At 42.5% G+C, this 72,089-nt stretch overlaps 1 long non-coding RNA gene across 1 annotated transcript; it reads left to right on the top strand.

The window, feature by feature from the left end:
* Positions 1 to 14,803: 14,803 nt before the first annotated feature.
* On the top strand, positions 14,804 to 54,088 carry LOC111752384 (uncharacterized). The gene is made up of 6 exons (XR_002787334.2): positions 14,804 to 15,362; positions 16,126 to 16,238; positions 18,424 to 18,520; positions 25,370 to 26,935; positions 51,978 to 52,172; positions 52,888 to 54,088. It is a non-coding gene; the product is annotated as an uncharacterized LOC111752384 (long non-coding RNA).
* The last annotated feature ends 18,001 nt before the right edge of the window (positions 54,089 to 72,089 follow it).

The following is a 72,089-nucleotide window of genomic DNA, read 5'->3' as shown; positions in this document are numbered from 1 at the left end:
CCTGAAATGGTTGAGCATCGACTAACCGATCCTGGGCAGAAAAGATTCAACCACCCAACTGCTGTGAAGTCGACTCCGACTCATGGAAACCCCATGTGTATCCAAAGCATTTTCACTGGCTGATTTTTCAGAAGTAGATCATCAGGTCTTTCTTCTAAGTACCCCTGAGTAGACTCGAACCTCCAACCTTTTGGTTAGCATACGAGCGTGTAGCTGTTCACACCACCTGGGGACCCCAGAAGGATCTAATCTGATGCTGTGGCGTGTAGCGTTCAGAGGTCGTTTCGCTGCCTGCCTGCCGGATCGGGTCCAGTGCTGGCTGGTGGTACAGGTGCGATAGCTCCGTCACTGGATTCCCCATGCGGTGCTACAGGCCCCGGAGGACTGGGGCTCGGTCTCCTTCCTGCCAATCTCCCCAGGGCCCTCCAAAATGGCTCCTAGCCCCTGGTTTCCCGTCCACTGGGCTTGATTACCTGCTGGCAGATGTGATCACTGTTAGTGGCTGCATCCTTCTCACATCTCCATTATTACTTCATTCTGTATTGGACTTCAAGGATGCAACGGAAAAGGCAATACTTTTGCCACCAGCCAGATTGGGGCTCAAATACTTGTTTTGCAGCAAAGTAGCTGTGTAGTCTCAGGCAAATTATTTAACCTCTCTCTCCAGGGATGGAAACTCTGGTGGATTAGTGGTTAAGAACTACTCTATTGGGGCAGGGGCTCAACAGAGTAGCTAATCAAAAGGTCGGCAGTTTGAATCCACCAGGAACTCCTTGAAAACCCTATGGGGCAGTTGTACTCTGTCTTATAGGGTCGCTATGAGTTGGAATCAACTTGACAGCCACGGGTTTGGTTTTGGTTTTCTCTAGAGTTTATCTGTAAAAAAGAAATAAGAATACCTATTTCAGGTTGTTCTGAGGATTAGAAGAGATAACACAGGTAGTATAATAGAGAATCAGCTATCATCAAGTTGGCTCTGACCGTATGCGTGTCAGAGTAGAGCTGTGCTCCATAGGGTTTTCAGTGGCTGATTTTTTTGAAGTAGATTGCCAGGCCTTTCTTTTCGGGTGCCTCTGGATGGACTCAAACTTCCAACCTTTTGGTTAGCAGCCAAGTGCATTAACTCTCTGTACAATGCAGGGACTCCAACACAGGTGGAGGTCAACCCTAACATGAAGGGCCTGTCTGTTATCTTTTGCTATACCCTCTAGAGCCTTCACTAGGATGTTGTTCAAACACAGAATCTGATCCAGGTGTTCTGGAGCTGGCCTACGATTCTGCATGAGTAACAAAGTCCCAAGTGATGTTGATGCTTCTGGTCCCCAAACCATGCTTTAGTAGCAAGACATGGCTGTCTAGTTGTCTTCTAAGCAACTGCAACTCCTGAACTATTACCTCCCACTTCTCTTGTCCCAGACGAAGGGTCTTCTTCAGGGCTACTGCTTGGCCCTCTCCTGCTTCTTGGTCTGTCCCTGTCAGGAGCTATGTCCCCTGACTTCCATACCCCAGGGGTACTAACGTCAGGGAAGCACTCACATCTTCCCAGGGGAGGAAAAAATGAAATGTGGAGATGGCGGTGGTGAATTTAAAATAAGAACAATTTAACAAGATAGGTGCAGTGACACGTATTCAGCAGAAGCAGGTGTGTGATCCAGTTACATCAATTTAGAATGTCTTAAGAACTTCCACAGTTTTTTGAAATTTATGATGTGCAAACCCTAGAGAGCTGAGATGTGGAAAAGTTTGGAGGGAGATCAAGGCCCTACCCCCGAGCTGATAGGAAGTGTGGGAAAACAATGTGGATGCTTGTGTGCATGTGCCCTAACGTCTTTTCATTTCTGGAAATGTACCTTTTCTTCTTTTTATTTTATTTTTTTGCTCACTGAACACCTTTGTGTGAAACCTTTGGATACCCTTCTCACCTTGACCCAGCTGTCCAAATTCTCCTCCTCCTTTAAGGCCCAGCTCAAATATTATCCTCTTGATGCAGCCACTAATGAACCCACCAACTGAAGGGCACCAGGGGTTTCTTCAAGCCATCCCAGATACCGGGGTATAAAACTATCCCAGTAACAAGAAACACAGTGGTTCTCCGACTCACCGCCCTCTCTGTGGCTGAAACTCCAGAGCTGCCAGGCTGTTCCTCTGGTTGGAGTAGTGGGGACCAGTGGGGAGTCCCTCTGTGTTTGTGAATGGCTGTGACAATGACAGAGACACCACTACAGCTATCAAAAGAGGCATCTACACAGGTGGTCTGGCAGCTGTAGTTGGCCTTCCCACCATCTGCCTCAAGAAGGCCTCAGGAGTGAGGAACCCAGTGGTTCTCGCCCCTCTCTACTCCTTCAGGCTCTTGTTCGAGTGGGTGGGTGAAAACAAAACTCCCCTGTTCCCCTCACTTCACACCACACATTAGGACAGAGCTTCCCTCTGACCCGTTTTTCAGTTCCTCTTTATCCTGGTGGTGCAGTGGTTAAGAGCTACAGCTGCTAACCCAAAGGTCGGCAGTTCGAATCCACCACGCTCCCCTCGGAAACCCTATGGGGCAGTTCTGTGTCGGAATTGATCGCTATGTGTCGGAGTTGACTTGACAGTAATGGGTTTTCCTTTCTCAGAAATCTGGCAAAGGTCCAAAGGGAGCTGGTCTGGAAGAGCTTATCTTTCAATTCTGCACCTGAGGCCTTTACTGGTGGTGACCCTGCTTAGCTGAGAGGGCATCTTCATAAGGGGGCTAGTTGTTAGGGTCCAAATGAACATGCTTTGCCCTTCCCAAGAAGCTTCTCAGTTACCCTTGCAAATAGGGCAGCTTTCCTGCAGTTGGCAATTTGCGGGCGCCCTCAGATTTTTTTTTTTTTCAGATTAGACCGCCTGTTGAAAACTCCCTCACAGAAGTCTCCTCCCTTTCCAAATCCTGAAGCAGGTCTTCTGAACTGTTACCACACTTACCATCTCTGCTTTCTAGCATATTCCTTTACACACCTGCATCATCTCGCAGACTAGGATAGATTGTCCTTGAAGGCAAGATTCCTGACTGATCTATCTTCCCATCTTTTGCATTGTGTTCAGAAATATGTACACAATGGGCAAATGGAAAATTAGTATGCCTTTAGACCATATCCTTCTTATTAAACTAGACTTTTAGTTGTGAAATTAATATTCATGACCCATCTTTGTTTTATTTCAGCTATTACTGACTCTTGAATCTTTTTGTGTAGTTGTGAAAGGCTGATACACCATTTGCTGCATGACAAAGATCCTAGGAAATATCACCAGGCCACTATTTAAGTTGAGGGTCCCTGACTGGTGTGAATAATTTGCAAGTGCAAAGGTTGGCAGTTCAAACCTACCCTGCGGCACCATGGAAGAAAGGCGTGGTGACCTGCTTCCATTAAGATTACAACCAATGTGGGGACCATGGTCTCGGGGAACATCTAGCTCAACTGGTATAACGTATTTTGTAAAGAAAATGTTCTACATTCTACTTTGGTGAGTAGCATCTGGGGTCTTAAAAGCCTATGAGTGGCCGTCTAGGATACTTCACTGGTCTCACTCCTTTGGGAGCAAGGAAGAATGATGAAAACTAAAGATACAAGGGAAAGACTTAGTCCAAAGGGCTAATGGACCACATCTACCACAGCCTCCACCAGACTGAGTCCAGTACAACTAGATGGTGCCCAGCTACCACCACTGACTGCTCTGACGGGGGTCACAATAGAGGGTTCTAGACAGACTTGGAGAAAAATGTAGAACAAAATTCTGACTCAAAAAGAAAGACCAGACTTGCTGGCCTTACAGAGACTGGAGAAACCCTGAGAGTACGGCCGCGAGACACCGTTTCAGCTCAGTAATGAAGTCATTCCTGAGGTTGACCCTTCAGCCAAAGATTGGACAGGCCCGTAAAACAAAACAAGACTAAAGGGGCACACCAGCCCTGGCGCAAGGACTGGAAGGCAGGAGGGAACAGGAAAGTTGGTAATAGGGAGCCCAAGGTTGAGAAGGGAGACGGTTGACATGTTGTGGGGTTGTTGTAAAACAATAAGGGTACTAACTGTTTAATGAGAAACTAGTTCTTCCACCTAAAGTAAAAAAAAAAAAAAAAAAGATTATAGCCAAGAAAAGTCTACGGAGCAGTTCTACTCTGTAACACATGCGGTCGCCATGAGTTGGAATCAACTCGATGGCAATGGGTTTGGTTTGGTATTATTAAAGTTAAAAGCCAAATAGTTCAGTATCTGGAAATACAGGATGCTTTCCAAACTGTATTGACTAGAAAAGCAAGCTGGAACTCCAAACCCTTGTTCTCAAATCCTTTAACCTTTTCATGGGTAAATTATTATTATTATTTTGGAAATTTTTAGTGATGCCATATTTCCACACTAATGGAATGGATGCTGAATCATTTGTTTGTTGGTAGTTTTTTAATCTTTGAAAAAATGGGGTACCAATTGCCAATGGAATATATTAGTCCCATGATCCATGAAACACATCACACACTTGGAACATACTGGTCCTGTGGTGCATCACACTTCTTGGTTATACTTGAGCCATAAAACATCTTACTCAACTTTCCAAAAATACACATGAAATACTAAATAAACACTGCACTTGCTGCACATAATTGTCATGACTTTGATTTAAAGTGGGCCGTATTGGTACCATGTTCCATGAAGCACATCACACTTGTGGGACACATGGGTCCCGTGGCCCAGGAAGTTCATCACAAACTGTTTTCACCCCCCAAGATAACTCATTTACTTGAATGTTTCTGAATGCTGGTATCCGTACCTTCCCAATAACACAAAGGAAATAGTAAACACACCCGCAAGCCTTATCTTGCTATACAGCTGCCAAAGACACAAAAGTTTCACACAATCACTCCTTCGGGAAGCAGTCCCTCATAGGAATGGCTCTCAAAGCTCAACCAACTGCCTCGTGTTTTAGGTAATTGCACCAGTATCCCCAACGATGCCAGAAAGTAGTAAAGGGGCTCAGGTGCCTGTCAGTCTACCTCTAAAAAACCCATTGCTGTCAAGTTGATTCCGACTCATAGCGACCCTGTAGGACAGAGTAGAACTGCCCCATAGAGTTTCCCAGGAGCACCTGGTGGATTCGAACTGCTGACCTTCTGGTTAGCAGCCATAGCACTTAACCACTACGCCACCAGGGTTTCCAGTAAACCTCTGGGGGTGGAAAAATGTAACACGGGCATATGTATCCCCTGGTCTATGGAAGGCTTAAATGTTATAATTGATACTCCTCATTTTTCTTGCTTTGGAAACAGTTCTCTGCTAAGTCTCAAAAACCTCCCCCCGATTCTGGCGGGTGGCTCGGCAAAAGCATTTGCAGACCTGCCCTTTCTGGGTCCTGGAGTGGTCCTGTTCCTGCTCAACAATAACAGGAGGAGCAGCGGCCACGGAGCTATGAGCCTCTTCTAGAGCAGTTAAAAAAAATCAATAAAACTGGCAGGAGAAAAAGGGGTCGGGGAGGACAAGTATCTCCTTAATTCACTGCTTCCTGTGCCCCCCTCCTTCCATGCCCAGGATCATCACCAAGCGCCGGGTTTAAGTGTGGTGGAGCTGGCCGGGCCTCAGCGCCAGCCTGACAGCCACCCCGGACAGCAGTGCAGCAGCTGAAACTTAATGGGATTACCCTGTGTTGTGACCCCTGCTGAGCAAACAGACCTGGAAAAGCCTCTGTAGCCACTGACAGGGACGCTGAAATTGTTCTCACTCTGTCAGCTGGAAAGGTTTCATATCACATCACAGCTTTTGTGTTGTTGTAGTGACTTGGAGAGCTCCTCATTCTGGGCGTCTGGCTGACCTGCCAGAGGAGCCCTGGTGGCACAGCAGTTGAGTGCTCAGCCACTAACCAAGAGGGTGGCTGTTCAAACCCACCAGCCGCTCCACCAGAGAAGGATGTGGCAGTCTGCTTCTGTAAAGATTACAGCCTTGGAAACCCTGTGGGGGCAGCTCTACTCCATCCTATACGGTGGCTATGAATCGGAATTGACTCATGGCGGTGGATTGTTTGGTTTTGGCTGGCCTTTGGCAGGGAAGGGGTGCCTTCTCCCAGAGGTCTCTCCTCCTCTCCTGCAGGCTCGGCACCCCACAGTGGAGTTTTTATTTTTATTTGTTTTAATGGACTTTATTGTTTAGAACAGTTTTAGGTTTACTGTAAAATTATGAAAAGTTCCCACATGCCCCTCCCCCTGCACACTGTCTCTCCTGTTTGTATCTTGCTTCACTCTGGTGCATTTGCTACAATTGATGAACCAATATTGAGACTTTATTGTTAACTAAACCCTACAATTTGCAGTTAGAAGCCCTGGTGGCACAATGGTTCCAGCCCACCAGCAGCTCCTCAGGAGATCTACTCCCTTAAAAAAAAGACTGCCAAAAAACCAAACCAAATCCATTGCCATCAAGTCAATTCCGACTCATAGTAACCCTACAGGACAGAGTAGAACTGTCGCATAGGGTTTCTAAGGCTGTAATTGTTTATGGAAGCAGACTGCCATACCTGTCTCTCATGGAGGTTAAAAAACCATGGAGGTTTGTAACTGCAAAACTTCAGTTATCAGCCAACCTCTTAACCACTGTGCCACCAGGGCTCCTTCCCATAAAGACTACAGCCTAGGAAGCCCTGTGGGGCAGTGCTACTCTGTCACATGGGATCACTATGAATTAAAATTGACTCGATGGCACCTAACAACAATAGTTTCCATTAGGGTTTGCTCTGTGTTGTGCAGTTCTATGAGTTTTCACAAATGCACCATGTCATGCGTCCACATTTATCTGCCCTAAAAATGCCCTGTGCTCTACCTATCATCTCTCCTGCAACCCTCTGGACCTCTAGTACCACTGATCTTCTCACTGTCTCTGTAGTTTTGCCTTTTCCAGAATGGCATATGGTTGGAATCATACAGTATATGTAGCTTTTTCAGACTGGCCCGGAGTAGAGTTCGACAGCAGACTTAATTGGTTGCTCTGTTGCTTACATGTGACCTTCCTAAAGTGGCACTTCCTTGTGGAGGTCCTCAGTCTGACCTCCCAGGCCCTCCTTTTAAACACATGGCTGTCTCCAGTTGTCCTTTCCAGGCCCAACTGATGCTGGAAAGAGCCATCTTTTCCATCATGCAATTGAAGTCGGGGGGACGTGCAGCATGGTTGTTTATTAAAATTCTTGTCTCCAAAATAACTAATTAACATGCCCCACAAAGGAGACCTGGTAGGGTAGTAGTTAAGCAGTGAACTCAATTCAAACCCAATAGTGACTCCGTGCAGAAAAGACCTGGTGATCTGCTCCCGTAAAGCTTACAGCCTAGGAAACCTTATGGGGCAGTTCTACTCTGTCCTGTAGGGTCACTGAGTTGGAATTGACTAGATGGCAAGCTATCCTGGAATTCATGGTTTACACCAGAGACATATTGATTTTTATTTGTTATACTAGAGTTATACATATATATATATGCACATATATGTTGTTGTTAGGTGCCATCGAGTAGGAGGTTTGAACGAAACACTGCCTAGTCCTGCACTGTCCACAAAATCGTTGCTATGTCTGAGCCCATTGTTGTAGCTGTGGTGTCAATCCATCTCACTGAGGGTCTTTTTCTTTTTCATTGACCCTCTACTAAGAATGATGCCCTTCTTGGTGACTGGTCCTTCCTGATAACAATGTCCAAAGTATATGAGATGAAGTTTCACCATCCTTGCTTCTAAGGAGCATTCTGGCTGTACTTCCTCCAACAGACATTTGTACATTCTTTTGGCAGTCCATAGTGTATTCATCATTCTTCGCCAACACCAGAATTCAAAGGCATCAGTTCTTCTTTGGTCTTCCTTATTCACTGTGCAGCTTTCGCATGCATATGAGGCGATTGAAGATACCATGGTTTGGTTCAGGTTCACCTTAGTCCTCAAAGTGACATCTTTGCTTTTTAACACTGTAGAGAGATCTTTTGAAGCAGATTTGCTCAATGCAGTGCGTCATTTGATTTCTTGACTGTTGCTTCCATGAGTGTTGATTGTGAATCCAAGTCAAATGAAATCCTTGACAACTTCAATATTTTCTCCATTTATTGGTCCACTTGTAAGAATTCTTGTTTTCTTTATGTTGAGGTGTAATCTATACTGAAAGCTGTGGTCTTTGATCTTCATCAGTCAGTGCTTCAAGTCCTCTGCTTTTAGCAAGCAAGACTGTGTCATCTGCATATCGCAAGTTGTTGATTAGTCTTCTCCAATACTGATGCCTTATTCTTCTTCATATAGTCCAGCTTCATGGATTATTTGCTCGGCATACAGGTGGAATAAGTATGGTGAAAGTATACAACCCTGACACACACCTTTCCTGATTTTGAACCACGTGGTATCTTTTTGTTCTCTTTGAACAATTGTCTCTTGGTCTAGGTACAGGTTCTCCTTGAGCACAATAAAGTGTTCTGAAATTCCCATTCTTTGTAATGTTATCTATAATTTGTTATGATTTACATATATGCACATAGAGTTATATATATATATACACACACATACATGTATACACACATATAGAGTTATACGTACATATATGTGTATATATATATGTTCATCCCCCTGTTCAATTCCTTGTGAGATCATAGTGACCTATAGAGTTTCCATTGGCTGATTTTTTGAAGTTGATCACCTGGCCTGTCTTCCTAGTTCGTCTTAGTCTGGAAGCTCCACTGAAACCTGTTCGGCATCATAGCAACCCCCAAGCCCCCACTAAAAGATGGGTGGTGCCTGTAAAGGAGGTGTATTGGCCAGGCATCAGAACTGTGTCTCCTGCATGGAAGGTGAGAATTCCACCACTGAACCACCACTGTCCCATCTGGTTATAGTACAATGAGATTTCTGTTGGCATTTCATTTGTTTGATTACCAATACTGACTGTGCACCTACTATGTGCCATGTGCCATGTACCAAAAATATGAAGATAAATGACATGTTTTATGTGCTTGAGAAACTCACAGAGCAACCAGGGAGAAAGTGATGTAAACTGTGGATTGTAATGTAATGTGATCAGTGCAGGTGTGTGTCTGTTTGTAACACGACTGTGTCCAGGCCTTGCCAGCCTGCGGGTACAAGTGAGGTCAAATAACGCAGAACCTCAACCATTGACTTCTGTGAGCTCCGGAATATCTCTCATGCTCTTTGGCTTGTGCCCCTGTGGCTTTTGCCCCCCAAAACCACTTCTGGGCACTGTCTTTCTGCTGCCAGCACTCCCTGGAATGACCTGCATGCTTTTGCCAAAGGTCTGCCTGCTGATGCTCAAACCACTGGGGGCTAGCTTCATGCCAAGGTCTGCACAGCCCTCCTGTGCACTGGACTGGACAGAACACCACTTTCCCCTGTTTTGGGTCACATTTTGCCACATGGGCGTGAAGCAGTGTGACTTAGGCTCCTGTGCCTCATACAGTCTTTTGAGAAAACAGCATCTTTGGCTTCTGCCTGCAGCTCCTTGCTCTGCAGAACTTGGACATAAACCATTGAGGCCAGGGCAGGGACCCATGTCTCTGACAAACACAGTAAGCATCTCACTGACATCAGCCCACCTCAGGGACCGCACAAATCCCTCTCACTTCCTTTCCAGCCATGCATCACCCCCTTAAACAGGTGACTTCTGTGGCCTCTGACTGTCAGTCCATCAGACATCAGACATACCCAGGCTTAATTCCTTTGAAGTAGGTTCTTCACTTCCCACTCTCCTGATCTTATTTCTGGCCCTCATTACCTCACCTGTACCATGACCACAGTTACCTAAATGGCTTCGCTCCCTCTGCTCTCTGCTCTCCTCCAACCTGTAGTCAGAGTTACTGTAATAAATGACCATCCTTGGATGGAATCCAGTCTAAATCTGCCTCATACAGAATTCCTCTTGCTAGTTCGAGCGAGGTCTCACAGTCTAGGCTATTATTAAAATCACATGGTTAGTTATTGGCCTGTGAACTATTTTTATGTATGGTTTTTTACCTTACCCACTTCCAAACAGAATTTGAAACAGGTTCCGTTAATCATTCTCATTATTCTCTACCCATGAGTATCAATGGGAAATTGCCATTTAGAATCTATGTCTTCATTTGTTCCACCTCGATATCTATGGAACTTGGAAGGGCTAGGCCTCTTAGGGAGAAACTGGTCCTTACCAAATTGCAAAGAAAAAGATTGGAGGTAGGCCAACCATACTTTATTCACCATGGGCTCTAAAGCATGCATCTGAAATGGATTTGCTGGAGAATACGATCTTTCTCTGGTGCATCGTGCTTATGTATTGATGGAAACCATTGGACAAACAGGAAAAAGCTGTGAGAAGTAAGGGTATTAATTAGGCAGAGTCAAATGTCTGTGAAACATCCTCAGACTTGGCTCCTCTTAGCACTGATCAGTGCAAAAACCAGTAACAATAATAACATTAAAAAAAATGTTTTCTAAGGCCAGGAAAACCCATAAGCACTCCCTATGCCTTAAAATAACACTTAGGAAATTTTTACCATTAAACATAAAATCTAGATTTTTTTTTTCTCACTGTTTTCATTTTGAAGGGAAAAATGAATTTCTTGAAGCTTTCTTCTTAGAACATATCCCACCATATATCGGGACTCAGTTGCTACGAGTTACTAGAGGTCTTTGAAGAGAGAGGAAGGAACCCTGGGGGTGCAGTGGTTAAGTGATTGCCTGCTAGCTGAGAGGTCAGTAGTTTGAACCCACTTTCTTCTGTGGAAGAAAGATATATCAGTTTGCTTCTGTTAAGATTATGGTCTTGGAAACCCTGTGGGGCAGTTCTACTCTGTCATATAGGGTCATTATGAGTTGGAATCGACTTGACGACAATGGATTTTAGATATAGAGTCCCTAGGTGGTACAAACAGTTAATGTGCTTAGCTGCTAACCAAAGTTTGGAGGTTTGAATCCACCCAGAGACACCTCAGAAGAAAGGCCTGACAATCTACTTCCGAAAAATCAGCCATTGAAAACTCTATGGAGCACAGTTCTACCCAGACACACAAGGGGTTACCATGTGTTGGAATGGACTTGAAGGCAACAGGTTATAGGTAAAGAGAAGACTTTCCCTATAGAGCTGGAAAGTCTTTCTCCTAAATCAGTTACCTCCAACCAAGAGGATGTTGAAGATATTGTTTAAAGAGCTGGGAGCCAGGATCTTGGTGAAGGAAGTAGCTAATTCCTTTCTCTTTATTAAACAAAGAAAATTTCATTATTTTAGCCTTCAGTACCTAGTTGTGAGGTAAAGGCTGATTGTAGAAAGAGATTCAGGAAGACTGACTTAGGCAAGGAAATCTCCACAATGGAAAGAAGGTTGACCTTGTCTTTCAATTCTGGGCAAGATTTAGACAGCCCTTGAGGTCTGGCCCTTCTCAGCGGGGAAAGCTGAAGTGGAGGTGGCCATGAGAGTAATGGCCTCCTGAAGTTGTGAGGTCAGGGGCCTCGCTACTGAAAGAGGTATGTTTTGGGAAATCGTAGGAATCTATTTCCAGGCAGAGTAGGAATTTACTATGGGGGCCATGAAATCCAGGCAAAGAAGTTTGGATTTAACACTGCCAGAGCGAGAAGCCATGGGAAATTTTCCAGCAGGGGAATGACAATAATGAAACATATAGAGGGAAAAAACCTGGCTTTGGGAATGTCGTCATTGAGATGTGAGGGACAGGCCTGGGTGTGGATGTGGTTGCATTAAGAAGGACTATGTGCAAGAAACAATGTATGGGGAAAAGTGTGGAAACGTGGAGACTAATTCATTATGGAAGGGAAATAAGTGATGTTGAAGATGCCACCATGGTTTGGGTCAAAAGAGACCAGGGTACCGCGGGTTGAATAAAGATGTGATGAGGAGTTGGTCTGGAGCGGGGTTTTAAGTTTTGTTTTGGCTGTTTGAGTTTAAGAAAATAATGAGAAACCCAAGTGGAACTCAATAATGGGGCTGCTGCCTGGACTCCTGGAGACTAGAGATCTGACGACTGAAATGTTGTCTTAGAGAGAGAGAGTAAAGAAAGAAGGTTGAGGGGCCCAGGCTGGACCTTGGGCTTGAAGTTGAGTAGCAACCTGTGAAGGAACCAAAATGCTCCCAGCCAAGGACTACTTCCAGTCCCAAAGTCCCTCATCCTGAGGATGCCTTGCTGCCTGCTGCTCAGGACAGTGGTAATGCCCACTTGCTGCTGAGAGAAGCATTGTGGGGCTGGGAGCCATCGAGAAAATTTAAGGTGATTTGCTGCATTATTTGACCCACCCACTCTAATGGTGAGCTTAGGGCACAATTTCAAACATGCAGCTTTCTTTCAGGCTCAATATTCATGGTATTTTACCTCCCATCTGTCAGTTTATCATACTGTGGTAGCTTGCGTGTTGCTATGATGCTGGAAGCTATGCCATTGGTATTTCAAATACCAGCAGGGTTACCAAAGGTTCCAGTGGAGCTTCCAGACTAAGGCAGATTAGGGAGAAAGGCCTGGTGATCTACTTCCAAAAATGACCCAGTGAAAACCATATTGTCCTATATAGCATTGGAAGATGAGCCCCCTAGGTTGGAAGGCACTCAAAATACAGTGGCCACAACAATGAGCTTGAGCATATCAGAGATGGCAAAGATGCCGCAGGACTGGGCAAACCAACAATTGCAAAGGTGGTGCAGGACTGGGCAATGTTTCGTATGTGTTTTACATGGGGTCGCCATGAGTCGGAGTTGACTTGACAGCAACTAACAACAACAACAGCAACAACACCTGCCACCAACTGTTTAAACTCTGTGATTAGGGTAGCCAGATTTAACAAACAGATAGGTTGCCCAGTTAAATCTGAATTTCAGAAAAACAATGAAAAGTTTTTAGTATAAGTATGTTTCAAATATTGTATGGTACATACTATTCTAAAAAATTTTGCTTGTTTATCTGAAATACAAGTTCAACTGGGTGTTCTGTATTTTATCTGGCAATCCTCCTAACCTCTGCTGAATCTTCTGACTTCAGCACTCTTTTTCTTAGCTGGGAGGCCCTCTCCCCCACATTCCCATTCCCTTCGCTCCCATTGAATCAGACGGTGTTACTCAGAATCGACAAGCAATTGTTCCACATCCGCCATGTTGCTGACAGGATACGAGACACTTTCAAATACACAATATCATCACAGCTTGTTCAAGGGATACAGTACTTGGAAGTCAGGTGCTTTTTGCAGAATACCATGAACCTGAAATAATTTTATCAGCAATCTAGAAAATATGACTACATTTGCAGGCATTCAGTAAACCATTGTAACAGAAAAGCACACATATACAAAACAGAACCATTATGTTTCTGAGTAATTGAATTGATATTTTTGAAGGACAATTTATTGAGATAATTACATATGTTTTGTTCTCCTTGTTGTATTTTCACCTCCCCCAAGCCTTTGTGTTGCAAGGCCACAAGCATAAATTTGTTGGATACCCTGGAAACCACCCCACCTCGAGTTCTCTTTTAAAGCCACTTTGAGGAAGATTAAATTGGTTGGTCCTGGAGAGAAAGAAAATGTTTGGAGTTGCAGGATTAAATTGGCTTGGGGTTGGTGGGTGGGTCGGGAGTAGAAGATTTCATAAAACAAAGAGAAGAGGCTGGCTTTGGGGTTTCCAAGTGTCTTAGTTACCTAGTGCTAAAGTGACACACATTCCACAAGTAGGTGGCTTTAAAGAACAGAAATTGATGGTCTCACAGTTCTGCGGGCTGAAAGTCCATATCAGGGTCTTGGCTATGTTGATTCTTTGTTGGTAGCCCCAGGCATGCCTTGATTCCTTGGTGTCCCTTGGCTTGTAGATGATCCTCCCATGGTTTCTGTCTTTCCCCATGCATTTCTGTGTCTAAACTGTCCTTTTTATAATTCAGAAGTGAATAGGTTTAGGACTTACCCTGCACTGGTATGACCTCATTAACATCACAAAAGAAGAACCCTATTCCCAAACAGGATTACATACACAAACACAAAGAAATGCAACACATATTTTGGTGGGACACAATTCAGTCCATAACACCAATCATGAAGAAGGTCCTGGGTCCCTCTTGGGCAGAGTTCCCTAAGGATGTGGCTGGTTGGCTGTAGAGAAGGGGTGAGGGTCCCATTGGTGGGACTGTGGAGACAGTAACTACAAGGGGGCATCTCTGAGTCCTTTCAGAGTAGAATGCCTAGGACCTTGCTAGGCAACCAGTGCTCAACAGTAGTGGGGATGGGAGGAGTGTTACCTGGCTAAGATGGCAGCCTCCACTGCTCAGCACCTGGCACCCTTCCTTCCCTGCTCCTAGCTCCTCCATGTCCTGGTAGCACATAGCACTCAAGATGCCTTGGAAGCAGAAAAGAGCTCCAGTAATGACTGAGGCCAAATTTTCAACCAGCCAGGCAGGTGAGGACTGGAAATGGAGTAAATTTGATTCAGAAAAGTAAATCATATTATTCTTGCTCCTTAGTATTGCAGGGAAACCCTGATGGTGTAGTGGTGAAGAGCTATGGCTGCTAGCCAAAAGGACAATAGTTCAAATACACTAGGCATTCTTGGAAACTCTATGAGGCAGTTCTACTCCGTCCCATAGGGTCACTATGAGTCGGAATTAACTCGATGGCAATGGGTTTGGTTTTTTTCAGGTTTAGGATTACAGACTAACATCCTTTTCCAACTTTTCTTTTTGTTCTTTTTTTTTTTTTATTATTCTAAGAGATCACAGTAACTAAAAGCTTTAAGGAAAATTTATGAGAGAAAAACCTGGAGTTGAGAACATTCTATCTGTTAACTTAATTTCCTTCTCCCATGGTTATAAAAATATCACTATTTTTAAAATTTTAAGTAGCTGAACACCTCAGCTCAGTGCCACAGGAATGCAGTTAGGAGAAGTGTTTGTTATCTTATTGTGTGAGGCTGTGTGCAGGCTGCTGACTTTAAAAAACCTAATGGTAGCATAACACAATGATGTTATTTATGGACCAAGGAGGAGCTCAGACCAATGTGATGTACCAGGAGAAAGTAAAAGCAGGAAGGAGCAAGCCATAGAAATCTGAGGCTGATTGATAAGGAAATCCCCCAGCAAAAATCTGAGACATATCTAGCTTGTGTAGGGTTCCTGTGTTTAGCAGGAAGTTGAGATGACTCACTGGATCCTGTCTCTCTCGCCTGCTGCTCCCATTAAATCCCTTCAAAGCCCTGGTTTGTGTAGAAAAATTACACAATATACCAAAGAATGACTGTGGTCTATTTTTCATATCCGTACATTTTTAAAGAGGATACAATGATTGTATGTCTCAGTATCTAAAGGTGACCTGGGCCTCCCTTGAACGGGTTTGCCCTGAGGATGTCCGCCATTTTGTGGGAGAGCAGCCAGGGTAAGTTCTCAAGTGTTTCTTCATGTCTCCTGTGGGAAACCTAGATAAAGAGGGGAGACCTTGGTTTCCAACTTTTGTCCTGCATCTTAATAAAAGGGACCTTCCTTAGAGCAGTTCAAGTTTCTTTGGCTTTTCCATCTGCCAAGTTCATTGGTTCTTGACTCAAAAGAGAGACAGCTCCCCTCATTTCAATGTAATTGGGATAAGGCTAGAAAGGGAAAATCTTATTTTATTTTTTGCTCTTCTCCTCATTGCCACTTACTGGGCCTATCTTTTCCTAGATGGGCCTCCTCTCACCACAAACTATTATGATTTAAAAATTAAAGTGAGCTATCCTGGCTCACCCATTTCCTTTTAATGGGATGGTTGATGGCAATCAATAAAGGAAATGCAGGAATGTGACCAGATGTGTGTCCTGCCTGAGAGTCTTAAATGAAGTGCTCTCTGTGTTAAAGGTAGGAAAATGAGAGAATTTAGAAATAAGCTTTTTGTTTTTCAGTTCTTTGGTCACTGTCCCTTGCATTTAGAAAACCAATTTGAAAAAAAAACAATCTGAACTGGAATTTTTTTGGTGTTGTTGTTACTAAACCTTCATGACTCCTTAGGTGACGGGATGGCATAGATAGAGAAAACTTGGAATTAGCTTTTCAAAGGAAAAGAAAAGGAAGGTATAATCTCTCTGCTGAATAGATGGTCACGAAACAGAAAACATCATTCACACAGACTGGCGCATAACTCTCCGTCTATATGTTTTTTCTTTCAGTTCACCCTGATGTTTGCCAGTTATGGAGTCCAAGAATGAGTCCAGGGGCCATTCCTGTGGTGCTATTGGGTAGAAACATTTTAATGGTTACAAGTTCTGCTGAAATACCACAGGTGAGAAGAGAACAAATTTTACCTAAGTCTAAGGGGCTTTCCTGGGAGTTGAAGTATTTCGTGGCCCAACACTTCATTACTGAGCTGTAGATTTGGTTTCTTTTGAAAACAAACCCGAAGTCTGGAACTTTCCATGCTAAGACTGCACGTCAGTTTCAAGAAAACCTAGTAAGAAGTAGCTGAGTCAAAACAATACTCAATATGAATGATTACTGCTATTCTTTCTCACTGGGAAGGCTGGCACGTCAAGGATAAAATGACCTTTTTATACAGTGGTGATGTGCCTCCACGTCTCAGCCTTTTCATCAGAATGACTGCAGCTGAATGAGGGGGAGAAAGCTTTTGTGGAAAACATTGCTAACGTCATGATCGATGTCCAGTCATTTCAGAAGCTGTTTCGGAACTTCCCGCAGTCACGTTGGAGGGCCTGGGATATAACTGCATCTAGCTCTTTGGTTTGGATTGTGCAAGTAAGCAAATCAGCGCTAACAGTTTCCAAAGAGCTTGAGTTAATATCCCTGAGTGTGTTCTTCAATATACCTTCTGAGTATACTAAAAGTATACTAAATATACTTTCCCATTCTCTACCCCCATTCTCCTCCCCAAAGAAAGTGCCTTCTGCTGCTGTGTTATTTTTCTCAAATAGATGGAATAATGCAAACCTCAGAGATAAGTGCTCAAGAGACGGGCATGTGGTTATTTCCTTCAAACATCTGTTTGTCCCCAAAGTGTCCTAGGCTTTGTTCCACCCCAGTTTGACATGCTCCCTTCTCCTTTAGCTTTCTAATTTAAACATAGTGAGTAGCAGACATCCAAAGAAAAGAAAGGCCTAAGGATTTCAAAGCACAGATAGAAGGCTGGTGGCAAAAACGAAGAGCCTCACCCCTTCCACTCAGCCTTCCTAGGTGATTTTACCTGTGAGACTCCCAGGAGTTCTTACATCAGCAATGAATCAATCCTAAAAGAAGTTGCATCAGGCATGGCAACTTTGGCCTGCTTTGTTCGTATTCTCTGTGGTGAATCAAATATTAATAAATGCCCCCCTGGGGAAGTCTGTGCAACTCATACTAACAACAAATTGATATGTAAAGTTCTTGGAATGGTAGATGGGATACCATATTTACTGGTGGATATTTACTTCCCACTATTTCTGAAGAAGATCAAGAAAAATGTGTCCAACATACCACAACCAGTTAAGCACTAGTTTGCCCTTTACTCTGACTCTTGATGACCCCATCTGTGTCAAAGAAGTGTGCTCCGTAGAATTTTCAATGGCTGATTTTTCAGAAGTAGATCGCCAGGCCTCTCTTCCAAGGTGCCTCGGGTGGACTCGAACCTCTAACCTTTCAGTTAGTAGCCAAGCACGTTAACTGTTTGCACCACCCAGAGACTCTGTAGCCGACATAATTCCCCTTTTTCCTATACCCACAAGCACTTTGCAACTAAAACCGCAAGTAGTACTTTAGTAAGCAGATGACAGTCTTTCCAGGAGACACAAAGAAATTAAGTCAGTTGTTTGCCATTGAGTAGGGAGAGGGGAGAAAAATGATTCATCAGGCCACCTTCCTCTGCTTCCAGCAAGCGGTCTCTCACTCAGAGGTATAACTAAGGCATGGCAGGTAGTGCATGTGTCCTGGGCGCTGCTTGAGGAGGGGTGCCGCTTGAGCAGTTTCTATTGGCCATTGCAGTCTCCTTTGCCAGCTGTGAGAGATCATTCAGCAATTTAAAACTAATTGCCATAGGCGCTATTTTCCATAGATAGGCCCCTGCTCTCACCCACCACTGGCTGACTACCTTTGAGCAGGAAATAAAGAGATGGTGACCTCATCTTTGAAACAGACACAAGCGGGGGCCCCAGGATGTAGCATTTATCTAGTTCACCTTTAAGCAGTGAAAAGTGGGAGACAAAAGTTCAACTTGAAAGCTAAGAAAAGCCTAAGTGCAACAAATCTCCTCATCTTCCCATTTTTCTCCCGAACACATGCAACCTCTATAGAACTTCACTTAAAGAAACCTTCTCCTCAAAGCAGCAGGGAATAGCTTGCAGAACAGAAAAAAAATCCAAGATCTACTGTATTTTATTGATTTATACCTGGTCTTGTTCCAAAATTGTTGTTAGAGGCCCACATAATTAACGATGCCACTGAGTGCTGTGTTATTCACTCTAGCTCTTTTTTTACTTTAGTTTCATGATGACTTTGGCATATCCAAAGGCTAAAGAAGAGCCATCCAAGTTCTTACTACCAAGCAAAGAACCTTCAAGCAAAAACGGTAGTGGACCTGTGAGTTATCTTTCTTAACAAAGAAAGTGCTTTATAATTGCTGTTGTAGTTAGTTACTGTCCAGTTGTCTCCAACTCATGGCAACCCCATGTGTGCAGGGTAGAATTGTGCTCCATAGGTTTTTCAAGACTGTGACCTTTTGGAAGCAGATCACCAGGCCTGTCTACCTAGGTGCCTCTAGGTGAATTCTAACCACCTACCTTTCGGCTAGTAGTCTAGTGCTTAACTGTTTGCAACACCAGGTACTCCCACTTTACAATTAAAACTAAACCAAACCCATTGCTATCAAGTCGATTCAGACTCATAGCAACTCTATGAGTAGAACTACATAGCTCTACAGAGTTCTACAGAGTAGAACTGCCCCATAGGGTTCCCAAGGAGCAGCTGGTGCATTCGAACTGTCAACCTTTTGGTTAGCAGCCAAGCTCTTAACCACTGTGTCACCGGAGCCCCACTTTTCAATTAAGAGATGTCTAATGAGCCAATTGTGCGCTAGATGTAAAAACTCGCTCGAGCTCTGTAAAGGTGCCGGGCTTTCCTACCATATTACTTGTCAATGAACGTTGAAGAAGTAGAGGTGACAAGAAGAAAAGAAAGGTAGGAAGCCAATAACATGGCCACGGCATTTGACGAACTGGAGCTGGCCAACTTCAAGCTATCCCTGGACCTTCGTAATGGTACAAAGGGATGGGCATTTCAGGGGCTGCACTCATCCATCACTGGTTTCTCCTGGGTGAGTGTTTTGAGGGTGATGGTTATCCCAGATCACACAAAAGTATTCTAGTCTTGATGGCCCTATTTCTGTTACTGTCAGCTGCCATTCATTTGGCCCTCACTCATTGGGACCCCATGTACAACAGAATGAAAAGCTGCCTGGTCCTACACTATCTCCATGACTGGTTGCAGATTGGACCATTGTGATCCATAGAGTTTTCACCAGTAGATCACCAGATCTGTCTTCATAGTATGTCTCAGTCTGGAAGGTCCACTGAAACCTGTTCAGCATCACAGCAACATGCAAGTCTCCACTGATAGATGGGCGGTGACTGCATATGAAGTGCATTGGCTGGGAATTAAACTTGAGGCAGAAATTCTACAACTGAATCATCACGCCTTGGTCCTGTTTCTTTGTTAGTTACTGTTGAATCAGTTCCAACTCATAGTGACCCCCATATGTGTAGATTGGAACTACTTCATAGGGTTTCTAAGACCTTTTGGGAGAAGATCACCAGGCCTGTCTTCTGAGGCACCTCTAGATGGGTTTGAACCATCAACCTTTTGTCTGGTAGTCAAGCATTTAACCATTTGCCCCAGTCAGGGACTCCTGTTTCTAAGTCCCTTGTTTCAAACCCTTTGCCATTGAGTTGATTCTGACTCATAGTGACCCTATAGGACAGAGTAGAACTGCCTCATAGGGTTTCCAAAGGGCCGCTGGTAGATTTGAACTGCCAAACTTTTGGTTAGCAGTCTAACACTTAACCACTGTGCCACCAGAGTGGCCCTTATTTCTAGGTACCCGAAAAAGATTGCTGCAATTCAGGATTGCCCCTGGCAACCACTCACCTGCTATCAGTCTCTATGGATTTATCTATTTGGAACAGTTCCTATAAATGGAATCATATGATATTTACCCTTTTGTGACTGGCTTCTCTCACTCAGCATAATGTTTTCAAAGTTCATTCATGTTGCAGCATGTATTAGAACTTTATTCCTTTCTATGGCAGAATAATATTCCACTATATGTATGTACCACATTTTGTTTATCCATTCACCAGTTGGTGGACACTTGCGTTGTTTCCACCGTTGGCTATTGTGAATAATGCTGCTATGAACATGTATTTGTTGGAGTCCCTGCTTTCAATTCTTTTGGGTATGCACCTAGGAGCGGAATTGCATAGGTGTCAATTCCATGTTCAACTTCTTTGAGGAAACACCAAACTGTTTCCCACAGTGGAATGTAACGTTTTTACTGTGATGTTTTCCTTGTATCTGCAGGAAAGCAGTTCAATTTCAAGAACAGTAGGAAAAGCAACTTCACATTGGGCTTAAATTAGCCAGTTGCTTTTCTTGATTCTCTCTGCTCTTGTCCACAAATCATACCTCTTGGGTCAGGAGCCAGGCTGGCAAATTTATATTGCAGGAAATGTTTCAAGGATACAGCTCTTTTTCATCATTGTTCACTTTTTCTTTCATGGAAATATTTGGTCTACTTTCATCTATATATGGTTGTCTCAGTTGATAAGATCAACTCCTCAAGTGGGAAGTTTCATCTTCTTCTTCCTCCTACTCCTCAAGTGGAGATCTGAATTTATATGACTAATTAGGCCTTCAAAGAAGTGATGGGTAAAAGTCTCCCAAATATTTCTTCCTTGATAATATTGTGCTGGAAGTCCAAGCTAGAGCAATAAGGCTAGAAAAAGAAATAAAGGGCATCCAAATTGGTACTGAAGAAGTAAACTGTTCCTATTTGCTAATGATATGATACTATACATGGAAAACCCAAAAGACTCCATGAGAAAACTACTGAAACTAATAGAAAGATTCAGCAGAGTAGCAGGATACCAGATAAACATACAAAAATCAGTTGGATTCCTATATGCCAATAAAAAGAACAATGAAAAGGAAATAGGGAAAACAGTATCGTTTATAATAACCCCTAAAAAAAAAAAAACTTAAGAATAAATCTAACCAGGAATGTAAAAGACTTATACAAAGAAAACTGCAAAACACTACTGTAAGAAACCAAAAGAGATCTACATAAATGGAAAGGCACACCATGTTCATGGATAGGTAGACTCAACATTGTGAAAATGACAATTCTACCCAAAGCAACTTGCAAATACAATGCAATCCCCATCCAAATACCAGCAACATTAAAGAAGTGGAAAACCAATCATTAACTTTATACGGAAAGGGAAGAGGCCCCAGATAAGTAAAGCACTATTGAAGACGAAAAATAAAGTAGGAGGACTCGCACTACCTGACCTTGAACCTACTATATAGCTATGGTAGTCAAAACAGCCTGATACTGGTACAACGACAGATACATTAACCAATGGAACAGAATTGAGAACCCAGATATAAATCCATTTACCTATGGTCACCTGATGGACATAAGTCCATCAAATGGAAAAAACACAGTCTTTTTAACAAATGGTGCTGGCAAAACTGGATGTCCATTTGCAAAGAGATGAAACAGGACCCATACCTCATACCATACACAAAAACTAATTCAAAATGGATCAAAGACCTAAATATAAAGCCAAAAATTATAAAGATCATAGAAGAGAAAATAGGATTAATACCACAGGCCCTAATACATGGCGTTAACAGGAAACAAACCATAACTGACAACACACAAACTCCAGAAGATAAGCTAGGTAACTAGGAACTTCTAAAAATTAAACACTTATGCTCATCAAAGGATTTCACCAAAAGAGTAACAAGAGAAACTACAGGCTGGGGAAAAAAATTTTGGCTACTACAAATCTGACAAAGGCCTAATCTCTAAAATCTACAGGAAAATCCAACACCTCCACAACAAAAAGATGAATAATCCACTTAAAAAATGGGCAAAGGAAATGAACAGACACTTCACCAAAGAAGACATTCAAGCGATTAATAGGCACATGAGGAAATGCTCCCAATCACTAGCCATTAGAGAAATGCATATTAAAACCACAATGTGATACCATCTTACCCTGGTATTACTAGCACGAATCAATAAAACCAGAAAATAACAACTGTTGGAGAGGCTGTGGGGAGACTGTAACCCTTATGCATTGCTGGTGGGAATGCAGAATGGTGCAACCATTTTGGAAAACAATATGGTGCTTCCTTAGAAAGCTAGAAATAGAAATAGTGTATGATCCAGCAACCCCACTCCTAGGAATATATCCTACAGAAATAAGAGCCATCGCACAAAAAGACGTATGCACACCCATGTTCGTTGCACCATTGTTCACAATAGCAAAAAGATGGAAACAACCTAGATGCCCATCAACAGATGAATGGATAAACCAACTCTGGTACATACACAAATTGGAGTATTATGCAACCCTAAAGAACAATGTACGGTGACTATACACGTGGACCTTGCCAGATGGAACACACAGAAATCAAATTGACTATATCTGTGGAAAGAGATGATGGAAAAGCTCAGTATCATCAGTCAGAACAAGGCCAGGAGCTGACTGTGGAACAGACCATCAATTGCTCATATGCAAATTCAAGCTGAAACTGAAGAAAATCAGAGCAAGTCCACGAGAGCCAAAATACGACCTTGAGTATATCCCACCTGAATTTAGAGACCATCTTAAGAATAGATTTGACACATTGAACACTAGTGACCGAAGACCAGATGAGTTGTGGAAGGACATCAAGGACATTATCCATGAAGAAAGCAAGAGGTCACTGAAAAGACAGGAAAGAAAGAAAAGACCAAGATGGATGTCAGAGGAGACTCTGAAACTTGCTCTTGAGTGTCGAGCAGCTAAAGCAAAAGGAAGAATTGATGACGTAAAAGAACTGAACAGGAGATTTCAAAGGGCCTCTCGAGAAGACAAAGTAAAGTATTATAACGACATGTGCAAAGAGCTGGAGATGGAAAACCAAAGGGGAAGAACACGCTCAGGGTTTCTCAAGCTGAAAGAACTGAAGAAAAAATTCAAGGCTTCAGTTGCAATAGTGAAGGATTCCATGGGGAAAATATTAAACGATGCAGGAAACATAAAAAGAAGATGGAAGGAATACACAGAGTCATTATACCAAAAAGAATTAGTCGATATTCAGCCATTTCAAGAGGTGGCATATGATCAGGAACCGATGGTACTGAAGGAAGAAGTCCAAGCTGCTCTGAAGGCATTGGCGAAAAACAAGGCTTCAGGAATTGATGGAATATCAATTGAGATGTTTCCACAAACAGATGCAGCACTGGAGGTGCTCACTCGTCTATGCCAAGAAATATGGAAGACAGCTCCCTGGCTAGCTGACTGGAAGAGATCCATATTTATGTCTATTCCCAAGAAAGGTGACCCAACCAAATGTGGAAATTATAGAACAATATCATTAATATCACATGCAAGCAAAATTTTGCTGAAGATCATTCAAAAACGGCTGCAGCAGTATATGGACAGGGAACTGCCAGAAATTCAGGCCGGTTTCAGAAGAGGATGTGGAACCAGGGATATCATTCCTGATGTCAGCTGGACCCTGGCTGAAGGCAGAGAACACCAGAAGGATGTTTACCTGTGTTTTATTGACTATGCAAAGGCATTCGACTGTGTGGATCATAACAAACTATGGATAACACTGTGAAGAATGGGAATTCCAGAACACTTAATTGTGCTCATGAGGAAACTTTACATAGATCAAGAGGCAGTTTTGGACAGAACAAGGGGATCCTGATTGGTTTAAAGTCAGGAAAGGTGTGCGTCAGGGTTGTATTCTTTCACCATACCTATTTAATCTGTATACTGAACAAATAATATGAGAAGCTGGACTATATTGAAGAAGAACGGGGCATCAGAATTGGAGGAAGACTCATTAACAAACAACCTGCATTATGCAGATGACACATCCTTGCTTGCTGAAAGTGAAGAGGACTTGAAGCACTTACTAATGAAGATCAAAGACCACAGCCTTCGGTATGGATTGCACCTCAAAAAAAAACAAAAATCCTCACAAGTGGACCAATGAGTGACATCATGATAAACAGAGAAAAGATTGAAGTTGTCAAGGATTTCATTTTACTTGGATCCACAATCAACAGCCATGGAAGCAGCAGTCAAGAAATCAAAAGATGCATCGCATTGGGCAAATCTGCTGCAAAGGACCTCTTCAAAGTATTGAAGAGCAAAGATGTCACCCTGAAGACTAAGGTGCACCTGACCCAAGCCATGGTATTTTCAATCACATCATATGCATGTGAAAGCTGGACAATGAATAAGGAAGACCAAAGAAGAGTTGACGCCTTTGAATTGTGGTTTTGGTGAAGAATATTGAATATACCATGGAGTGCCAAAAGAATGAACAAATCTGTCTTGGAAAAAGTGTGGACAGAATGCTCCTTAGAGGCAAGGATGGCGAGACTGTGTCTTACATACTTTGGACATGTCGTCAGGAGGGATCAGTCCCTGGAGGACATCATGCTTGGCAGAGTACAGGGTCAGCAGAAAAGAGGAAGACCCTCAACGAGGTGGATTGACACAGTGACTGCAACAATGGGCTCAAACATAACGACGATTGTAAGGATGGCACAGGACCGGGCAAAGTTTCGTTCTGTTGTGCATAGAGTCGCTATGAGTCTGAACCGACTCGACGGCACCTTATAACAGCAACAACAACAAAGAACAACGATGAATGTATGAAGCATCTCATAACACGGATGCATCTGGAAGACACTATGCTGAGTGAAATAAGTCAAGCACAAAAGGACAAATATTGTATGAGACCACTACTATAAAAAGTCATGAAAAGGTTTACACATAAAAAGAAACAATCTTTGATGGTTACAAGGGAGGGAAGAGACGGGGATGGAAAAACAGTAAACAAACAATAGACAAGCGATAACTTTTACAATGGGTAAGACAGTGCACAATACTGCGAAAGCCAGCACAACTTGTCCAAGGCAAGGTCATCGAAGCTCCATAGACACATCCAAACTCCCTGAGTGACTGAATTACTGGGCTAAGGGCTATGGGGACCATGGGGTTGGGGAACATTTAGCTCAATTGGCATAACATAGTTTATAAAGAAAATGTTCTACATTCTACTTTGGTGAGTAGCTTCTGGGGTCTTAAAAGTCTGTGAGTGGTTATCTAACATGCTCCACTGTTCTTACCCCTTCAGGAGCAAGGGAGAATGAAGAAAACTAAAGACACAAGGGAAAGTTAGTCCGAAGGACTAATGGACCACAACTACTGCAGCCTCAACCAGACTGAGTCCAGTACAACTAGATGGTGCCTGGATACCGCCACTGACTGCTCTGGCAGGGATCACAATAGAGGGTTCCAGACAGACTTGGAGAAAAACGTAGAACAAAATTCTAACTCAGAAAGACTAGACTTGCTGGCCTTACAGAGACCGGAGAAACCCTGAGATTATGGTCCCCAGATAACCTTTCAGCTCAGTAATGAAGTCATTCCTGAGGTTGACCCTTCAGCCAAAGATTGGACAGGTCCATGAAACAAAACAAGACTAAAGGGACACACCAGCCCTGGGGCAAGGACTAGAAGGCAAGAGGGGACAGGAAAGCTGGTAATAGGGAACCCACGGTTGAGAAGGGAGAGTGTTGACATGTCGTGGGGTTGTTAACCAATGTCATAAAACAGTGTGTGTACTAACTGTTTAATGAGAAGCTTGCTTGTTTTATAAACCTTCATCTAAAGTACAAAAAAACAAAAACAAAAACAACTTTCTTCCTTGATAGAGAAAAAATTATTCCTGGAGACAGAGAAGTTAGGTCTGTTGTGTTTTTTATACATTGATAGTTACATATTTTGCTGATGATTTTTCACTATATGAACAGGCGGTCATGCTATGGGGGCACTTCCTTGAATCTCTAATCCTTGATTACACATGAAAATGCCTGCATTCCAGACAGGGAGAAAGCATTGTAGAGATGGGATGGCCTGAGAGAACTGAGATGTTCAGGGGAGAAATAGTGGTTAGTATTTTTTTGGAGGAAGAGAGGAGAGAGAAGGCTCGGGAGTGGTTTTAATTCAGATGAGGAAAGGCTTAAAGCCATGCAAAGCAGTTTGGGTTTTATCTTGAAGGCTAAGGAGAAGCTCAGAAAGCTTTTAAGTGGGGACTGACTAGATCAGGTTCATATTTAAGAAGGACTGTTAAGGCAGCTGTGTGAAGAATGAATTTGGGAGGCACGGGCAGTGTGTAAGAAGATTAACTAGGATATTGAGATAACCTACTGGAGAAGTGATGAATGTCTGAACTCAGTATGTTAGGAGATGAATTTGAAAGATATTAAGCAAGCAGAATGGGTGGCACTGATTTCTCTCTTGCTTTCCCAGTAGCCATCCTACTCCTTCTCTTAATGAATAGATCTTCTGCATTACCGGTAGTACAGCCACCGGCTAAAAACCTAAATTTCCCTGACTTCCTTGCAGGGGTGACTAATGAGAGTGGTGAACTGAACTTCTGGGGAACTTTTAAAGGGGACTTACTCAGTTGGAATTGGCTTAATTGCCCCTTCCCTCTTTTTCTTTCTGCCTGGAACTTGGAAACAGCCATCTTGTAATCGTGATGTCCTCTTAAAGATGGAAGCCATGTGAAAAGGAGGACAGAGAAGAAAGACAGGACTCCAGGGCCCTGATGACATAGTGGAACCAATTTACTAATCTTGGGCAGTCTACCTCTGAACTTCACACTCAGTGAGAAAAAGATAACTCCTTGTCTTGTGTAAGTCACTGTTATTTCTATCTGTTACCATCAGCCAAATGCAATATCTAATTGAAACAAATTGATAAATTGGAGGTAGGGGGTGAGCACAAAGAGCCAAACATAGACACTAATTTATTGCTTGGTTGATGGGGGGGGATGATGGTGCTAGTCACAAAGACAAGGAATAAACGGGAAATGTAGGAACAAGATGATGAACTTAGCTTTGTGCATGCTGAGTTTAAGGGATCTCTGCCGTGGACAGGTCTATGTCCAGGAAACAATGGGATGTAGATTTCAGCTAGAGACACACTTCTGGAAATCATCTTGTTACAGGTAACAGCTGATGTCATGGAAGTAAGTGTAAGAGGTCACCCAGAAAGGCAAAATGAAAAGAGAAAAGGACCAAGAAGAATCAGCCAGATACTTAGGGAGAGGACCTAGAGAGAGTGGTGCCATGGAAATGAAGGCCATTCAGAGGACAGAACAGTCACTAACGCCACAGTTATGAAGTACTGAGAAAGCAGGAGAAGGGCTCAGGGCGAAAAATGGTCCGAGGGTTCCTTCCTTCTATGAAAAGGCTGGAAGAGTGGTGGTTCAGCAGTAGAATTCTTGCTTTTCCATGCAGAAGGCCCAGTTTGGATTCCAACCAGCACATCTCATGCACAGCCACCACCTGTCTGTCAGTGGAGGTTGTCTGTTGCTATGGTACTGAACAGATTTCAACAGAGCTTCCAGACTAAGGTGGACTAGAAAGAAAGGCTTGGTGATCTACTTCTGAACAACAGCCAGTGAAAACCCTGTGGATCACAACGGTCCGATCCACCACAGATCATAGTGATGGTGTAGGACCAGGCAGCGTTTTGTTCCACTGTATGATATCACCATATGTCGGGGGATAACTTGTTGGCAGCAAACAACAACGACAGCAATAAAGCTACTCGGAACGATCTGTCCGCAGAAGGTGGTCACAGGTCTAATCTGTGTCATGATACCACCACATTTGTGACTCTTTCAGAGTCTTGTAATACCTTATTGTTTTGTTTGTTAACTGTTCCCTCCCCCACCAACTGGTCTATCTCCACAAATGTGTGAAATGACTGTAGCACACTGAGGTAAAACACAACCGCAATTGCGATTCTGTGCTATGTTAAATACATCATTGTTGTTGTTGTTGTTAGTTGCTGTCAAGTTGGATTCAACCCATGGGGACTTGATATGTAACAGGATGAAACATTGCCTGGTCCTGTGCCATCTTCATGATCCTTGTTGTGTTTGAGACCGTTGTTGTAGTCATTGTGTCAATCCATCTCATTGAGGATTTGCCTTATTCTTGTTGGTCTTCTACCAAACATGATGTCCTATGTATTGAGAGTCTCTATACAGGACTCTACTATAAGAGAAGAAAAGTTTTTAAACGAGGTGTTTAAAAAAAAAAAAAGGAAAGGCAGAGGGCAAGAATGTATACTTGCGACAGTGGAGCCAACGGAATGTTCTCCTCTTCCAGTGGTGGGAGCCATGCTGTCATGGCCTCCTCACTCTTTATTGGATGCTGAGCAGGCCTATCATGGGATGGACCTTTTATCTCTGAAGTCAAAGTAGTAGTATGATGTTTAGACTTGCTTTCCTAAACTTTTAATTTATTTTCTTATACTCAGAAGTGAGGAGTATGTCTTCTGGGGAATGTCCTCAGATTGCATCAGCTGACATCTGAGTACCAGCTCTCTCTCTGGCCCAGGTCTCTCAAGGATGCTTAGTGAACCTGTTCTAGCTTTGGGCAGCTTCCTGCTTGGAAGGATTAAAATAATTGTTTTCTCATTTATAGGGCCATTGAGTGGAAGCTGTGAGGTGAACTCATTGCTTTTAGCTCTCTAATTAGGCAGTGTCCCCCCCCCCCCCACTGGGGACAGATAATAGTCCTCATCTGGAATATTTTAATTGAGAAGCGATCCTGTTTGGTCTCCCCAAGAAGGATCCCAGGCATTGCTTCGAGAAGGGGTGCCTTGTCACTTGAGAGCCATGGCTGGTCCTTGGCCCCTTAACCAGCTCTGGGAGAGCCAGCGACAGGAGAGTTAGGGAACAGTCGCAGCATTAACTGGGAACTTCCTGGGTGTAAAGCTTCCCTTCAAGATGCCACACTATGACAAATTAAAGATATGATACCTGCTCCCAAGTTGCTTAAACTCTAAATTTGTATGAAGGTGAGAAAGGAAGAGAAGACAGCATTTTAGTTTGAACTCATCACTTTTTGGCTAACTATCTATAAGCAGGGAACACTGGTGGTTCAGTGGTAGAGCTCTGCCTTCCATACAGGAGACCCGGGTTCGATTCCCAGCCAATGCACCTCGTGCACAGCCACCACCCATCTGTCAGAGGAGGCTTGCATGTTGCTGTGATGTTGAACAGGTTTGGGTGTAGCTTCCAGCCTAAGACAGACTAGGAAGAAAGGCCTGGTGATCTACCTCTGAAATCTGACCCTGTTTGTACATAGGGACCAAGTGAGTAGGGGGCTGATCCGATGGCAGCCAACAACAATGACATCTATAAGCTTTGCATATATAATCACATAATCCATCACACATATGGAGATGGTTGTACATTTATCTGGTGGTCTTAGCTATCCAGAAAAAAGCTAAGGTTTTGAGAAGTCACACTTGATGTTAAAAAAAAAAAAAAGTTTTGATTCTACTTTCACTTTGCTTGGCTCATTCCAAATTGATTTCCCCTTATTTTGGATGTATTCTAGACACCTTTTCCAGAATGTATCAGATTAGAGATGAGTGGAGGTGAGCTGTCCCAGGCCATTGCAATTGACCATCTACAAGGAGAAGTGATTTTTAAGACTGCGACGTTAAAGCAATAGTTCCCAAACTTGTCTGACGCACATTAATATCTTTTATGAATTCCAAAGCTCAGGCCACACCCAAACCAAAAAACCAAACCCGTTGCCGTCCAGTTGATTCTGACTCATAGCGACTGTATAGGACAGAGTAGAGCTGCCACATAGGACTTCTAAGGAGTCACTGGTGGATTCGAACTGCTAACCTTTGGTTAGCAGCCGAGCTCTTAACCACTGTGCCACCAGGTCCCCTAGACCACACCCAAGACCGATTAAGTCACAACCTCTGGGGAGTTAGACACAAGCATTGGTATTTCCGAAGCTCCCTCTTGTTGATAGTTGCTGTTAAGTTGATTCAGAAGTTGATACAGAAGTTGATACGGAAGTAGACTGCCACATCTTTCTCCTGTGACCCCACATGTGCGAAGTAAAACAGTGCCCCATACGATTTTCAAAGCTGTGACCTTTCTGAAGCAGAGTGCCAGGCCTGTCTTCTGAGGTGCCTCTGAGTGGATTTGGTTCATCACCAACCCTTCCATTAGTAGTCAAGTGCTTAACTGTTGGCCCTACCCAGGAACTCCTGGCAGCTCCCTCAGTGATTCTGATGTGCAGAGAAGGTAGGCAACCACTGCCTTGAAGATGAAGGTAGAAAAATGGAATGCCTAGTTGTTTAGTATTCGGGGGCCATTTTGTGTAGGGGCAATTATCTTTGACATTTCTAAAAACAGCCTGTGTCTTTCTTGAAGACATGAAGATGAGACAATGTCCTGAGCAGGTAGCTTGAGGTAGCAGGGATTTGCTTTCCTTCCCTCGTCCTTGATAGTCCTGGGAGGTATCACTGTGTTACAAGTGTGACCCACATGAAAGACCCCTCTTCTGTCTTGCAGAGTTTGTGTCTAAGTATCTTCTGGAAATGGAAAAGGTGGGAACTTAGGGGCCTTTGAGATGGGGCATATTGTAGTCATCTCCGCTCGGATCACAGCCCTCAGAGAGATGTTCCTGGTCTCCTAAACCCAAGGGTTGCCGTCGAACCCGTTCTGACTCATAGTGACCTGATGGGGTGGAGTAGAACTGCCCCACAGGATTTCTAAGGCCGTAATCTTTAGGGAAGCAGGCTGCCATATCTTTCTCCCATGAAGTGGTTGGTGGGTTCTAACTACTGACCCTCCGGTTAATGGCCCAACACTTAACCACTTCGCCACCAGGGCCTAGTCACCTAGTACAGTAAAATCCACACAAGGATACCACCATTTTCTGCATTGACCAGGGAGGAGAAAGGACACCCTCAGTAGTCAAGGGTGTCACACCTGGACCCATCCCCTTCCTCTCTACTAGATATCTGTTCACTTTCCACAGTCTTCTCCCTTTTATTTCTTCCTGTCTCAGTGTCTAGGATCTCTTGCTGCCAGACCTTATTCCCTTAGACTTGTAACTCTTCTCTATAGAGATATGGATGTCCCTGTACCTTAATCCATACTTGGCTCTTCCAAATTTTACAGCCTAGGGCCTTTGTCAAATGTCCACCACCTTCCTGCTTTTTTAAGCTTCTTCTGTTGAGGCAAAGAATGAGGTGAGCTCTGATCACCTGTGTGAGGGTGAGAGAGGGCCAGAGATGTAGGACAAGTTGTGAGGACCCAGGATTTCTCCCCTATTTATAGGGGCATGTGGAAGGATTGGGGAAACAAATGAGAGGGGAGATGTCTAGTTTTGCCCTGTCACAAAGACACTGTTCAACAATGGAGGCTTACTAGAAGGTAATTTATACCATAATGTTAACTTATAAAAGGTGTCCCTGGGTGGTGCAAATGGTTAACGTGTTTGGCAGCTAATCCAAAGGTTGGCGGTTCAAGTCTATCCACGGGCACCTCAGAAGAAAGGCCAAGCAATCTACTTCTGAAAAATAAGACATTGAAAACCCTACGGGGCACAGTTCCACTCTGACGCACAGGGTTACCACGAGTTGGAGTTGATTCAGCAGCAATTGGTAAAACTTGTAAGAGAGTGAACTATGAACTTTCAAGTTCAAGATATTACATTTTATTTAGGCAAATCTCCCCAAAAATGGATTGGAAAAAAGCCTGGAAAGTGATACACACAAATCTTAGCAGTGGTTGCTTTTTGGGTGGTACGACTATGGGTGATTAGAATTAAAAAAAAAAAGAAAAATTTTTTTCACCAGGAACATATTGTTTTTCTAATTAAGAAAAGAAAAATCATGCTTTTGAAACAGGATGTCCAAAATGATGCTCCCAATTTTAATATATATATTAATATTTATATACGTAATATATAAATATGTGATATATATTTATATGTATAACAACAACAAAAAAAAAAAAACTCATTGCCATCAAGTTGATTCTGACTCTTAGCGACCCTACAGGACAGAGTGGAACCATCCCAAAGTTTCCAAGGAGTGCCTGGTAGATTCGAACTGCCAGCCTTTTTGGTTTGCAACCGTAGCTCTTAACTACTACACCACCAGGGTTTCCATTAATATATATGTGTGTGTGTGTGTGTATACATATATTTACTATTGTGTTCGTTTCTCTCTGTTTAATAGGTAGGGAAGGAGGTAAGCTACTTTAGCAAGATCTACCAAACTAGGCAGGGGGGTAGTTATGAATGCTTTTTCTTTGATTACTTCCATTTATTTTAAAATTTCCATCATGTTTGGCACCTAACAAGTAGATGATCAATAAATATTAGTCAGTTGAATGAATTAAATATTGTGTCTAGAGGCAGAACATTTTCTAGAAAAGTCTGCTTATTCCCTCAAATAACTACTACAAATGTGATTTTGTAAAAAAAATAAAAAATTAACAAAGACCAAATTTATAGTAAAAAATAGATGAGAGTGCTAGGTCTGTTGGGTTTGTACTCAGAAAATGAAGGAAATGTTCACAGACCCAGTAAGACTTAAGCACGATTTTGAAGAAATAAACAGAAATTGTATTGAAAGGAACTGGGATGTTCTAGGCACGTGGACCAGCTTGTGCCAATATCTGATGGCTAAAGAAAGGTGAGCATAAAGGATAGCCAGGCTGTTGACGGGAGCAGATGGTGTGGGCAAGGAAGATTTTGGCAAGAATTGCTGATAGAGTGAGCAGGCATAGCTGATGAGAAACCACAAACAAGGAGATTAGATCTCCTTCTGTTGCTTGCAAACAAGGAGTATTTGCAAGTTTTTGTGGGAAAGTACTCTTAAAGAGTTGTGCTGGTCTCTGGTCCTTTATTCTATGGCAAAGGAGGAGACGCTCCTTCCAGAGAGAGACACAGAAGGAAGCTGGGGCTCTCTGCTGAGTGGTCCTCCTGTCCTTCTCATTCTCACCCAGTTTTCCAGGCAGTGTTAAGACAGTGGTCCAGGCTGCAGAGAATTCCACTGCCTCAAGCAGCTTGCTTAGCATGCTCTGTAGCTTTACATTAGAATCCTGGTTCCTTTGCTTGGTATGGCCTATAGCTTTACATTAAAATCCTGGTTCCCTTCTTCTTAACTGCTGCCCCCAAACTAGAGGAAATTGGTGGAAACTGGTTTAGGCACCATGTTGACATTCAGGATACCCTTTTAGTTCATTAAATACCTCATGCATAGTAATCTCCCCACCTCTGGGTGGAGTTTAACCACCATTTTCTAAACATGTGATGCATGAAGTTATATGTAAACCCCATTGTGCCTTCGTAGATTAAGAATTAATTGATTAAGAATGTTGCTGATGTAACTTGTGCAAACTTCCTACTTGTAACCCCTTAAAAGTAACCTTCCCCCTCACCTTTGCTGAGCAGTCTTGGCCACAGTAGCCCCAACTGTTTCCTTTCCTTGCACAATGAAATAATGTCACCTTTCCACTCTCCCTCCTCAGTCTCTCATTTATTGGCTGAGATGAGTTTCAGCTAGCAGAACCTGGGGTTTCTACCTGGCAACATTTCCAGAGGAGGTGACAGTTATACGAAAAGCATGGGTGAGAGAACTACCCCTTCTAAAGATGCAGGGTGGTCTTGGGCATCTAGGAAGAAGAATTTTATCCCCTCCATGGTTAGTTGGGAGCCCTGGTGGCACAGTGGTTTAGAACGCGGCTGCTAACCAAAAAGCTGGCAGTTCAAATCCACCAGCAGCTCCTTGGAAAAACCATGGGGCTGTTCTACTCTGTCCTATAGGGTTGCTATGGGTCAGAATTGACTTGGTGGCAACGGGCTTGGTTTTGGTTTTTTATGGCTAGTTGAGGAATCCCTGGGTGATGTAAATGGTTAACATGCCCTGCTGCTAACCGAAAGGTTGGTGGTTCGAGTGCACCCAGAGGCACCTCTGAAAAAAGGCCTGGAGGTCTACTTCTGAAAAATCAATGACTGAAAAGCCTACGGAACACAGTTCTACTCTGTCTCACATGGGTAGTCATGAGTTGGAGATGACTCGATGGCAACTGGTTTTTTTATGGTTAGTGAAAGGTTAATCCTTACCCATCCTCTATTGAAATCCCCTCTGCTGAGGTGCATTGCCTGTTTGGCTCTCTTGCACAACTCCTTTTCTCTCAGAAGCTTCATTGCTTTTGCAGCAGACGGCTCTTACTATATTGCCATAGCTTCCCCTATGGCCCGTGTCCCAAGAACTGCCCAGTCTATTGACACCCTGACTTCCCTCCTGAGCTCCAGATTCATATTTCTAGACACCCACTGGATGTATCCTACCAGGTATATTTTAGGCAATTCTAACAAAACATGTCCAAGACTAAACTCATTCTTTCCTCCCCCATGGCTGCTCTTCTCCTTCCTCCAGTCTCAGCTTGGTCCCAGCATGCAAACAGAACACCCATTTGCCCTTTGCTCCTTCTCACTGTCCTCCTGTGTCTAGTCAATCTGCGCCTTGACCAGTCTACCTGTGAAAGTCTGTCGATTCTGTTTCCTTTCCTTTATTATCTTTGTTCCTAACCTCTTTCTCCTGGACCAAGAGATTCGTTAACTCTTATCCTGTTCCTCTGCCTTTGATTCTTCTCTCTTTCCAATGCATCTTTCCGGTTTGCTGCCAGATCTTTCGGAAACAAATCGGATCATGTCAATTCTGCTTAAAGCATTAGAGGGTTCCCTGGCCTAAGAGCACAACCTCCCCAGCGTGGCTTACAAAGTTTTCTCAATCTGGCTCCAAGTACCTTCCCAGCCTCATCTCATAGCTCCTCTTGTCCTTCCCACCCCCTTCACTCCACTCTGCTCTAAACCAAAAAACCCATCGCCATCGAGTCAATTCTGACTCATAGCAACCCTCTAGAACAGGGTAGAACTGCCCCATAGTGTTTCCAAGGAGCAGCTGGTAGAGTCAAACTGCCAACCTTTTGGCTAGCAGCTGAGCTCTTAACCACTACGCCACCAGGGCTCCCCACTTTGCTGTAGCCACACAAATATATTTCCTGTGCCCTAAACACAACCTGATTCCGTTCTGTACTTTTGTAACTGCTGTTTCTCTGACATGGCTCTTTCTTCCTGCATGACCCACAAGCCCCCACTCATAGTGCAGCTCACAGCACCTTCTTTGCTAACTAAGCCTTTTTCATTCCTTAAGGAAAATATATGTATATGTATATATACATATATATTATCATAAAATATATATAGCAAAAATTTTGCCATCTTAACCATATTTAAGTGTACAGTTCAGTGACATCAACCATATTCACCATGTTGTACAGCCATCATCACCTCTATTCCCAAAAGTTTTTCATCTAAACAGAAAAATTAGTATGCCTTAAGCGATCGCTCCCTCCGTCACCCCTTTTTACCTGCTTCAATTAGAGTTTGCATAATGATGATTTATTTATATGGTTACCTCTCTTTTAGGACATGGATTCTATGTTGCTGTTGCTGGTAGGTGCCGACAAGTCAACTTTGACTCACAGCAACCCCATGTGACAGAGTACAATCTTTATGGAAGCAAATTGCCAGGTCTTTGTCCTGTGGAGTCACTGAGTGGGTTCAAATCATCAACATTTTAGTTAGCAGCCGAGTGCTTAACCATTGTGCCAGCAGGGCTCCAATTAACTTTGTAGAAGGTAAGATCTGAGTTTTATTCATCTACATAGTCCCAAGTCCTAAACTAGAGTCTGGCAAAAGTAAATTCTCAGTCAACATGTGTTGCTTTCATTTAAAATTTTTTTCCCTGAAAGATTCCATTTTTGTAATAATTTTATCTCTCAACCCAACCCCACCCAAAACCTGTTGCTGTCAGTCAATTCCAACTCCTCAGTGGTTAAGCACTCGGTTGTTAATCAGAAGGTTGGTGGTTTGAACCCGCCAGCCACCCCGAGGGAGAAAGATGTGGCAGTCTGCTTCTGTAAAGATTACAGCCTTGGAAACTCTAAGGGGCAGTTCTACTCTGTCCTATAGGGTCACTATGAGTATGTGTATCCCTCAACAGGGTTAGATAATTAGTGGAGTATTCTTAGCACCCTCTTCTCACATTTCCATAGAGGGAGAAGAAGAACTTCCTTCCCTCAGGAAAGAGAAAAATACAGTGAGGGGCACTTGTGGCCCTTTTGATGAGGCCCCCTCCTCCCCTCCCTGCCCAGCTACTCTGGTCGGGTCCAGCACGGGGCTTGGCCCTTCTGCAGGCTCCCTCAGGCAAGGCTGTCCTTAGCAAACACGCTTTCCTCCTGTTGTTAGTTGTCCTCAGGTCAGCCCAACTAATGGCAACCCCATGCACAACAGGTTGGATCACTGTGATCCACAAGGTTTTTTAAAAATGATACTTTATTGTGTTCTCAATGAGGTTTACACAGCAGTTTAGTTTCCCATTCAACAATTTCTATACAAATTGTTCAGTGACATTGGTTATATTCTTCACAATGCATGAACATTCTCATCATTTCTGTTCTGGTTGTCCTGTTTCCATGAATCTAGTTTCCCTGTTCCCTTACCTTCTCATCTTTGTTTTAATTATTGACCATTCAGTCTCACATAGATGGTTTTTTAAAGGAGCACAAAACTCATGAGTGATAGTCTTTATTTTGTGAGCCAATCTGTTATTTAGCTAACAGGTTACCTCAGGGGTTTGTTGCAGTACAAGGTTTAGAAAGTATTTCAAGGCAATAGTCTTGGAGAATCCTCCAGTCTCAATTGGTCCAGTAACTCTGGATTATTTAAGAATTTGAGGTTCTGTTTCACATTTTTCTCCCATTCTATCAGGATCCATCTATTGTGGCTCTGATCAGAATAGTCAGTAGTGGCAGCTGGTCACCATCTAGTTCTTCCCGTCTTAGTGTAGATGAGGCCATGGTTCATGTAGACTATTAATCCTGTAGACTAGTTTCTTCTTTGAGTCTTTGATTTATTTCTTTCCCTTTTGTTTCAGATGAGTAGGGATCAATAGTTGTACCTTAGAAAGTACCTGGAAGCTTTTAAGACTCCAGACACTACTCACCAAACTCAGTTGTAGAACATAATCTTTATGAGCTATACTATGCCAATTGAGATCCATAAGGTTTTCATTGGCTGATTTTCAGAAGTAGATTGCCAGGCCTTTCTTCCTAGTCTTAGTCTGCAAGCTCCACTTAAACCTGTCCAGCATCATAGCAACATGCAAGCCTCCACTGACAGATAGGTGGTAGATGAGCACGAGGTATGTTGGCCAGGAATTAAACCTAGGTCTTCTGCATGGGTGGTGAGAATTCTACCAATGAACCGTCACTGCTCTGGCTGTCCTTTTAGGTCCTGTAATAAGTGGCCATTGCTACGAGGAGACCTGGATTTGTCCAGGCCTGCTTGTGAGAGGGTGTGTGGGTTTAATTATTTTTTTCTTTTTTAGTTTGGGGAGATATTAGGAAACCCATCTGTTTCCATGCTTGAACCTCAGACTCCAATCCACTTTCTTAGAAATAAAGCAGAGATTTTGATCTCCATCTGTCTGAATCCCATAACTGTCTATTAATTGGTCCCAACTTGAAACTGGGTGGGGTTGGGGTAGGGGATAGAATTGGGGCAGGAGCATTATTTATTTGTTCCTCTAAAACCTCAAAATTATTCAGGTTTTATTATTCTGCAGTTAAGGTATCAGGAGTTATACAAATCCCGGTCATCTGGGGGAATTTTTTTTTTTTTAATTGTGCTTTAAGGTGAAATGGAAACCCTGGTAGCGTAGTGGTTAAGTGCTACAGCTGCTAACCAATAGGTCGGGAGTTCAAATCTGCCAGGCGCTTCTTGGAAACTCTATGGGGCAGTTCTACTCTGTCCTATAGGGACGGCAGTGGGTTATAAGGTGAAAGTTTACTGCTCAAGTTTAGCTTCTCATACAAAAATTTATATACACATAGTTATGTGACCCTAGTTGCTCTCCCAGTAATGTGACAGCACACTCCTCCTTTCTACCCTGGATTTCCTGTGTCCATCCAACTTCAACTCCTATCCATTTCTGCTTTCTCATCTTGGCTCTGGATGGGAGCTGCCCATTTAGTCTCGTGTATCTACTTAAGCTAAGAAGTACTCTCTTCACGAGTATCATTTGATGTCTTATAGTCCAGTCTAATCTTTGTCTGAAGAGTTGGCTTTGGGAATGGTTTTAGTTCTGGGCCAGGTCTTCTGGGGTTCCTCTAGTCTCAGTCAGACCATTAAGTCCAGTCTTTTTACATGAATTTAAGCTCTGCACCCCACTTTTCTCCTGCTCTGTCAGGGACTCTCTGTTGTATTCCCTGTCAGGGCTGTCATTGGTGGTAGCTGGGCACCATCTAGTTCTTCTCGTCTCAGGCTGATGGAGCCTCTGGTTTGTGTGGCCATTTTTGTCTCTCGGGCTAATATTTATCTTGTGTTTTTGATGTCCATCATCGTCCTTTGCTCCAGGTGGGGTGGAATCAGTTGAGGAATCTTAGATGGCCACTTGCTAGCTTTTAAGACCCCAGACGCCCATCTGGAGGAATTATAAATCACATACGATTTTGGAGAAATATGTTTGCTTTGTAGGGCAAAAGGGTGACTAGGACAGGTCTTCGTATGTGGTAAAGGCTTTAGAACTATTTAAACGAATGAGTTGAGGGGTTTGTGGGGAGCAATTTAAAGATTAAACTTACATATCCTGAGGCAAGAAAAGAAACACATTTTCCATTTTCATCTCTCAGGTGGACAAAGACCAAAAAGTTTAGTAATCCACTTGTTGAAGAGGGTATGAAAACGAACAATCACTTACATTGCTGGTAGGTGTGTTCCTTGTTAAAAATAACCTGTAATCCTAAATCTAGGACAATTTGGGAGTATCTATTAAAAATAGAAACGCACATGCCCTTTGAGTCAGGAATTCTGCATTTAGGAATTTATCCTGTAGATATACTAACACATGCAAAATGATGTTGTGTGTAAGAGTACCCATTGCCACATCATTTACAATAGCACACATTTAGAAACAATCTAATTGCCCAACAGTAGGGAATTCACTAAATAAATGACGGTGCATTCTAATGGATTATTTTTAGCTATAAAGAAGAATGAGGTGTGACCAACAAGGAGGCACATACAGGTGCAAAGAAGCAAAGGCAGAGGGGCAGGCATCTTGACACTGATTTACCTGTTCTGACAAACTAAGAGTAGAGAAGAAATATGCTCTATTTTTTTCTAAATAGTTATAGGTGAGTTATATAAACATTGTTCAGTGAACAGCTTCCTTTCCCGATGATGTTCCTTTTATCATATATTGAACACGGTTTGTAGTAAAGTCTGTTTCTGAATTATCTATACTACCCTGTTCACTAACTTTTCTGCCAGGCTTGGAACCATTTACCAAGGTTTTGATTATTAATTAAAAAAAAAAAATTTTCATTGTGCTTTAAGTGAAAGTTTACAAATCAAGTCAGTCTCTCACACAAAAACTTACATACACCTTGCTACATACTCTCAATTGCTCTCCCCTTAATGAGACAGCCCGCTCACTCCCTCCACTCTCTCTTTTCGTGTCCATTTCGGCAGCTTCTAACAGCCTCTTCCCTCTCATCTCCCCTCCAGGCAGGAGATGCCAACATAGTCTCAAGTGTCCACCTGATCCAAGAAGCTCACTCCTCACCAGCATCCCTCTCCAACCAGTTGTCCAGTCCAATCCATGTCTGAAGAGTTGGCTTTGGGAACGGTTCCTGTCCTGGGCCAACAGAAGGTCTGGGGGCCATGATCACCCAGGTCCTTCTAGTCTCCGTCAGACCATTAAGTCTGGTCTTTTTATGAGAATTTGGGGTCTGCATCCCACTGTCTCCTGCTCCCTCAGGGGTTCTCTGTTGTGTTCCCTGTCAGGGCAGTCATCGGTTGTAGCTGGGCACCATCTATTTCTTCTGGTCTCAGGCTGATGTAGTCTCTGGTTTATGTGTCCCTTGGGCTCCTAATTACCTTGTGTCCTTGGTGTTCTCCTTTGCTCCAGGTGGGTTGAGACCAATTGATGCGTCTTAGATGGCCGCTTGCTAGCATTTAAGACCCCAGACGCCACTCTCCAAAGTGGGATGCAGAATATTTTCTTAATAGATTTTATTATGCCAATTGACTTAGATGTTCCCTGAGACCGTGGTCCCCAAAACCCTGCCCCTACTACGCTGGCCTTTGAATCATTCAGTTTATTCAGGAAACTTCTTTGCTTTTGGTTTAGCCTAGTTGTGCTGACCTCACCTGTATTGTGTGTTGTCTTTCCCATCACCTATCTACTATTTAATTAGTGAATGCCCCCTCCCACCCGCCCTCCCTCCCACCCGCCCTCCCTCCCCCTCTAGTGACCATCAAAGAATAATTTCTTCTCCATTTAAGCTATTTCTCAAGTTCTTATAATGTGGTCTTATGCAATATTTGTCCTTTTGTAAATGACTAATTTCACTCAGCATCATGCCTTCCAGATTCCTCTGTGTTATGAAATGTTTCACAGATTCATCATTGTTCTTTATCGATGGGTAGTATTCCATTTGTGAATATACCATAATTTATTTATCCATTCATCCGTTGATGGGCACCTTGGTTGCTTCCATCTTTTTGCTATCATAAACAGTGCTGCAATAAACATGGGTGTGCATATATCTGTTTGTGTAAAGGCTCTTATTTCTCTAGGATATATTCCAAGGAGTGGGATTGGTGGATTGTATGGTAGTTCTCTTTCTAGCTTTTAAAGGAAGCACCAAATCGATTTCCAAAGTAGTTGTATCATTTTACATTCCTACCAGCAGTGTATAAGTGTTCCAATCTCTCCACAGCCTCTCCGACATTTATTATTTTGTGTTTTTTGGATTAATGCCAGCCTTGTTGGAGTGAGATGAAATCTCGTTGTAGTTTTGATCTGTATTTCTCTAATGGCTACTGATCGTGAGCATTTCCTCATGTATCTGTTAGCTACCTGAATGTCTTCTTTAGTGAAGTGTCTGTTCATATCCATCGCCCGTTTTTTAATTGGGTTATTTGTCTTTTTGTAGTTGAGTTTTTGCAGTATCATGTAGATTTTAGAGATCAGGTGCTGATCGGAAATGTCATAGCTAAAAAGTTTTTCCCAGTGTGTAGGTAATCTTTTTACTCTTTTGATGAAGTCTTTGAATGAGCATAAGTGTTTGATTTTTAGGAGCTCCCAGTTATCTAGTTTTTCTTCTGCATTGTTAGTAACGTTTTGTATACTGTTTATGGCTTGTATTAGGGCTTCTAACGTTGTCCCTATTTTATCTTCCATAATGTTTATCATTTTAGATTTTATATTTAGGCCTTTGCTCCATTTTGAGTTCATTTTGTGCATGGAGTGAGGTATGGGTCTTGTTTCATATTTTTGCAGATGGATATCGAGTTATACCAGCACCATTTGTTAAAAAGACTGTCTTTTCCTCATTTAACTGTTTTCGGCCTTTGTCAAATATCAGCTGCTCATATGTGGATGGATTTCTGTCTGGATTCTCAATTCTGTTCCATTGGTCCATGTATCTGTTGGTGTACCAGTACCAGGCTGTTTTGACTACTGTAGTGGTATAATAAAAAATAGGTTCTAAAAATCAGGTAGAGTAAGGCCTCCCACTTTGTTCTTCTTTTTCAGTAATACTTTCTTTATCCGGGGCCTCTTTCCCTTCCATATGAAGTTGGTGATTTGTTTTTCCATCTCATTAACAAATGCTGCTGAAATTTGAATCGAAATTGCATTAAATCTGTAGATCGCTTTTGTAGAATACTTTTTTAAAATGTTAAGTCTTCCTATCCATGAGCAAGGTATGTTTTTCCACTTATGTAGGTCTCTTTTGGTTTCTTGCAGAAATGTACTGTAGTTTTCTTTGTATAAGTCTTTTATGTCTCTGGTAAGATTTATTCCTAAGTATTTTGTCTTCTTGGGGGCTACTGTAAATGGTATTGATTTGATGATTCCCTCTTTGATGTTTTTCTTTTTGGTGTAGAGGAATCCAACTGATTTTTAAATGTTTATCTTGTATCCTGATGTTCTGCTGAACTTTTCTATTAGTTTCAGTAGTTTTCTTGAGGATTTCTTAGGGTTTTCTGTGTATAAGATCATGTCTTCTGCAAATACTGATGCTTCCACTTCTTCCGTGCCAATCTGGATGCACTTTAGTTCTTTATCTTCCCTAATTGCTCTGGCTAGGACTTCCAGCACAATGTTGAATAAGAGTGGTGATAAAGAGCATCCTTGTCTGGTTCCTGATCTCAAGGGGAATGCTTTCAGGCTCTCTCCATTTAGGATGATGTTGACTATTGGCTTTGTATAAATGCCCTTTATTATGTTGAGGAATTTTCCTTCTATTCCTATTTTGCTGGGAGTTTTTCTCATGAATGTGTGTTGAACTTTGTCAAATGCCTTTTCTGCATCAATTGATAAAATCATGTGATTCTTGTCTTTTGTTTTATTTATGTCATGGATTACATGAATTGTTTTTCTAATGTTGAACCATCCCTGCATACCTGGTATGAATCCCACTTGATCATGGTGAATTATTTTTTTGATATGTTGTTGAATTCTATTGGCTAGAATTTTGTTGAGCATTTTTGCATCTGTGTTCATGAGGAATATAGGTCTTTAATTTTCTTTTTTTGTTGTGTCTTTGCCTGGTTTTGGTATCAGGGATATGCTGGCTTCATAGAATGAGTTTGGGAGTATCCCGTCCTTTTCTATGCTCTGAAATACCTTTAGTAGTAGTGGTGTTAACTCTTCTCTGAAAGTTTGGTAGAACTCTGCAGTGAAGCTGTCTGGGCCAGGGCTTTTTTTTTGTTGTTGTTGAGAGTTTTTGGATTACCTTTTCAATCTCTTCTTTTGTTACGGGTCTATTTAGTTGTTCTACCTCTGTTTGTGTTAGTTTAGGTAGGTAGTGTGTTTCTAGGAATTCATCCATTTCTTCTACGTTTTTCAAATTTGTTATAGTACAGTTGTTCGTAGTAATCTGATATGATTCTTTTAATTTCAGTTGGGTCTGTTGTAATATCGCCTATCTCATTTCTTTTTCGGGTTATTTGTTTCCTCTCCTGTTTTTCTTTTGTCACTTTGGCCAATGGTTTATCAATTTTGTTGAGTTTTTCAAAAAACCAGCTTTTGGTCTTGTTAATTCCTTCATTTGTTTTTCTGTTCTCTATTTCATTTAGTTCAGCTCTAATTTTTATTATTTGCATTCTTCTGGTGCCTGAGGGTTTCTGTTGTTGTTCTCTTTCTATTTGTTTGAGTTGTAGGGATAATTCTTTGATTTTGATGTTTTCTTCTTTTTGTATGTGTGCATTTACTGGTACAAATTGACCTCTGAGCACTGCTTTCTCTGTGTCCCAAGGGTTCTGACACGAAATGTTTTCATTCTCATTGGGTTCTATGAATTTCTTTATTCTATCCTTAATGTCTTCTATAATCCAGTCTTTTCTGAGCAGGGTATTGTCCAGTTTCCAAGTGTTTGATTTCTTTACCCTGCTTTTTCTGGTATTGATTTCTACTTTTATGGCCTTATGGTCAGAGAAAATACTTTTTAATATATCAAAGTTTTGGATTCTGCTAAGGCTTGCTTTATGGCCTAATATGTGGTCTATTCTAGAGAATGTTCCATGTGGACTCGAAAAGGAAGTGTACATGGCTGCTGTTGGGTGGAGTGTTTTGTATATGTCTATGAGGTCAAGTTGATTGATTGTGGCATTTTGATCTTCCATGTCTTTATTGAGCTTCTTTCTGAATGTCCTGTCCTTCACCGAAAGCAGTGTGTTGAAGTCTCATACTATTATTGTGGAACTGTCTATCTCACTTTTCAATGCTGATAGAGTTTGTTTTATGTACCTTGCAGCCCTGTCATTGGGTACATAAATATTTCATATGGGTATATTCTCCTGGTATATTGTCCCTTTAATCATTATATAGAGTCCTTCCTTATCCTTTATGATGGATTTAACTTTGAAGTCTATTTTGTCAGAAATTAGTATTGCCACTCCTGCTCTGTTTTGATTGTTGTTTGCTTGACATATTTTTCCCATCCTTTGAGTTTTAGTTTGTTTGTGTCTCTAAGTCTAAGGTGTGTCTCATGTAGGCAGCATATAGGCAGATGGTGTTTTTTAATGCATTCTGCCACTCTCTGTCTCTTTATTGGTGCATTTAGTCCATTTACATTCAAAGTAATTACGGATAGGTATGAATTTAGTGCTATCATTTTGATGTCTTTTTTGTGTATGTTGAGGCTTTCTTTTTCCCACTTAATTTTTCATGCTGAATAGATTATCTTTGTATATTGTCTTTTCTTCATATTTGTTGTTGGTAATTTTGTTTTTGCTGAGTCTATTTTTTTCTCGTATTTTATTTTGATGTGTAGGATACTTTATCTCCTTTGTTGTTACCTTATTATTTTCCCCTACTTTTCCAAATTTAAACCTAACTTTTATTTCTTTGCATTGTCTTGTCTTCCTCTCCATGTGAAAGATCTATGACTACATTTCTTAGTCCCTCTTTATTGTTTTAATGTTGTCTTCTTTTACAAAATAACATTGCTCTTTCCCTGTTTGGAGTGTTTTTTAAATCTTGATTTATTTTGTGATTTCCATGTCTGGGTTTACATCTGATTGCTCTGCCCAGTGTTCTAGTCTTGGGTGGATACCTGATGTTATTGATTTTCTAATGAAAGAGCTCCCTTTAGTATTTCTTGTAGTTTTGGTTTGGTTTTTTACAAATTTCTGAAATTTCTGTTTATCTGAAAATGTCCTAATTTCACTTTCATATTTGAGAGACAGTTTTGCTGGGTATATGATTCTCATCTGGCTTTTTTTTTCCCTTCAGTGCTTTGTATAAGTCATCCCATTGCCTTCTTGCCTGCATGGTTTCTATCGAGTAGTCCGAGCTTATTCTTATTGACTCTTCTTTGTAGGTGACTTTTCATTTATCTCTAGGTGCTCTTGAAATTCTCTTTATCTTTGGTTTTGGTAAGTTTGATTATGGTATGTCTTGGTGACTTTCTTTTGACATCTACCTTATGTGGAACTCGATGAGTATCTTGGATAGATATCTTCTCATCTTTCGTGATATCAGGGGCGTTTTCTGCCAACAAATCTTCAACAATTCTCTCTGTATTTTCTGTCATCCCTCTCTGGTCTGGTACTGCAATCACTTATTGGTTATTTCTCTTGATAGAGTCTCACATGATTCTTAAGTTTTCTTCAGTTTTTAAAATTCTTTTTTCTGATTTTTCTTCAAATATATTAGTGCCAAGTGCTTTATCTTCAAGTTTAGAAACTCTGCCTTCCACTTGCTCAATTCTGCTCCTCTGGCTTTCTATTGAGTTGTCTACTTCTGTAATTTTATTGTTAATCTTCTGAATTTCTGACTGCTGTCTGTCTATGGCTTTTTCCAGTTTATTAAATTTTTCATTATGTTCTTGGGTAACCTTTTTCATTTTTTCAACTGCTTTATCTGTGTATTCCTTGGTTCATTCTGTGTATTGCCTGATTTCCTTCCTGATATCTTGAAGAGTTTTGTGTATCAATCTTTTGTATTCTGCCTCTGGTAATTCCAGGAATGCATTTTCATCTAGGAAATCCCTTGATTCTTTGTTTTGAGAGCTTATTGAGGTGATCATGGTTTGTTTCTTTATGTGACTTGATATTGACTGTTGTCTCCAAGCCATCTATAAGTTATTGTATTAGTTTATTTTATGTTTGATTACTGCATTGTAGCTTCTTGCTTTTTTTGTTTTGATATGCCCAGATGGGTTGCTTGAGTGAGCTAGCTTGATTATTTTTGCCTTTGGAGCTCTGACATCCTGTTCCCAGATGGCTAGAGGTGTTATCAGGTATATCAGTCCAGGAGCCCATTCACTTTTCTTGTATGAATTCTGCTCAGTTTTCCAGGTAGCCTATCATGAAGTGCGTGGTACAGGCTCTGTGTTACAGTCTTAGAGGGGCAGGGGTGATTGGTGTAGGTACCAGTATCTGGTTGCAGCAGGGGGTCACACTCTGAACAAGGCAGGGGCCTGAGAATCTTCCCCCAAGTGTCTCTGAGGGAAGCATGTCCCTGTTCCCTACAGCATGCATGTGGGTGGGTTCTGCAGACAGACCTTGGGCACCCAAGATTTTTGGTTACAAAGACTGGAAGGTACCAGTTATTCTTGGACCCCTGTCTTGGGTGGCTGGGTGACTTGAGTGGAGCCACCAGTCCTTAGGCCCCTGACGTAGGTAGTTGCCTGTTTAATAGGCAAAGTGGTGTCAAACATCAAACACCCACCTTTCCACCGCATAGCAGAAACAGTTGTAATCTGCCAGCAAGGGCCTAGTCTCCTGAAATAGACCCATACAGGTCCATGCGGGTGGGAAAAGTACTCGAAGTCCATGAATCGTTCATGCCTGGATAGGAGCTGCTTCTGTCCTGAGCTCACCATGTTAGTGGAGCTGGCAAATTTTCTTTTCCCCCAATTGTGAATTTATTCCTTCTCCAAGGCTGGGAGCATGGCTCAGGGTGCTCAAATGGGCCTATGTCAAGGCCAGGGAAATGAACAGTTGCTGAAGCTGGCTTGGGGGTGGGGGTGTTGGTAAAAGATATGCAAGTACTTAGGGTTTGCCGAGAGCGCCATTCTTCTCTGGTTCTGGAGGTATGAGTAGGCTGTGTGGCTGGCTGCTTCTGCCTGAGGAAACTGTGGCCAACCACTAGTACTAGCCTGCCACAGCTGCTTCTGGGAATGGTGCCTGAGGGAACTCAGCGATTCAGGTCCAGTAACTCTTTCTGCTTCTGAACCATCTCTTCCTCCTCCTGCCCCTCAGTTCATTTTCTCACCTTTCCTTTGATGTTCAGAGCTCCTAGCTTGTCATAAACATACTCGTTTCACTTGTTTTTTTCGAGTCTTTGTTGTAAAAGGGCTTGCCAGAAGCATCTGTCCATTCCACCGTCTTGGCCCCACCTCCCTGCCATGCTTTCTTAATGCCACTCTTTTTTTTTTTCTGCCAGGATTCTCTTCATTTCAAATATACATCTCCTTGCCTCTCAGGATTGAAGTATTTTCCTCCCCCTACCCCCATCTGTGGAATAAACCTATGAGCTGAGGATATGGGGAAATGCCATGTGAACAAAATTAGAATTTTATTAGTGGAAATGGGGGTGGACAGACATAGGAAGGACTAGAAAAGAGGCTTTTAAGAAATTCTTGTAATTGCTAGCTCCATTACACATGTAGAGCACTTATACATTGCTTAGCATATTGTAAGGACTCAAGAAAACTTGGCTATTAATAATAACCACATTCTCACACTCCGATAGTAATAGTAACAGCTAACATTTACTGAGAGTCTATTATGTGTCAAGCACTGTTCAAGCACTTAATATGTATTAACTAACTCATGTGAGCTTCCCAACGACACCGTGGTGTAAATTTTTTTATAACCCCTATTCACAGAGGAGGAAACAGGTCAAGAGAGATTTAGTAACTTGACTGGAGTTTCAAGGAGAGACAAATGCGAATTCAGTCTTACTCCAGCTTGCACGTTCACCACCTTCTTATAGTGCCTCTAATTCAGGGTTTCTTGTTTTAATGTGGGAGTCTCTGGGTAGTGCAAATGGTTAATGGCTGCTAACTGAAAGGTTGGAGGTTTGAGTCTACCCAGAAGTACCTCAGAAGAAAGGTCTGGTGATTTACTTCCCCAAAATCAGCCATTGAAAATCTTTCAGAGCAGAGTTCTATTCTGACACGCATGGGGCTGCCAGGAGTCAGAATTGACTCATGGCAAGTGTATTTTTTTTTTTTTTTGGTTTTAATGTGATTATCATAGAAGTAACCAATTGGATCCTTCTGTTCTAGAAGTTTTCTGAGGGTTTTTCTCTTGCCAGTTTGTATATGCCTTAATGGTCTCAAATTGAGACAGAGCCTCAAACACTGGTGCATTAAAAATCCTGTTTTCTTTGCTTGGCTTCCTCCCCCACAGTGTTGCATTAAAAAACCTGCTTCATTTGCTGGGCTTCCCCTCCCTTCCCCCCCACCCCTGCTTTTGCATGGAAGTTATATGCAATCCCCATGGTGCCTGCGTAGTGTGATTAAGAGTGTTGCTGACATAACTGGTATGAACTTGGTACCTGTAAACACCTTAAAAGTAACTTTTCTCCTTGCTGTTGGGAAGCAGTCTTGGTGGCAGCAGCTGTGACCTACTCCTTTTCCTTGTGCAATGAAATAAAGATGCCTTTCCTGCTCTCCCACCTCAGTCTCTCATTTATTGGTCAATTTGAGTCATGCTGAGCAAGAACCTAGGGTTTCTACCTGGTAACAAAATGAGCTCACATATCACATGAGTATACAGCAAGCACGATGGGCACCTTCATGCTCACGGGGAAGACAGTTGCTCTTATTGTTTTTTCCTTAGCTCTTCGGATGAGAGAAAAGCCCCTGGCAGTGAATTTTTAATGCATTTGATGGCTCTCTCCATTGCCTCCCCAACTGCCTATCTACTAAGGAGAAGTGTGCCCTGCTAAGTAGATAAATTAAATGCCTTTAACAAACTAGCTTAACATACTGGGGAATGTACTAGAATATTTTTTTCAAAGTTGCTGGTGCAGAAGAACAATATTCTCGACACATCAGTGCATATTTCAATCCTTGTTATCAGGTTGCTCTGACTTTGAACCCACTGATTCAGTGGCATTCAGTACTTGGGGATGGAGGGGGAGACCACCCAGAGCGAAGAACCTTGGCTTACCTTTGGGTTTCATGTTGGAATTATTATGGGCAAGATGAGACAGTTTTCAAATCCAGGCTTTGCTGAGAGAGAAAACTGTTTGCCAAACACCAAAAAGCTTTAGCCTGTGTATCAAGACAGACTGAAATAAATCAGTTACAAAAGGACAAATATTGTATGATCCCACTTACATGAAATATCTAGACTAGGCAAGTGTAAGAAGCCCTGGTGGTGCAGTGGTTAAGTGCTCAGCTGCTAACCAAAGGATCAGTGGTTCAAACCCACCAGCTTCTCCATGGGGGAAAGATGTGGCAATCTGCTTCCATAAAGATTACAGACTCAGAAACCCTACAGGGCAGCTCTGCTCCATCCTATGGGGTCATTATGAATCAGAATTGCCTCAACAGCAACCGATAACAGGATAGAGACCAATGTTTAGTAATGGGTGGCGAGGGGAAGGAGGACTCCTTGCTTAGGGGACACTGAGCTCCTGTTAAGGATGATGGAAAAGCTTGGAAATGAATAAAGGCGATGGTTGAACAACATGAACATAATTAATGTCACTGAATTGTACATGTGAAGAATGTCGAAATGGCAAAGGTTTGGTTACATACATATTTACCACAACTGAAATTTAAAAAAAAAACAAAAAACACCTTGGAGGTCTGAGCATAGAGTGTTGTTCTAAGCCATGGTGTACAGAAGAGAGAATGTGACATAAGAAAAGATCTCGTACCTCTGGAAATAGAAAACTTTTTCAATTCAGGGAAGAAGAGCTGAAGAGAGAGAGGACGGCAGTAGTCGGTGTGTTCTAGTTGCTTCCTCAGGCTTCAAATTCTTGGTGAAGGGTAGATGTGTGAGGTGAGGAGGAGATAGGAGGTGAACACATTCCAGAGAAGCTGAGGGGGGAGCTAACACAGAGATCACCTCACGTGGTCCCTCAGCACCACAGGGAAGTACAAATCATGGGATGCTTTACTGCTTTTGGCTCCATGCTGCTGCCTAGGGTATGAGTAGGAAATTCTGAAGTTTACACAGTTTTCCGTGGGAGATGTGGACGATAGCTGAGAAGCTGGCTTGGGGAGCTTGCTGGGGGAAGTTACCATGGTGAAGGATGAAATTTTCCTGAAGAAGGGGGCTGGCATGGGGCTTGCTGGAGTTGGGGATCAAAAGGGGGCTGCAGCCAGGTTGTAAGGTACTTGCAGGCCAGTGAGAGCCTAGTCAGCAGGGAGAAAAGGCCAAAGCCCCTGGGAGCAAAGAGAACAGATGCTGAGTTATACTGGCCTTGGGCACAACAGCAACAACAGCAATGCCAACAGAGGCCAGTGCCCAGACTCAGGGGAGGCACTGCAGCCCAGAGGCCCTCCCTCGATCTCTGTGAGGACTGCTGTGCTGCTCTCTACACCTGGAAAAAGGCGGCGGGGTGAGTCCTTGAGAAAGGGGAGATACTCCACAAACCCGAGCACTTGCTGGAAGAAATTAGGTATACTCCAAAGAGACTGTTTTAATCCACAAGAATCTGAGTTGCTTCCCCAAGCTATCACCGTAATAGTTGGAGTAAAGGCCTCTGAGCAAGTTACGGAAAAATGGCAAGAGTGTGTGTGTGTGTGTGCACATACATGTAAATGTTGACCTTGGCTATGCTGGGGGAAAACAAAAAAACATTCTCTGGATTATTAGGCATTAGGATGAAGCCAACTCTTGCAAAGGTCCAGAAGAAAAGTATTGGCGATTTACAGATTAGAAACAAAGGAGGCCACATAGTACGGTGGAGAGGTGAGGAGTGCTGAATGAGAGCTGATGTAGCACTGCTTAGCAGCTCAGAATATATGCTGTGTGATTAACTTATTTAGTGAACTTGCTATTTCTTCTCCACAATTTTCCCAAACCAGTACTGTGCCAGGAGCGTAACTGCAATATAAGTCATAACTTTTCATCCTACCTTTGGAGAGCAAAAATTCATGGCAGACAAAAACAGTAACTCTGACTGGGTGGTGCAAATGGTTAAGTGCTTGGCTATTACCAGAAAAGTCGGCAGTTCAAATTCACCCAGAGGCACGTCAGAAGAAAAGCCTGGCAATCTAATTCCCAAAGGTCACAGCCTTGAAAACCCCATGGAGCACAGTTCTACTCTGACACACATGGGGTTGCCAGGAGTCAGAATCAACTCGACTGCAACTGGGTTGGTTTTTTTGTTTTCTTTTATCTGTGTCTCTGTCAAAGGAGGAGACGTTGATGGTTGGGGAGAGTGGATGGGACAATGGTGAAAGAAGGCTAATCACAGCCCCCACCCCATCCCAGAGAAAAGGGAACGTTGAAAGCTTTGTTGTGGCTACGACCCTTTCCTCTAGCTCCTGGTAAGGCGCTTTACCCCAAAATATCTTTTTAAACAGACTTGTTTTTCTCTCTTCCTTAGATGCCAGTTGCTCTGGTCTCTTAGCACTGAGGCAGACACCAAGAGACTAAAAACACTGTGTGATTTACGATATACATAAATCCCAGAGTCAAAGGGAGCAATTAAATCTCGTACTTACAGCTCGAAAGTCAAAAAGGGTCGGTAATCACTTTTAACGTAGGATTATGGTTTTTATATCAAAACTGCATTGTTTTGCACAACCCGAGGCCAATGTGAACGCAACAGTGAAATTGGCAACTGTATCCAAATATCACCCAGCAGGTCCCCACCCAGGCTCCTGTGTCCCTGGGCCTGTGGAGATGGTATGTTATCAGGCTCAGAGGGGGTTCCTGTCACTGTAGCATTTTTCCCCACAGTTCTTCTTCAAGTTGGGAACTATATGGATAAAGCAAGTACTGTGGCTGTGTCGTGAATGTGGCTTCGGGTCAGTTATCTGCCAAGAGATCATTCTTACTTAGTACTAGCATTTGTTCCTGAAGAAATTATGACATCATTAATTAAAATATGCATTTTGTGATAATTCTTTTTTTCTCTCTTTCTTCCCCCATCCCTGTCATATCAGCAGTTTGTTAAACGTTGCTGAAATGGTGATGATACCACTAAGTAGTTTTCCTTCACATTGATGGAGGCTATCGGATAGTGGAAAGTGTTAAAAAATAAAAAGACCCCATCTGTCTTTGATGTACTGGAACTTGCTTCACTTACATTTTCATATCACTGTTCTTTGGAAGGTGATGGAACGACAAAACCAAAACCAAACCCACTGCCGTCGAGTCAATTCCAACTCATAGTGACCCTATAGGACAGAGTAGAACTGCCCCCATGGAGTTTCCAAGGAGCGCCTGACAGATTCGAACTGCTGACCTTTTGGTTTGCAGCTGTAGCACTTAACCACTACGCCACGAGGGTTTCCGATGGAATGACAGGTTTGTAAAATGAAATTTGTTCTCTTTCAACAGATACCAACCAAACAAACCCAACCAACCAACCAAACAAACCCCCTGCCATCGAGTCGATTCCAACTCCTAGTGACCCTACCGGAAAAAAACCTTCTGGGGCAGTTTTTTTGGGGGGGCAGTTTTACTCTGATATGGTCACTATGAGTCAGAATCAACTCTATGGCAATGGGTTTATATCTGGTTCACTTCATCTCCTGGGTACGTAGAATTACTCCCCCCCCCGCCATCTTGCAGGTAGGCGGAGCTATGGTGACTAGTTCTGGCCAATGGGCTGTCAGCAAAAGTGAGGTGTGTCACTTCTAGGCTGAAGCATTTAAATGCCTATGCTTTCTTTTCCAGGTATAGTGTAGTGGATTGAATAGTGTTCCCCAAATTCATACCTACTTGGATCCTCAGGGTGTGACTGTACTTGGAGGTGGAATCTTTGCAGATGTAGTTAGTTAAGGATCATGAGATGAAATCATCCTGGCTTTAGGGTGGGCCCCAAATCCAATGAGTGTTGTCTCTATAGGAGCCCTGGTAGCAAAGTAGTAAAGAGCTCAGCTGCTAACCAAAACGTCGGCAGTTTGCATCCACCAGTGGCTCCTTGAAAACCCTATGGGGCAGTTCTACTCTGTCCTACAGGGTGGCTATGGGTCAGAATCAACTGAACGGCAACAGGCTTTTTTTTTTTTTAAACAAGGGGTCTTTAAAAGGGAAAGAAGAGGAGGGGACACAGAGACGAGAGAAGACGACCACGTGAAGACTGAAGCAAGGATTGCTGCCTTAAACCAAGGAACTCCTGAAACTACCAAGGATCTCCTGGAGCCACCAGAAGCTGGAAAAGGCAAGAAGGATTTCCCCCTAGTACCTTCAGAGAAAGCCCAGCCAAGTCGACACCTTGATTTTAGACTCTGGCCTCCAGAAGTGTGAGAGATTAAATTGCCTTTGTTTAAATCACAACGTTTGTGATAATTTGTTACTGCAGGCCTGGGAGACGCAGACGTACAGCAACTGAGAGGGTCATTGGGCACCAGATGGGGAGCCTCTTGTCGGTTTGGGCCCCTGGGTGAATGCATGGAGAGAGACTCCCCCATCTCTCCCTGGACATGTAACATGAGCACGGAAAGCACTTTTGTTGTGCAAAGCTACCGAGATTTTGGAATTATTACTGCAGTATAACCCGTTGTTGTTGTTGTTAGCTGCCATTGAGTTGATTCTGACTCATAGCGACCCCATGGGACAGAGTAGAACTGTCCCCTAGGGTTTTCTTGGCTGTAATCTTTACAGAAGGAGATCACCAGGTCTCACTCCCGCAGAGCTGCTGAGTGGATTCGAACTGCCGACCTTTTGGTTAGCAGCCGAGTCTATCCCAATTAATACGTCTTTTTTTTTTCCTTACGTCAGAAATATTCTTTTGAAAATCTGATTTTGAATGACTGTGATAATTTTTCATTATATGCATATTCTAAATTTTATTTGGTCTGTTAAATAGACTTATTGTTAAATAATCATTTATTTTGTTTAATAAATAACATTTCATTAATTATTTTAAGCAAATTTTACTTATTTATGTAAATTTGAATGTATAAAATTCATTTATTTAATAAATATCAGTTATTTTTATTAAATAGACAAGTGGTCTATTGAATTAGTCATACCCTATTGTAAGGTATTCATTTCACTTTTTTTTTTTTCTTTTTTAAATGGCGTGCAGTGAGAAATCTCAAGAGCATATCTGCTGTGTTCTCATGAGAAATTTCTATAAATGGAATGGTTAGGTCAAAGTGTAAGAATGTTTTCAAGACTCTGGATACAAATTGACAAACTTCTCTCAGTGACATTGATCTAGTTTACACTTCCTTTGGTAGTAAATGAGAGCGCTTATTACAACACACTGGTGCCCAAACCAGGTCTTATAAATTAAAACTGTTTTTTGCAATTTTAAAGGAAAAGTAATTGCTGTTTATTTGAATAGTAATGAGGGCAAACTTGCTTTAAATGCCCTTTTGCCTGTTTGTATGTTTTGTGAATTGTATGAATTATGGCCTGAACTACTGGGTGTGTTTTGTCTTATAAATTTATTAGTACTCTACTTTCCTAGCTTTTAAAATTCTTGTTGGTTTAACATTTTTTTTTTTTTTTTTGGACATGGTTTCAGGGAGAAAAATGGGACAGATGTGTATGGAATTTGTTAGGTGACTTTCAGTTGGCTTTGACTCATGGTGACCTTATGTATAAGAGAACTAAATGTTACCTGGTCTGGTGTCATCTCCATGATCATTAATATGTTTGAATAATGCCTTCAAACCCAGGGTGCTCATCTTCCAGCACTATATTGGACAATATTCTGTTGTGATCCATAGATATCACATAGAGGGTTTTCACTGGCTAGTTTTCAGAGGTAGATTGCCAAGTCTTTCTTCCTAGTCTATCTAGTCTGGAAGCTCTGCTGAAACTTCTTCACCATGAGTGACCCTACTGGTGTTGAAATACCAGTGACATAGCTTCCAGCATCATAGCAACACGCAAGCTACCACAGTAGGACCAACCGATAGCTGGGTAGTGGGATAAATGTCGTCTAATGAGAGTTAATGTTATTTTTCAGGAGGGGAGAAGAGAGGAAGTAAGCAGCTAAGGGAATGTGTGCCTCACTGTGATGGTTAAGACTGTGTGTCAACTTGGCTGGGCCATGTTCTCAGTGTTTATATGTGGTCACCCCTAAGATAGAATCTGCTGTGAGTAGCCAATCAGTTGAAAGAGAGTTTCCTTGGGCATGTGGCCTGCATCTGAATATAAGTGGATGTTCTGGCTATTGCCTGCTCTGGATCCTGCACTTGCCTCCTTTTTGTCTGACCTCTGGTTCTTGGGACTTGAGCTAGCAGCTTACTTATGATGTTGCCTGCCAAGCTTGGGATTCCTCGGTCTTTGGATCCTGTGAACAAGAACCCTGCTCTCCGACCTGCTGATCTTGAGTTTGCCAGCCCCTGCAGCTACATCAATCAGCAGAAGCCTCTATCCTGATCCATGGACTTGGGATATTCTAGCCCCTACGGTCACGTGAGCCATTTCCTTGATATAAATCTCTCTATATATTTATATGCTTTGCTGGTTTTGTTTAGATAATCCAGCTTAAGACACTTACTTTTTGCTATGATGCTCCCTGGAAGGCCATCCCCCAAGACTGATTAAGAGAGGCCGTCTGAGTGCTGGACCCTCAGTGACACTGAAGGGGAGTGGGCTGTGTACCAGTGGGCCACAGGTTTCCCACTCATGGACCAGCACCCTGGCTTGACGTGAGCCCCAGCCTAGAGAAAGATGTTGGTTTTGACAGGCACATTTCATACACCTTGGTGGAGGAGAAACGGGATTGTAGGATAGTCTTGTTAAACAGTCCTTTATCCATGAAGAGCTTCAGTCTAGTGGAGGTGAGACGTGTACAGGAGTGACAGCTGTGTGTGAGAAGGAAATGGAAAAGAGGTGCCAGAGAAGTACAGGTAGAGCAGGCAGAGAGCTCAGAGAAGGAGGGGGAGGAGGAGTACTTTGGGGAGGGGCGTTCGGCCCAGTCTTGAAAGATGGGTTGTAGTTGTTAGCTGCTGTTGGGTCGGCCTGGAATCATGGTGACTCTATGCGCAATATAAAGAAACACTGCTCAGACCTTCACCATCCCCATGATAAATTGCAGGTCAGACTGTTGTAGGAATTGGCTATTCTGAGACATAATTGTTACCAAGTGTGGGATATATATTAAAAAAAATTTTGCTGTTTATCCAAAATTCAAATTTAATGGAACATCCTATATATTTATTTGCTACATCTGGCAACCCTGCTAAAAGCAGGGAGAGGTGTGGGCTCCAGGTGACCAATCACTTTGGCCTTCTTGCTGCACGGGAAGGTCCTGGCTGGAGGAGAGCCAGATAGGCCTCTAAACCAAGGGCCCTGGCTGCCAGGGACTAAAGACCATAATGCTTAGAGATGTTGTGAGGGTAAAATTAGACAATAAATGTAAAGCCACTCAGTAAATAGTAGCTATTATTTTTGTGAATATCTTCCGAGTGAGGTGGATGGTAAATTTACCTTGGGACCAGAAACCAGTTACCATTGAGTCGACTCCAACTCATAGCAGCCCCATGCGTGTCAGGGTAGAACTGTGCCCCATAGGGTTTGCAATGGCTGATTTTCCAGAAGTGGATCACCAGGCCTTTCTTCCAAGGCACCTCTGGGTGGACTTGAACCTCCAACCTTTTGGTTAGGAGCCCAGCATGTTAGCCATTTGCGCCCCCCCCAGGGACTCCTAAATTTACCTTATCCAGTATATATATATATACTGGATAAGGTAAATTTACCTTAGGACCTGAAAAACAATTGATTGGTCCTTCGGCTGTTCAGATAAGGACTCAATTTTTTTTTTTTCATTCATGAATGGACATTCGTATATGCTATGTATAGATGCCTTTTTGGAATTCTTTCCACTGCTGTTAACTTGATTTTTTTTTTTTTTTGGTCACTGCATGGTCAATTAGCTTGTACTTGGAAATCCAGGCCTAAGGTTCCCTAATTCTATTGTCTGCATTCAATTGTTACAGGAAAGAACAGGTTTCTGCAGCATCCTACGTTCCAGTTCTGGTCTACCGAAGGGTCTCTGCCAACTTTTGTTTTATAGAACTCCACACATTTGATCTTTCTTGAATTGTTTCCTGGGTGTGTGTAGAGTTTGCATTATTCACTTCAGAAGGGCAGAGACCTTGTTTTGTTCTGCCTTCCCCCAGCATTCAGCTTCAAGGCTGGCTAGGTGCTGGTGTTTGTCATTCAATAGATATTTGATTGAGTGGATCTTCAAAGGAGCTGCAATCTCTCCTTGGAAACCCTGTGCCTCTACAAATGCAGGTACTGTAAGTGCAGAATTTGTATAATAAATGAGCTTTTAAAATGTCCGAGTCCCTGGATGACACAAATGGTTAAGTGCTTAGCTACTAACCAAAAGGTTAACAGAACTCACCTAGAGGCACCTCAGAAGAAAGGTCTGGCAATCTGCTTCCAAAAGATCACAGCCATGAACACACAATGGAGCACGTTTCTGCTCTGATACACATGAGGTCATCATGAGTTGGAGTCAACTCAATGCCAACGTGTTGGTTTGGTTGGGTCTCATCCCTGGTCACATATTCACATAATTAACAAAATATTATTGAGTATGTCCAAGGTACCAGGCACGGGGCTTGGCCCAGGGATTCAAAGATAGTCTCTGTCTTCAAGAAGATTGTAGACAAAAGGGGAGACAGAAATCCAGATCATTAAATTACCACAAAATCATGCCATGATGGAGGAATGGGCAAGATAAGGGGAGATAGGAGAAGCCTATGCTGGCTTAAAACACATGGGTATCCCAGGCAGGTAATAATTTGATGCTCTTCAAAACTGTGTTCAATGTATAATTAGTGTAGGTGTAGAGAAAAGGATTTACCATTGATAAAATTTGTTTACCTCTTTCTTCTTGTTCAAAGTAAGGGATTTATGACAGACACTGAATAGACTAGAACAGTTTAAGCTCTTTAGAACTGCAATTTTTGAAACCAAACAACTTTTTGGGAGGCACATTAAAGTGTTTTTACCACCTGTCTGCCAGTGTATCATACTGTGGTGGCTTGCCTGTTGCTATGACGTTGGAAGCTATATTGCCAGTATTTCAAATACCACCAGGGTCAACTCAGGTAGACAGGTTTCTGTAGAGCTTCCAGACTTAGACAGGCTGGGAAGAAAGGCCAGTGATCTACTTCAGAAAATTCTATTGCTGTTAGATACTGTCAAGTCAGTTCGGACTCATGGAGACCCTCTGTACAACAGAACGAAACACTGCCCAGTCCCGTGCCAGCCTCATGACCAGTGTTATGCTTGAACCCATTGTGACAGCCACTGTGTCAATCCATCTCTGTGAAGGTCTTCCTCTGTTTTGCTGACTCTCTACTTTGCCAAGGATGATGTCCTTCTCCAGGGACTGATCCCTCCTGACAACATGTCCAAAGTATCTAAGACGCAGTCTCACCATCCTTGCTTCTGAGGAGCATTCTGGTTGTACTTCTTCCAAGACAGATTTGTTCATTCTTTTGGCAGTCCATGGTATATTCAATATTCTTTGCATCTTGCTTATTCACTGTCCAGCTTTCCTGTGCATACAAGGCGATTGAAAACACCACGGCTTGGGTCAGACCCACCTTAGTCCTCAAAGTGACATCATGCTTGATAGAGGGTCAACAAGGGTGAGGGAGAAACTCAGTGAAATAGATTGGTACAATAACTGCAACCATGCACTCGAATGTGCTGGCGATCATGAGGATGAAGCGGGACTGGGCAGTGTTTTGTTCTGTTGAACATTTGCTCTGCTCTTTATCCAACTCTTGGAGTAAAAGCCCCAAGGTCGGTTTGAGGGGAAAAAGGAAAGTTGCTCACAGGAGGAAGTATTAGAGCCAAGACTTGAAGGCTAAATGAAATTTTGCCTGGAGGACAAAAAGGGGAGGAGAGGGAAGACAATAGCATTATGACTTAGGGAACGCTGTTAGTTGTCATTGAGCCTGCTGCAACTCATGGTGACCCCATGCACGATGGAACAAAATATTGCCTGGTCTTCACGATTGTTGGTACCTTGGAGTCTGTTGTTGTGGCCACTGCATATTTTGAGTGCTTCTAACCTAGGGGGCTCATCTTGCAACATCATATCAAACGATGTTCTGTTGTGACCCATAGGGTTCTCATTGGCTGATTTTTGGAAGTAGATTACCAGATGTTTCTTCCTAGTCTGTCTTAGTCTGGAAGCTGTGCTGCAACCTGTTCGTCAGAGGTGACTCTCTTGATATTTGAAATATCAGTGGCATAGCTTCCAGCATCATAGCAACATGCAAGCCACCACAGTACAACAAACTGACAGATGGGTGGTGGAAGTACAAAGTAGAATTTTGGAAAATTTAGATCCATTCACCATGAGCCAGAATCGACTCGAAGGCAGTGGGTTTGGTTTTGGTACTATGAGCTTGACAGTTTTCCAATACTTGAAGAATTTCCTGATGAGCTTGACAGTGATATGAATGTATGGTTTGTATTTTTTATAATTTAAAATGAAACATGTCAACATTTGGAATCTCTGCATAACTCAGGGATTGAACACTTTTGAAACGGCGGTGCTCCATACCACAGAATCATGAAGAGGTAAAAAAAAAAAAAAAAACATCTGCAGTGCATGATAGACCAATGGGTTAATGTAACAGAGCATGAGACATTTATCGATATGGTTCCAGACCCCAAACTGTACATAACCTTTAAGAACTACTACTTGCCCAGCTTTGATTAGTATCAACAAAGAATGTCCACGATTATCTGAAACCAAAACCAAAACCCAGTGCCATCGAGTCGATTCTGACTCACAGCGACCCTATAGGACAGAGTAGAACTGCCCCATAGAGTTTCCAAGGAGCGCCTGGTGGATACGAACTGCCGACCCTTTGGTTAGCAGCTGCAGCACTTAACCACTACACCACCAGGGTTTCCAATTATCTGAAAAGACTATTAAAATTCTCCTCCTTTTACCGACTACACATCTCTGTGAGGCTGAGTTTCCTTCCTGTAAACCCAACCACTGCCATCGAGTCGATTCCGACTCATAGCGACGCTATAGGACAGAGTAGAACTGCCCCATAGAGTTTCCAAGGAGCGCCTGGCAGATTTGAACTGCTGACCTCTTGGTTAGCAGCTATAGCACTTAACCACACGCCACCAGGGTTTCCTTCCTTCCTATACTTAAACTAAAGTAATGTATCACAGTAGATTGAATACAGGGACAGGTTTGAGAATTTAACTGTCTTTTATTAAGCCAGATATGAAAGAGATTTGCAAAAAGGCAAAACTTGTCAGTATTCTCACTATTTTTTTGTAAACATATTTTTTTATGAAATATGTTTTTTATGATAACATGTTTATTGTTTCTTTAATCAAATCATTATTTCCTTAATCATTTAATATATATTTAAATTTTTTCAGTTTAGTGTATAATATTCTATATCTGGAGCCTTGGTGGTACAGTGGTTAAGTGTTTGGCTGCTAACCAAAATGTTGGCAGTTCAAATCCACCAGCTGCTCGTTGGAAACCCTATGGGGCAGCTCTACTCTGTCCTATAGGGTCCCTGTGAGTTGGAAACAACTAGATGGCAATAGGTTTGGGTTTTTTTTTGGTTTGTCTATCTACCTACCTACCTATCTATCTATCAAGTTATCTACTCTCATGGCATCAACTGACAGGTCTATAACGCTGCTTTCTTCACTAAACTTCAATTCTATACCACCAGCTGCATTCTAGACACCTCCATCTGGGTCCTTTTGTTTTTGTTATCTTGAATGCTGAAAAAGCCCCAATTTTTTCTTCTTTCAGAGACTGTCTTTTCTAGCATCTTGACATCGTAGTGACAAAAACAATCTGTTCTCCTCCAAATGTGAGAGATTGGAGCAGCATTTTTAATCAGCCGTATCACCATAACCTGGAAGCTTATTAGAAACGCAGAGTCTCGGGCCCCGCCCCAGACCTACTGAATCAGAACCTGCATTTTAACAAGACTGTCGGTGATTTGCTGGCACGTTAAAGCTGGAGAAGCACTGGCCTCTTTCTTGTTTTACTTTGTTAACTGCACCCAGACTATTGAGTAGCGAGAAGTAGGGACCCCTTCCAGGAGTATCTAAGTGGGGTTAAAGACATACTCCTTTCAGGCTTTGTCTGCCAGGTGTCTGTTGGATGAAGAGGAAGGTATCCAGAGGTGGAGCCTCTTCTTTGGTGAGTGATCTTGGAGGGCCACTCCTCATTATGTGTTTCAATAGCACTCTCTATTAACAGAGCACTTCACCGTCAATTTATTAGTGATTCTCTCAAACTCTCTGCATCATTTCTCCAAGCAATAAATTGTGGTGGATTTTCTTCGTAACCAATAAGTGCTTGATAAATGGTAAGCAAATGGGTTGAAAAGGTAACATAGCGGGAAAGTGTTTCCATTTCCCTTGATCCATCCTCCCTGAACCACTTAGGGAGAAGCGGAGTGCCCACCTGCTTGATCATGTACTTAGAGACTAATTCTAAACAAATAACTTCATATTACATTATACGAACCATTAGTTTAATAACTCTGGATAGGTTTGACAAGGTGGTCCGTCAGTCCAATGGGACTGGCTGAACTGAAGCCCAACATCAACAAAATTAAGCTAACGCCTTTCACCCTCTGACTGTGTGTGTATCGCTACGAAGCTACCGTGTTCACACAACGATGAAGTATATTTCGTATTAACATATGAGCTACTTCAGTTTGAATTGGGCATAAGATAAAACAATGAATGTGTTGTCAGATTTTTTTCTCCTGGATAAACTGACTCCCGAAATGGTTTCTTCCCTGCCCAGAGTAAGGGCGAAGGCCGTCTATAAGATGGCCTGTCCCTCTGTATACATTCGTCTCCCGGAATCTCTTTAAGCTCTACCCCTGTCTCACCTCCCCTCTGTTCTCTGCCAGATAGCTTTGACTTAACATTTTAAACTTCTCCTTGGTTCTAGAACCTTCCTTCTTTAGCAACACTGGTTTCATGTCCCTATTGCTTCATGTCCACAACCTCAGGTCAGCCTCTCCAGCTCCCATGCACACACCAGCCCTGCCCCCCAGCTCCAGAATAACAGCCCTGGTAGGCTACAGGGTCTCCTGATTGCACCCTGTGAAGCAACCCTCGGACACCCCTGTTCATGCTGGCCATTGTCGCCCTTCTCAGGTTCCCCGTTGATCAGACCACAGCGGTTGCAACGGAGTGGATTCTGACTCATGGCAACCTCATGGGCATCACAGCACTACCGTGCTCCATAGCGTTTTCCATGGCTGATTTTTTGGAAGTAGATCACCAGACGTTTCTTCTGAGGCACCTCTGGGTGGATTTGAACACTCAACTTTGCAGTTAGCAGCCAAGCATGTTAACTGTCTGCATCAGCTAAGGACTCTTCCCCCAAGATAAGAAAGCAGAATATTGAGACCTATAACTTCATAGCCAACCCACCAATTTTTGGGATGGTGATGCTCTCAAAAATGGTGTCTTTTTGACTCTCTGAATACAAGGGTTTTCATCAAGACACAATAAAGGAGCATCAATGGCTGGCCTAATTAGAAAAACTACCATTGACTATTTTAAAAGTATATGGGCTGTGATACAGGTATGAAAACAACTTTCACTAGCTAAATAAAACTGGGGTGAATGTGGATGAGAAAAAAAAAGAAAGAGTGGGTCAGAAAGAGACAATCTTCTGGTGGGCAGAATCAAAGAACCTGCTGACCCTCTCAGAATTTCCTGAGTGCCATACCAGCACTCAGTGGGGGAAAGCAATTATTTTAAGAAAAATCTATCTGAGGGTAACACTGTCATTATCCTTTTAACGGTGCCTACTCCAACAATCCAGTTAAAGTCGGCTTTAAAAAAAATAAGAAATGCTCTTTTTGCCAATACAATTAAGGCATTTTGGAAAGGCAGATGGTATTAGTTCAGCTTGTAGAGGCTTTTTCTCACCACAGCTAGAAAAGAACGTTTTTTGCAAGTGCAGTACAGTGCAGTAGCCAAGTCCTATATAGGAGTGCATAGCCAAGTGATTGTAGTGGTCGACTAGGGAAAAAAAAAAGAAAACATGCCAATGCAGAAGGGAGCTTCCTCTAGCCTTCAGACAAATCTGTTTTATATCAGTGGAGAATAAGTGGAAAATTATTGTGCTTTCCAAGTAAGTAGAGGAGAGATAACTTTTGGGAAACTAAGAAGTTTCATTGCACGTGATAAATCAGTTACCCTGAAAATGGGTTCCCTCATACTTCTTTTTCTGTGCACAGGGCAGCTACATTTGCCTGACATTAGGTAATCTAAAAGGGATTTCAGTTTAATTAAGAGTCCCTGGGTAGTGCAAACTGTTAGTGCACAGCAGCTGCTAACCAAAAGTTTGGAACTTTGAGTCCACCGAGGGGCACATGGCAAGAAAGGTCTGCTGATCTATTTCCAAAAACTCAGCCATTGAAAACCCTATGGAGCACAGTACTACTCTGACACACAAGGTCGTCATGAGTCGAAATTGACTTGATGGCAACTGGTGGGGTTTCAAGTTTAACTAATTAAAGGGACTTAGAGAGGGAGCTGCAGGAGCAAAGAGGAGAAAATTGAAAAGGTGAAAATATTTGTTCCATGATCATTCATTACTTGAGGTCCAAAACGAACCCAGAGAATACTATTTCTTTAAAGTACATGGGGTCCCGAAGGCAAGTGTTTCTTTGGAAACACTGCTACTGCTACTGATATGCCAGAAACATTAGAAATAGTTGCCCCTCTAAACCTACGAAACCCACCACTGTTGAGTTGATTCTGACTCATAGCGATCCCATAGGGTTTCTGAGGCTGTAAACCTCTGTGAAAGCAGACTGCTACATCTTTCTCCCATGGAGCCTCTGGTGGTTGTGAACTGCTGACATTTCAGTTAGCAGTTGATTGCTTTCGCCACCAGCCGTCCCTCTAGCAACATGCATATGCTCCCATTTAACATTAAATTCTCGCAACTGGACCAATAAGCAACATCATGATAAATGGAGAAAAGACCGAAGTTGTCAAGGATTTCATTTTGCTTGGATCCACAATCAATGCCCATGGAAGTAGCAGGCAAGAAATCAAACGATGTATTACATTGGGGAAATCTGCTGCAAAAGATCTCTTTACAATGTCAAAAAGCAAAGATGTCACTTTAAGGACTAAGGTGCACCTGACCAGAGCCATGGTGTTTTCAACTGCCTCATATGCATGTGAAAGCTGGACAATGAATAAGGAAGAATAAAGAAGAATTGACACCTTTGAATTACAGTGTTGGCAAAGAATATTGAATATACCATGGACTGCCAGAAGAACTAACAAATCTGTCTTGGAAGAAGTACAGCCAGAATGCTCATTAGAAGTAAGGATGGCAAGACTTCATCTCACATACTTTGGACATGTTATCAGGAGGGACCAGTCCTAGAGAAGAACATCATGCTTGGCAAAGTAGAGCATCAGTGAAAGAGAGGAAGATCCTCAGCAAGATGGATTGACACAGTGGCTACAGCGATGGACTCAAGCATAGCAACAATTGTGAGGGTGGCACAGTACAGTGTTTCCTTCTGTTATACATAGGGTAGCTATGAGTTGGAACCAACTCAATGGCACCTAAACAACAACAACAACAGGGCAGATATTAGCAAAGTAGAGAGGTGGAAGAATTGACAAAATGCATTACCCTAAAATCTCATACCAAGAAATCAATTCCAATTTGGGGGTAAAAGTGGAGATTGGCTTTTACTTTATCCAGATGTAGATGATAGCATTGCTATGAGGCACATAGAGGAAATCCATGTGATCAGGGGCTATACAATTGTGTTGGAAAACAAAACCTTTCTCCTTGAAATTAAGAAGTTCCTAACCACATGACCTAGCAATTCCATTCCTAGGTGTATACCAGAAGAATTGAAAACAGAAACTCAAACAGGTACTGTACACTAATGTTCAGTACACCATTATGATTCACAAAAGCCAAAAGGTGGAAACAACCCAAGTGTCTATCAATAGAAGAATGGATAAACAGATTATGTATATATATATATATATAATAGAATATTATACATATATACAAAGAGAAATTATGTGCTCATAAGTGCTACGGCATACATGAAGCTTGAAAACATTGTTAGGTGAAATTACCTAGTCATAAAAAAAAATTGTATCATTCCACTTATATGAAATACCTAGAATAGGCAAATGCACAGAGACAGAAAGTAGATTAGAGAATACTAGAGAGCCCTGGTAGAGTAGTGGTTAAGAGCTTGGCTGCCAACCGAAAGATCAGCAGTTCGAATCCACCAGCTGCTCCTTGGAAACAACCTAGATGCCCATCAACAGACAAATAGATAAACAAATTATGGTTCATACACATGATGGAATGCTACTCAACAATAAAGAACAATGATGAATCCTCAAAACAACTCACAACATGATGAATCTGGAAGACATTATGTTTCGTGAAATTAGTCAGTTGAAAAAGGACAAATATTGTATTATAAGATCTCAAGAAAAAGGTTAAACATAGAAGAAAACATTCTTTGATGGTTACCAGGGTGGAGAGGGAAGGAGAAAGAGGGGAATTTAGTAACTGGATAGTAGACAAGAATTGTCTTAGGTGAAGGGAAAGACAACACACAATACAGGGGAAGTCAGCACAACTGGACTGAACCAAAAGCTAAGAAGTTTCCAGAACACAGCCAAACACTTTGAGGGACACAGTTGCAGGTGTGAGGGTCTGGAGACCAGGGTTTCGGGGGACATCTGGGTCAATTGGCATGACAAAGTTTACTGGGAAAGTGTTCTGCATCCCACTTTGGTGAGTGGTGTCTGGAGTCTTAAAAGCTTGCAAGCAGCAGTCTAGGATGCATCAATTGGTCTCAACCCTCTTGGAGCAGGGGAGAATGAAGACCACCAAAGACACAAGGAAAACATGAGCCCAAGAGATAAAAGGGCCACATAGACCAGAGACTTCATCAGCCTGAGACCAGAAGAACTAGACTGTGCCCAGCTACCACCAATGACCACTCTAGCAGGGACCAGAGCGGAGAGTCCCTGATGGAGCGGGCGAAAAGCGTGGAGCAGAACTTAAGTTCACATAAAAAGACCAGGCTTGATAGTCGGACTTAGACTGGAAGAACCCTCAAAGCCATGGCCCCCAGATGCCTTGTTGACCCAGAACTACTAAAACCATTCCCAAGGCCCACTCTTCAGACAAGGACTAGACTGGAGTATAAAGCATGAAATAATACCTGTGAAGAGTATGCTTCTTGGTTCAAGCAGATACACGAGACTAGGTGGGTGGCTTCTGTCCGGAGTCAGGATGAGAAGTCAGGAAGGGACAGGAGCTGGTTGGATGGACACTGGAAACCCTTGGGTGGAAAGGGGGAGTATGCTGTCACATTATAGGAACTGCAACTAGTGTCACATAACAATATGTGTATAAAGTTTTGTATGAGGAATTAAATTGAGCTGTAAACTTTCACCTAAAACACAATTAAAAAAAAACGACCTACCCCAAAGGGTTTCCAAGGTGCGGCTGGTAGATTCGAACTGCTGACCTTTTGGTTAGCAGCCAAGCTCTTAACCACTGCGCCATCAGGGCTCCTACATGTCTCTGGGTACCCCAAAACTGTATCCAAAATTCAATTTACAAGCTTCCCCTCAAGTTTATTTCACCCTTCTATCATCAGTCCGTAACTAAGTACACAGCCCCACAGTATACCTGCTGTTCAGGATAGAAATTCGGGATTTGTCCCACTCCATTGCCACATTTAATCAATTGTTGTTGCTGTTATTAGTTGCCAGTGAGTCGACTCTGACTCATGACAGCCCCGTGTGTGCAAAGCAGAACTACTTCATAGGGCTTTCAAGGCTGTCACCTTTTGGAAGCAGATTGCCAGACCTGTTTACTGAGGCACCTCTGGGTGGGTTTGAACTGCCAACCTTTTGCTAGTAATAGAGTGCTTAACTGTTTATGACACCTAGGTACCCCATCTAATCAATTAAGAGCTGTCAATTCTACTGTCTGTCTGCCACCTCCTCTCAACTCCCTCTGCCTCTATCCTGGCCCTGGCCCTCACCATCTCTCCTTGGAGCTTTTGGCAATGGCCTCCTGACCGTCCTCAGACCCTGAGCCTTTCTCTTGCTCCTCATTCTCCCTGTAGCTATACCAGTCGGTTCTTTCTCACCCCAAAATTTGATCATGTCACTCCCTGTTCAACATTCGTGACTGTATCGAACTCTAGTTGGTGTTACACATGCTGATGCGTTTGCAGCTTACTTGAAAACCCATCAAAAAATAAGATGTCTTGATAGATGGGTCAAGAGATAGATAAAATGGACAGATACAGGACAAACTAGTGTACGTACCGCCCTCCTTCTGTCCCGCATTGCTAATAACTTTTTAAACGCGTATATATCATTTAATAATAGCATTTAAACTTCTCAAGAGCTGGGACTGCCTGTATAACACTTGATCATCTCTCCTCGCCTCAAATACAGGAAGGAAGCCAAAGAAGCTTCTCGGCCAATATTTTGGTCCAAGTATTTTGGTGAGGGCAGGGGATATCATTTCAGTTTAGCCTGTTCAAACTCAAAATAATGACAAGGAATGCTAGAGAATGAGTCAGGATACATAAACTGAACATATTAATACCTTCAGTTATATACGTTATAAACACTCATGGACAGAAATACGCTTTCGGAGGCATTAGTAGTTCATCTGCATTCCAGAAAGCAGGTCTCCGTTCCCTACTTTGTATATGAGATTTAAACAGAAATAACCTTGAGGCAGTTTTCATTTGGGAAGAGAATGACAGGTCATTTTGTCAATAGTAAGCTGTTAACACTGAGTTCAGTAGATATTTAAAAGGAACCCACTGGAACTCCCCTACGGAACACTACCTGGGTTTCATGCTTTGGAATCGGCAATGAAACCATTATAAAATAAGGCCTTTTTGCAACTTCAACTGATAAAAAACACCTTTGGCTGGTGTCCAAACACCTTTTATACAAAATTCTACCGTTTAGGGACGAGTACAATGGTGAGGGCCCAGAGTAAAGCTAAGAATTCCTTTTATAAATAACACGACGCTAGGGACAGTTACAATATCTAAAAATGAGAAAGAATTTATTCCACACTGCACGCTTTGGTTTAATCTGGAACTATTTTGTCACAAGAAATCGGAACCAAGCATATCCTAGTTCCAAGCATAATTTGGCATTATTTTATTGTACATGGTTCCAGTTTCTCGGAGTGAATTAAGTCCAATTTGTTCCCCATGAATCCATTTCGGAGTAATCTTTCCAAAGGAGTTTGGCATCACGGAGTATGTCGAAGGACCCGTGTGGAGAGAGTGCTGCATGAAGGGTTGTTGGTCATTATTTCTGAAATCATAATTGTGAATACTCCGGGGAGTCCCTAATCATCTGTCATCGCAACCTGACTTCCAGGTACCTTTTTTAAACTTTGAGAGAGCACCTTCTTTGGGTTTCTAAAAGATTTCAAAGCAAAACCAAAACCAGACGACTCTTTTCTTATATTTCTGATGTCAGCATAAAATACGTTGTAGGTACATTCGAGAAAGGTGTTATCAGGCAAGTCTTCTTATGAGGATGTAGACAAAGATGTACTTTTACCAAATGTCAAAATGATATTGTCAAATGTGATATGCGATGTCACAGAAGTGAATCTATTGCATAGATTTCCATGGTAGCAGTTCTCTGTGGGAAGGAGTATATTTGATTAGGGAAATAGTTTGCAATCAAAGTATTATTGCTTTGGGGGCAAGGAGGGTGCCATTCAGAATAACACACTTGCAAAACATGCTGATAAATTCATAGTTACTTACTTCATTGTTAATAGAAAGTTATGAATGTTAGAGTTTCTATTCTAAAAACTTCAGTGTTAGATTTATGGAACTGGAAGGAACCTTAAGTGTTTGGTGGGACCAGGACAAAACATAACCTAGTTATATTACAAAACAAATCCCTATTAAATGTAATTCCAATTTCTTGGAGTGAAATAAGTCCAATTTGTTTTCCATGAGTCCACTTCAGAGTAAATGGCTACTTTCCAAAGGACCTTGGCATCAGGGGGTATGTTGAAGAACGCATGTGATGAGGGTGCTGGATTCATAGATCTTCTGACACGAGTGACTCTTATTTCAGTCCCTCCATTTAAAGGATATAGCAGACCCTGGTGGCATAGTGGTTAAGAGCTACGTCTGCTAACCAAAAGGTCGGCCGTTTCAATCCACCAGGTGCTCCTTAGAAACTCTATGGGGCAATTCTACTTTGTCCTATAGGGTTGATATGAGTCGGAATCAACTCCACAGCAATGGGTTTGGTTTATTTAAAGAATGGAATAAGAAAATTAACTCTATCCGTAGTGTCTGATGTTTGGTTGCCAGAGACGAACTGTCAGTGACAACCATTATACCACTCTGGGCATCCTTTACCAGACTATCTAAACTACAGCAACCCAAACTCCCAGATCAGTCTCTAGATATCACATCTATTTGCTTCTGTAATGGATTTTGAGTTAGGACAGATCCCACTTATGACCTAAATAGTGCTGGACAAGCTATTTGATCTCTCGAAGCCTCAGTTATTTCATCACCAGAAGGAATATAACAACCTGTATCTTTTAAGTGGGGAGCAATGGTAGTTCAGTGGTAGAATTCTCTCCTTCCACACGGGAGACACGGGCTCGATTCTCAGCCAACGCACCACATGCACACCTGCCATATGCCTGTCATTGTAGGCTTGCGTGGTGCTATGATGCTGAACAGGTTTTGGTGGAGCTTTCAGACTAAGAAACACTAGGAAGAAAGACCGGGTGATCTACTTCCAAAAATCAGCCAATGAAAACTCAGTGGATCACAACAGCTGGATCGGTAACCGATCAAGGGGATGGTGCAGGACCAGGCAGCATTTCATTCTGGTGTTTATGATGTCATCATGAGCCAGGGGTGACTGAATGGAACCTTCTGGTAAGTTATCTTCTGAAAGTTCCGTGAGATATTGTTTAGCAGGTCCTCGGTAAATGGCAGCTATTATTGCTGCAATAATAGTGATGTCTGCTTGCCCTCTTAGGGTGATGATGGCAGTAGGTAGTATGAGTTTTAGGGGGTAGGATTTTGTCATGATGACCTAAAACTCTTTGACTTTTCATCCTAGACTCTGCAGAAGCAGCTCCTCCAAGGAAATGCTCCTAGGTCCCCTTTGGGGTTGCTCCTTTTCTGTCCTACTTTCCCACACCACTAATCCTGTTGGGCTGCATGTACAGTCTAGTAGAGAACGTTGTAGCTGCAACCATAAACCAACAATGAGCTTTTATAGAAACTTCATTCAGGGAGAAGACTAGGGCTGATATTACAATAATCCTGTATGTGGTGGCGAATAGTAGTAACTGCTTCACATCATGTAAGTGACCCCCTTTTTCCTACCACCTCCAACCCCAACTTGCTGCTCAGGCCACTGAGTGGTGCAAATGGTTAACATGCTCTCTGCTCACCAAAAGGTTGGAGGTTCTAGTCCACCCAAAGGCATCTTGGAGGAAAGGCCTGGTGATCTGCTTCTTTGAATACCCTATGGAGCACAGTTCAACTCTGACACACATGGGGTCTCCATGAGTTGGAATAGACTCTTGATGGCAACTGGTTATGAGTTGGTTTTCTCATAATCCAGAACTGAAAGGGGTAAGGCCTGGCACAGCAGGAATCTATCCTAGGGCTCCTTTACCATCTCTGATTGGTCACTGGTGGTTAAATGTTTTGGAAACCTCTTGGCTGGACTCTAAACTGCTTTGCTTAGGAAGCAACACAGAGAATAGAGCTCTAGAAAGGTGGACTTCCCTCAAGCTTTTCTTGGTATCTGTCTATTAACCCAGCCCTGGTGTTCTTTTCCTTTGTATGTCAAGGAGGTTTCAATTTCTTGCAAAAGAAATTGCGCTGCTGATAAACATTAGTTATGAAAAGGTTTTCTTTCAAACCCAAGGGAAGGAGCAAGATAATTTCCCCTGGTTCAGGAAAGTCAGAATAGAATAAAGCTTCTTGAAATATGAGCTTGATAAAAATAATATTGTCAGTATGAAATAAAAATGAGGACCTGGAGACAGTTTCATTCAAACTCACTTGATCATATATAATAAAGCCAGGAGAAATCGGGTGTTGGGAGGGATTTTAATGTACTGAATTGAATCAAGTGGAGCTCTTAGCTTGTAAGTTTAGATTTCTCTGGCAGTTTGAATGTTGGAAGGGTCACCTGGGCAGGGACTATTCTGTTGATCTTAGGGGTCAGTGTGAACAGAGGAATCTGCTGGGTCTCTGAGTTGGAAATATTTCTCTGAGTTCAAATTAACTTTGCTCCCTCCCACCACACAAAGAAGAAAATATTACTAATCTGTGTTAGTAATGGCAGTCCCTAGAACTTAGGACATTTAAACAGATAAAATCTGTGGTGGCCAGAGTGTCCTATTTCACGTTACATTTTTTTTTTTTTATGCTCAAATCGCAATCACTTTGACCACCTCATTGTATCCAGATTGGAAGAAATTCAGTCTTCATTTAAGGGTTTCCCCATCCAATAGTTTCTGCTTATCCCCAGTGAAAGCTAACTAGCGCCACAAACACATTCTGTGGGCTCATCTTTTACACTTGATATGTGAACCAGCCCTTGTCACCGCCAAGCTCTGCTGATCTCCTTTTCCTTCTACGATGGAATCTTCCAGGCCATGTGCTCTCCTGTTTTTCTTTCACTCTAGCAGTGGGTTCTCTCAGGGCTTATAGGCACCCAACCTGGCTTCAGGTCCCTGCCTAGGTTCCAGCAGAGTCCCATATTTCACACCCCTGCTGCCTCCACACATTCTCCAGGCCTTCAGCCTTACAGGGCAGAGATGGTCCACACCTCCCCCAAGACCAACATGGCTGACGATGAGGATGTCCATCTTGACCCACAAGGTGAGTCTGGTCTCCAAGGTCAACCAAGACAATCTCAATGATGGCCTCTTGATCCACAAGGAAAGCATACCTGGCTCCTCCCCAGTACTGGAGGGAGGGAGCAGTTGATCCATCTTTGTACCCCCTGCAGCTCCTAGCACAGTGCCTGGCACCCAACACGTTCACATTCCTCCTCCTCTTTCCTCATGCCATGGCCCACTGCAGGCTTTCCTCAGCCCTTGTCTGCCCTAATATGATGACCTCCAGGCAGGGAGCCCTCAAATCTACCCTCTGCGGAATCATCTGTCTGAAGAAACACCTTGTCATGTAACTCCCCTGCTGA

This window comes from Loxodonta africana, chromosome 1, assembly GCF_030014295.1.
Source record: "Loxodonta africana isolate mLoxAfr1 chromosome 1, mLoxAfr1.hap2, whole genome shotgun sequence".
NCBI lineage: Eukaryota > Metazoa > Chordata > Mammalia > Proboscidea > Elephantidae > Loxodonta > Loxodonta africana.
Note: the sequence above shows the minus strand (reverse complement) of the source record. Positions and strands in the feature narration are given on the sequence as shown.